The 72,089-nt window shown below is 37.4% G+C and overlaps 1 protein-coding gene and 1 long non-coding RNA gene across 3 annotated transcripts; one reads left to right on the forward strand and one right to left on the reverse strand.

The window, feature by feature from the left end:
* Nucleotides 1-22,950: 22,950 nt before the first annotated feature.
* Nucleotides 22,951-25,867, reverse strand: LOC111889193 (uncharacterized). 2 transcript variants are annotated; one of them, XR_002849448.3, is made up of 3 exons: nt 25,572-25,867; nt 24,608-24,662; nt 22,951-23,408 (listed from the first exon to the last, which is right to left on the reverse strand). It is a non-coding gene; the product is annotated as an uncharacterized LOC111889193 (long non-coding RNA). The 2 variants fall into 2 exon arrangements; XR_006191394.2 differs by having other exon boundaries at nt 24,608-24,721.
* Nucleotides 25,868-26,028: 161 nt separating this feature from the next.
* LOC111889201 (cytosolic sulfotransferase 5) lies at nt 26,029-27,305 on the forward strand. Its single transcript, XM_023885339.3, has one exon. It carries the CDS (start codon nt 26,141-26,143, stop codon nt 27,221-27,223), a length of 1,083 nt encoding a protein of 360 aa, XP_023741107.1. The 5' UTR covers nt 26,029-26,140; the 3' UTR covers nt 27,224-27,305.
* The last annotated feature ends 44,784 nt before the right edge of the window (nt 27,306-72,089 follow it).

Genomic DNA, 72,089 nt, shown 5'->3' on the forward strand with positions numbered 1-72,089 from the left:
CGAAGCGTCACGGTCAACCATGAAATCATCTACACCCTCTGGCAGGGTGAGAATTAGTGCCTCGCACAACCGCTGTCTGAGAGCCTCGAAGGCTGCCTGTTGCCTAGGCCCCTAGCAAAGGGTCGTCGACTTCTTGGTCAGTCGGGTCAAAGGACCCACAATCTAGGAGAAGTCTCGTAAAAACCTCCGATTATAACCCGCTAGACCCAGGAAAATCCGAATCTCGATTGGAGACCTCAGAATCTCCCACTGCATCACTGCCTCTATCTCGGCCGGATCAACGAGAATGCCCTTCTGGTTGACAAGGTGCCTAAGAGATTGCACCTCGCGCAACCAGAACTCACAATTAGAGAACTTTATAAAAAGTCTATCCCCTACTTAGATTCGACTAAGTCTTCACATTACATGAGAATTGAAGGATTCCCAATCCTCCTCGCTTTCTAATATCCCACTGATGACAACCTGTGCCTGCCCATTCTAGCGTTTAATTACCGATTAAACCTTGAGATCTCCCATCCTCGGAAACCTTGATGAGTACTCTTAAAATCTGATCCCCTACTGCTGACATGACCAACCCCGCTACCCTGTAGCAGCCTAAACCCTTGGAGTGACAAACTCCCTCGTTTACCTTCTCGTACGCGCTGCATAGACTCAGGCCCTGCTGGCCTTTCACCCGATGATCAGAAGTCATGGGTCTCTTCCCGGGACCCTCTACTATACGCACCTGGCACACACCTCTCTTTCCAAGGTGCTCTCAAATCGATCCTGCATCTGCAACTCTTGGAAATCATATCCTTCAGTGTCACAACTGGAAATTTTGTGTCATGTAATCTATACATTCAAGCTAATGTGAATCAAAAACTTCAATCAAATACATCATACTAGTACTACAAATAGTCATCAAACAATTGGAGACCCTAAAAGTCCTTGTTAAGTCCATTTTGGATTAGGACTCCCCTATTGGATCCAAATGGACCAATAAACTTCCAATTAGACTATCATGGGCTTAGAACCCTAATTGGGCTCTAATTGGACCGACACTTATTTATTTCAATATTTTGGGCCATATTGGGCCTAGAATGAAATAAATCACAAGCTTTGATCCATAATTTAACCTAACCTAGCTTATTAAAGCATAAAAATCACAATTTTATTTTATAAGGCCAATAAGCACCCAAACTACCTCTAATGTTGGGCTTAGGGGCAAAAAGCCCAAAAATCCGTTCTTCTCTCCCTATTCTCGGCCCAAGCCCAAGGAAAAAGGGAGAGTTAACCTTGGGTTGCCACCTCACTTTTATATGTTGGATTTCCATGCACATAACTCATGTTTCCAAGCAAGCATCATATCAAGATCACTTCTTTCTTCTCCCTCTCTCACTCTCGGCCATACTCACACACACACACACTCACAAAAATCTCTCAACTCTCTCAAGAACATCCCTTTCCTCTCCACTCAAAAATCTCGAGTTTTAGGAAGCATTCAAGAGGAAATTTCCACAAAATTGTTCATCTAAGGTAAGAAATGCTTGGATCTATGAATTTAATTCTTTGTTTTATCAAAATCCTTTCCTAATCTATGCAAAAATCATGATCTTGCATCCTAGAACCATCTCAAACTCGAGATCTTCATCAAAGGGAGCTAAGGCCACAAATCACTTCATTTCCTTGCATTTCTTTGCAAAACCGAGCCCCCACACCCAAGGTGAGCTTCATACCCCCTATTTTCTGTTTTTATGAGTTTTTTCGGGGGGGAATACAAGTGAAAGTGTAGATCTATATGTGTTTGTATGCCTTGTATGATTTTCCATGCTTACATGTATGCTTTTATGTGCTTTAATGTTGGATCTAGCCATAAAACCCCTCAAAACCGAGATATATCTTATGTTAATTGATTTTAACATCAAATGTATTTCTACATACAAAGTGTTTCAAGAAAAATAGCTAAGTGGTTTAGTAACAATTTTCCTTAGGCTAAAAACACAAATTTTGGGCCTAAAATGTGAAAAATACAAAATTAAGGGCCCAAATTGACATTTCACGAATTCTGATGGATGAAGTGTGTCAAAACAGTTTCAATAAAACAATTTCTGGAAATATACTCATTTAGAGGATTAAAAACATAAATTTCAAGCTTAATGGGCTAAAAATGACAATTTCGGCCCAATGAGGCCCATTATGCGTATTTTTCTGTTTTGGAGGGCCAAAACTGTGATTTTCTGTAAAACAGTGGACCATAAGTGATCCAAGTCCTTTTCAAAGGTTTAAAATGCTTTTTAAATTTAAAAAGGACCAAAGTTGCAAAATTTTACAATTTGGGCCAAAATTGTCAAGATTGCGAAAAGAAGGGTTATAACCGAGAAAAACTGAAATTTCAGGGACTTAAGCTGTTTTCTATGAAAAATATGCTGGAAAGTATTTATTTCAATAATTTTTGGTGTTAAAATGTCAAGAAAATTGATTTAAGGACCAAACCGGAAAATACTTGAATAAAGGGTTGAAAAAGCAAATTTTACAAACAAGGAGGGGCTGAAAACAGAAAATTTTCAAGACTAATTCAATACATGCAAATTGACCAAATAATGGTACCACGACTATCGACAAAATACAATACATTACAACACCAAAAGTCGTTGTTAAACGAAGTGGTTCGGTCTCGAACCAATAAAAATCCGAAACTACTAACACGACGACACTATGATACTTCAATACTACGATTCATACGAATAACGATTGGGAATTCATTATACATGCGAGTGTGCACAGACGTCTACGCACCATCTTCGGGCCCCAAAAGTGTAAAATCTTGCTTGTTGGGCCTAGCTAGCCCAATGACCTGATCTTAAGGCCCGAAGACTTCAATCTTACGAAGTGTTGGGTTTTACCGATCCGACACGACGTAACCGGACTTTCAATGGCTTGTAGACTACTGGTCCCCAAGGGTCCTTTAGTGTCGCTAGTAGAGTCTGCCTTTTATGCGAGGCGGGTCTGGGACCCCTCGTACCTTTATATCCCCAACCGGCTAATGGAGTCATCGAGGCCTTCGTGTCCTCTTTCTCTTCGGATGTGGGACTACACGTAGTCAGGACGGTTGGATAACGTGATTAGTACGGACGACGCCTACGGGATCGTTAGTATTGCTACAGACGAGTCGTTTGTGTAACGCGTGTTTGTAGCAGATAATCATGCTCAACATGATCCAATGTCGTCTGGTAATGATAACTTCATGCTTTGCAATGGTTTCAAAATATATTCATGAAATTTAAAGGATTAGGAAAACATCGGGTTTTCCTAGGGTTTTTCAATACATACAGATTCGGAATACATACAATTTCAATAAACAATTTTTACAAGTATAGAAAACAAACAAGCATACCTATGGATCTTCACACCTTTTTGACTATACTATTTTCAGAAAATATCGGATTTTCTGGTGGTTTTCAAACGATACGAAACATTGTTTTCAAATACAACTTATGAACTCACCAACATTTCATATGTTGACGTTTTTCAAAATACTTGTATTCTCAGGGAACCAGTGAATCAAAGGAAATCATGTTCAGTGATGGCTTGCAGTTTATTTATGTACGAATCGAACAATTTATTTTGGGAATGTAATGTTTAAACAATGTACTTCATGTAAACTTTACTGGTTGTACTATATTAATGCATGGTGACGAATGTTGTTATGTTTCATATATATTCAATGTTATGGTATTCAATTGAGTCACGACAGCCCCCGGACGTTTCCGCCGTCTGGTTCGGGGGTGTGACATTCAGGGCCTGACACCGTGTCACGCTCACTAGCTCGCTTGCCAATGGCTAAGCTACAACAACTGGAACATCCTCTGTCCTCACACTAGGTCACAAACTCTTCCCTGAAGCTTCTTAGATTCTCCAAGACTCTCACTGATTTGAGTATGGATCATGTGCTTTCAGTAGTACGGGCCCAATACTACCTTCCACACCTATCCATACTTTCCTCAGCAATCCTCCCAAATCCTCCAAGTCACTTCCTCAACCGGTACACCCAAGTCTCACTGAACCTCACTACTAACCCACAGAGCATATCCTAGGCTTTCCTAGGTTCCCGTACTCACCCAGTCCTCAGCTGCTAAAGAACTTCCCACTAATGTCAACTAGCTACCTCATGAATATAGCCATTCGCGACTTAGCATATTCACTTAGTAGCTAGCTCACATTAATAAGAGTCCCTCCAAGCACCAAGCAAGCAGCATTCAGACAATGGAAAATCTCACCAACATATTCCATTCAGATTAGTCCATCCTCTTGTTAGGGATCTATACTAGCATGCAATTCTGAGGCTCACACAATCAAGCATAACCTAAACAGGCTATCCTATCACTAACTGATCAGTACTATCATGTAATACAACAAGCATATACAGCAGGCACATAAGGCATCTTCCTAGATCCTTAGCCCTAGTCTAGCATGCAGTTCTCATAATCATATCATATCATAACACAACATATATGGGTATCTTGGGGAAAACTTACTTGAGCTCGGCTGATTGCAAACATCACACAACTTGTTCTTTTCAAAGTTCTTTTCTCCGTCCAAATTCTTTTCAAATTCTTTTTATAAAATTATTTTATTTCGACAATTTTCATACCAAGCCCACATTTTGAGTCCAGACACACCCGAGAGTGTGCCGGAATCCCTTAAACCAAGGCTCTGATACCAACTTGTAACATCCCAAAATTCAATTCCAAAAATTTAATTTTTAATTAGGTTATTACATAAAACCAAAGTATGAATAATCAAAATATAATATTATGAAACCATATCAGAGTATAATCCAAAAGGTCTCGTGTGCGGAAAACATAGTGTGATGCGCTGCGATCAAGCCGATTCCTTTCCATTGCAAACAAAGCGCCTGAAACCAAAACTGTAAACCGTAAGCACGAAGCTTAAAAATATATTTAGGAAATATTTAGTTAAATTGAGATTACAATTTAGTTTTTCCATTTATCACTACAATTTATCACTTTTAACTATTTACAAAATATTATTTGGTTTTTTAAGTGGAACCGAAATTTATATTTAAGAAGACATTGCAATATTATATTTAGATTAACAATTTAAGTATTTTTTCCAAACTGCTCAAAAGTTGTAACTTTAAACTGATAATGGTTTACATACAACAACATATTAAATCTAATAAATTAAATATAATATGTTAAAAGTTAAAAACATAACATTATAAGCAGAATGAAAGATATTATTTTAGAATTGAAATTTAGTATATCTATGATTACACTTTCGGTTTGATATTTATTTAACCTTACTAACCAACTTACAATCATTATTAGAAAGACACTACAATTAATCAATTTTAACTATTTACGAAATATTATTTGGCTTGTTTAAGTTAAACTAAAATTTATATTTAAGTTGACCATGTAATGCTATATTCAAATTAATAATTTAAATATTCTATACAAATTGTTCCAAAATTGTATCTTTAAAATGATAATGCTTTGCATCCAACAATATATTAAAACTAATAAATGAAGTATAATATGTTAAAACTTAAAAAACATAACTTTATAAGTAGAAGTAAATATATTATGTTAATATTGAAATTTAGTTTATATATGATTACATTTTATATTTGATATTTATTTAACATTATTCACCAACTTATAATTATTATTAGAAAGAAATTGAAAAGTCATGGAACTTTCAAATAAATGTGGTGAAAGGAAAAATACATGAGAGTTTCAAATGAATGTGGTGAAAAGAAATATGTTTCATTTATAATATAGTATGATATGATATGATATGATGTGTTTGATGTTAAAATGATCATGTTACCCTTATTATTTTTTTTCGAGTATCAAAACATAAAAAAAAATGCTTAGAATTAACAAATATACCCTTATTTATAGGTTACACAAGTGGTTCCTAAAGGTTCATAATCTCTTTTGGTTCTCATTTGATCTTTTACCTCTCCCTCTCTCTCTCTCTCTCTCTATATATATATATATATATATATATATATATATATATATATATATATATATATATATATATATATAGGTAGGTTCAAATGTTTCTCACATCTATTGTGTGCTAGAATGCACCAATAAGAATTGAGTAAACATTAAATGTATATTAAATGATATCCATATTTATAAATCCTTTTTATGGAACTTAATTTAATTCGTTATTAATGTCAATAATAATATTCTTTCAGAATGAATTCATATATAAAATAATTAGAGTGTATTCTAGGAGAACGAGAGTATATTCTACTAGAATACACCCTCATTCTTCATATTCTATACAACTTTATTGTATTTTAAGGGAGTAAGTCCTGAAATAATGTTATTGCTGACATAAAAACCTACATACGAATTCATTCTGAAAGAATGCTATTGCTGACATTAATGACGAATTTAATTAATTTCCATAAAGAGAAAATTATAATTATGGATATCATTTAATATACATACAATTATGGAAACCATTTAATATCTATCATTATTTAATTAAATAATAATATAATTTACTAAATCCCTATTGGTGCATTCTAGCACAAAATAAATGTAAAAAACACTTTAACCTAACCCTATATATATATATATATATATATATATATATATATATATATATATATATATATATATATATATATATATATACAGGGTGAGGTTCAATAGGGAACCATAATTAACCAAGGAACCAATGAACCAATCGTAAGCGTCAGAAATCATAACGATCAATGACCAAGGAAATAGATCTACTCTTTTACATTGGACGTACACACACCAGATTATACAAAAAATCCACCCTTTAGAAAAAAAACTAACCACTTTTTTTCGTTTAAATTGTTTTTAGGCCATGTTTTTTATCGAAAAAAAACCAAATATACCGTTGTTCACGATTTTTCGTCCTCTTTCATAGAGATCCATGATGATATATAAAAAATGAACTTTTTTTTTCGAAAAAAACCCACTTCATTTTCTTTGATGAAAAAAAATTAAGGTCGATTTTTTTATAAAAAAAAATAATAAATATATCAAAATTCATATTTCTTGTACTTTTTAAACATAGATTAATATTCATGTTAAAAAACAAAAACCATATTTCAGTTCAGATTCACATTGTGAACCTGTTTAGATTTATATTGTAAACCTGTTCAGATTCACATTATGAACCTCCTCAGATTCAAAGTGTGCATAATAATAAATCAGATTCATAGTGAACTGATTAGAGCTTTTTCACATTGTGAATGTTAAAATTTGAAATATTTACAGTTTAGATTCACAGTGTGAATCTACATTGATCGAGGTTTTTTTTTTTTTTTTTTTTTTTTTTTTGTGACCCTTCTCAGATTCATAGTGTGCATAATAGTAATTCAGATTCATAATGTGAATCTGAACTTTTCGAGATTTTTTGTAACGCCTGTGTTTCGGGCTTGCCATTTGTAGCAATGTAATAGTCTAGGTTGACCTTTGTAACCCATTTTGAAGTAATAAGATTGTATTATTTGAGTATTTTGTGTTTTGTGCTTAATTGCTTAATTATGTGGTTTGATTAATTAAGAATAAAAATAAGCGTCAAAATTTAAGTGTAAAGTAAACTTAATGTCTTTGGTTAATGTTGTAGTAATTGAAACGAGGTTTCCGAATATATATAGAACGCCCAAATCTGACTTCGTATGAGGAAGTTATGATTTATCGAAGTTCCGGCTTAGCGATATACAGCCTGTTTTACTCGATTTGAGATCGAGCGATTGTTAGCCGAAGAAATCTAAATGAGAATCGAAGATCTCATTGTTGGTATTGAAACGATAAAAAGTTAGGCGAGAACGGACGTCAAACGAAGAAGTTATGAATTTATAACGAAAGTTTCTGTCCCGGCCTATTAAAAATAAATAATAAAAATAAATTCGAAATTAGCCGACGGAGTCTAAACGAAAGTTGTAGAGCGTAGTCTCACCTTCGCGTGGATATAAAGAACGTCGAAAACGGAGTTCGTATGAAGAAGATATGAATTTCCGAAGTTTATTTAATATTTTGTATTTAAATTTAATTGGGAATTCGGAAGCATTATCCGAAGGAGTCACCGATCTGATCCGAGGTACGCCCCGCGTACTCGAGTACGCCCAGCGTACTCCGAGGGATGTCGACACTAGCACTCGAGCACTTCGGATACGTAAGCAATGACGTTTTGGGCAGTACGCCCCGCGTAACGCAGTACGCCCCGCGTACTCCGAGGCTCCAGCCTCCTATAAATAGGATGCGAGGGTTCCGGGTATTTTTGCCAATTCCCTCTCGTTTTCGTGTCGAAGCTCTGTGCAAAAACCCCCGAAGCTACCCCGAAGTCCCGGTATCATACTCTAGCCCCGAGGCAAGTCCCGAGATCCTGAAGATCCCGAAAAGTGCGGTTCCCGAGTCGAAGCTCTGCCCGCGAGAAATTCGATTTTCGAGAAGATCTTCCATATCTGCTGTGGATTACGACTTCTATAAGCCGTAGTGCTGTCCGATCATCTTCTGATCAAGTGAGTGTGTAGTTATTTTCTTCTAATACAATAATACGAAGTATTTTATATAAAAATACGTGCTATGTGTATATATTTGGTTGTGTTATGTGTGAATGTGTATTCACTCTCTTCTATCTTATAGATCTGCTTATTTCTTTATGAGATATGTGTTATGTGTGTGTGTGCCTCATCTGTTATGTGATATATGTGTTGATTAAAGCATGCTATACAGGTTTTCTTTAAACTATGTATACAAATGTATATTTTTATCTACTAATATGTTGGGTAGAACATGGGTAGACAGTTGGTGTGTAATAAACAGATGAGAGGCCTCGTTGTTGTTTGATTGAGTCATCTAGCGGAGTTTAGATGACGACCACTGGCTATTCTAGACAGTCTTGTGGAAACATTAGCAGGTTCGCCACCTGTAGGTGTTAATGAACTTGGGTGTTCATTCGCTGTACTCCATCCCCCTCATGGTTGCCTTATTTGACTTATATTGCTGAGGTACCCCCGAAGCATGTGTTGTCACCCCGATGAAATATTCTTAGACTAGGTCCCTTATGTTAGTTGTTTTAGGGACATTAAAGTGAGAATAACGGGAATGGGTAATTGGGTTATTGTTGGTTGGTGAAAATTAAATATGATATTTATTGTGGGTTGAAAACCCTATATGCTCACCAGGCTCCCAAGCCTGACCCACTCAGTTTTAAATTGTATTACAGGTAGTGGCGGAAGGGCATGAGATGGATGAACCATCAAGTTGTTTTGTTTACAAGTCTGCATATGTTTATATTTGTTATATGACTTGTAATGTATTCGTTTATGCTTATTGGTCTGTATCGGAACATGACACCCCGAGTTTTGATTATAATGAAAATACATTTCTTTTATGAAATGCTTCGGTAAACAATGTTTTATCATGTTTTGTTTTTGGGAACAAATTCCGCAACTCTTTCAAATCAAAAGGATTTACTCTGAAAATATTTAAAAGCATAAATGAAAATCGGTCGTTTCTGGCCGAGATTTTGGGGATGTCACAGTTGGTATCAGAGCATTAGTTTAAGCGAACTAGGAATTTGTAGGATTTCTAGACTTAAACTTAGAATGCTAAGTGAAGTTTTGAGATGTGTGTCTGTTGTGATTTAGACACAAGCACTAGTTTATTTTAGGAAAGTTGCCTAAAATGATTTATGTGCTAAATGTTATATGTTGCCATATATGATATTATTTGTTCGGATCTATGGTCTGTTGCCGACCGGATCTAGAAACCTTATGTGTGTAGGATTCTAAGCGTACGTCTACGATATTAGAACTAGCATGTAAACGTTTCGGAGTGATAAGGATGATTTGAATATCTATCATGATTGAGGATCTAATTTCACCTTATTCGGTGTAGATCAAAATGGTGAGAACAAGAAGTGGAGTTGGAAATGCTGACGAAAACAGGAATCAACCACCAGTGATTGAGCCAATACCTGTCGTAGCAGCAGCACCTGAGCCAATAACCATGGCTGGTGTGCAATTGATGATTCAGACGATGTTGGATCGTCAGATGGATGAAACTAGACGGTTGCTTCAGCAAAATCGTGAAGAACTGTCGATTCGTGTGGAAGAGCCTGAACTGAATGAAGGGCACTCGGAAGGTGGAAACTTCAGTGGGTCTGTTGGTCCAGCCAACCCACCGATAGTTAGGCAAGATAACCATGATGGAAGGAATGATGGAATGGGATGCAAGTACAAGGACTTTTTGACTTGTAAACCATCGACCTTCAATGGAAAGGAGGATCCGATTGGGGTTATGGATTGGATCTCCGAAATGGAGTTAGCCTTTATGACATGTGGCTGTAGAGGCAAGTTGTAGACTATCTATGCCGTGCGACAATTCCGAGGTGGAGCCGTTCGTTGGTGGAACACTCTAGGGAAGACCTTAAGCCCTAGCGAGCCACTGCAATTGTCATGGGCAGAGTTCTTGGTGCAGTTTAAGCGCAAGTTCTGCTCGGCTCAAAATCTGTTGGAGTTGGAGAACAAGTTTCTGACATTGACGAAGGGTAGCATGTCAGTTGATGAATACACCAATAACTTCACCGATAAGATGGAGTTTGCCTTGCGTATCGTTCCAGACGAGCTGACAAAGGTGGATCGGTATGCGAAGGGACTTCCATGGGAGTACGAGGTGCCAGTACGTCAGGCACTTACTCTAGAGGCAGCTATCTGGGCTGCCAAGTCTGTGGAGAACATGATAAAGGGAAGAACCACCGACAAGGTTGAGGTTGGTGAGAAAAGAAAGTTTGAGGGAACATCTGGTTCCAGTAAAAGAAGCAAATTTTCGAAATCTGATTCGAAAAAGTTTGGAGGAAAAGGAGGCGAAGCGAAGTGGTGTGATAAGTGTAAGAAAAAGCACTTTGGGAAATGTAGCGAGGATGTGACCTGCTACAAGTGTGGAAAGGTTGGACATTTTGCCAATGAATGTCCGAACAACAAAAGGATGTGTTTTGGTTGTAATGAAGAGGGGCATATTTTGAAAGACTGTCCGAAGAAGAAGGAGGCAGCTAGGCCCAACATTCCACCAAAGCCGAAGGCGAGAGCCTTCCAGATGACACTCGAGGCTGCGAAAGATGAAGCTGATGTCGCTTCAGGTACCTTTCTCGTAAACGAATTACCTGCTCATATATTGTTTGATTCTGGAGCCAACTACTCCTTTATTTCGCATGAGTTTGGTAGAAAGCTAGCTTTGCCTGTTGATAGACTAAATAATGCTTTATTAGTCGAAGTAGCTAGTGGCAAGTTTGTACCTGTTAGCCATCGTATGAAAAACGTCTTGATCGACCTTAATGGGAATAAGTTTCTCGAGGAATTATTGCCTATCGAACTAAATGGTTTCGACATCGTCTTGGGAATGGATTGGCTTAGCGCCAATGATGCCGAAATTTTGTGCAAGAAGAAGATAGTTAAAGTAAACCCGCCTGGGAAAGATTCGTTTATGGTGTATGGGGACAAACGCAGAGTGAATTTTGGAATCATTTCTCTAATGAAAGCCAGAAAGTGTTTGACCAAGGGATGTACATCATATTTAGCATTCGTGATTGATGCTAAGAAAGAAAAGAAGGTGATGCAGAGTATTCCAGTGGTGTGTGATTATCCGGAAGTATTTCCCGAGGATCTTCCTGGATTACCACCTGATAGACAAGTGGAGTTCAGAATAGACTTGTTACCAGGAACCACGCCAATAGCAAAAGCACCTTATCGATTAGCACCGACGGAGATGAAGGAGCTGATGATGCAACTTCAGGAGTTATTGGACAAAGGTTTCATTAGACCTAGTTCATCGCCCTGGGGAGCTCCGATGTTATTTGTAAAGAAGAAAGATGGAAGTATGAGAATGTGCATCGATTACAGAGAGCTGAACAAGGCAACAATAAAGAATAGATATCCGTTGCCGAGGATTGATGACCTGTTTGATCAATTGCAAGGTTCGAGCTATTTCTCGAAGATCGATCTTAGGTCAGGATATCATCAGCTGAAAGTAAGAGAGCAAGATATCGAGAAGACTGCATTCAGAACTAGATATGGACACTACGAGTTCTTGGTTATGTCGTTTGGACTAACCAATGCTCCAGCAGCGTTCATGGATTTGATGAATAGGGTTTGTAATCCTTTCCTTGATAAATCCGTGATAGTGTTCATAGACGACATTCTGATCTACTCGAAAAGCCAGGAGGAGCATGGCAGGCACTTGCGAGAAGTGTTAGAAGTTTTGAAGAAGGAGAAGCTTTATGCGAAGTTCTCCAAATGTGATTTTTGGATTCGTGAGGTCCAATTCTTGGGTCACATGGTCAACCAAGAAGGGATAATGGTTGATCCAGCGAAGATCGAAGCTGTGATGAAGTGGGAACAACCGAAAAGTCCCACGGAGATTCGAAGCTTTTTAGGATTAGCCGGATATTACCGAAGGTTTATCCAAGGTTTTTCTTCGATTGCTACTCCCACTACTAGAAAAACAGCTTTTTACGACGCTCATTGCGCGTCGTAAAAGGCTTAGACGACGCGCAAATGCGCGTCAAGGAAGGCCCTGTCATAAAGAGAGACGACGCGCTTTTGAGCGTCGTCTATAGACGACGCGCATTTACGACGCTCATTTACGACGCGCAATTACGACGCGCGTTTACGACACGCAATGCGTATCAAGGAAGGCCCTGTCATAAAGGAAGACGACACGCATTCGCGTGTCGTAACCTTACGACGCGCGTGTTAATGACACGCAATGCGTATCAAGAAAACCCCTGTCAAGAAAGGCCATGTCATAAATGAAGATGACACACATTTTTGCGTATCATAATTTTAAATGTTTAAAAAAAATATTATTTATAGATTTACTTATTTTCAAATTAAATTTGTATTTAATGTTTCATAATAGAAAATAAAATATGATATACAAAAAATAGAATCCATTGCATAAATTTAATGTTATACAATTATATTTCTTACAATATATAAATTTGCATCTAATCTACTATGTACATCAAATTCCAACTAAGTAAAGTTTCATCTTGCCTTTCATAATTTTTTAAGACTAATGCTCCAAACAGCTGATTACATGGATAAGCAGTTGTACATTAGCCCATCTCACTCAATAATTACTTAGCCAAATTCAACTCACTTTCCAAGAGTTTTCTCATGTACAACAAGGCCAGTTCCAGTTCCTTCCAAACCTACACAAAGTATCACATCCAATTAGGAAGTAAATATAAGCATATCTTGTAGGGGTAAAATGGTAATTTGTGTAAATTTATAACCAAACACAAATTACCAGGCAAATACATAAGAACAGGAGAATCTTTTATAGGCCTGTTACAGGCAACAGGGTAAAACCATGTTGAGATCATGTTTGGAGATGATATCATCAAATGAAGGCCTATTGTGCATGTCAGCATCCCAACATTTTTGTACCAGACATAGTAATCTTGGTGGTACACTTGATTCAGTCCCTGCAAGACCAGGTCTTAACCCTTTAAGGAGAACAATATATATATATATATATATATATATATATATATATATATATATATATATATATATTCCATTTCCATGCCAAATTTATTGAACATATTGTTTTATCACATATGTTGTTTAGGTTAAGAAACCAATTGAAGCAAAAGGAGGAGCACAATGCCAAAAAATAATAGGAAATTGACAAACTAACCAAATTTCAAAAAAAAAACATATATACAGTACATGATGTTGTTTGTGGAAATAAAAAGAAAATTTATTACAGCAGAAAGTAAGATCATTCTTGATCCATTGATAATTAATTATGACAATTTGTGAACAACACCTTGGAGCCATCAAAACTGTTGGGAATTAACTTCCATTAATTGCCAAATATCCTCGAAGGGAATTAACGGAATTTTAATATTTTGATCAGAAACTAAAAGGAATCTCCTAAATTAATTGAACCCTAAACCACATGTACTAGAAGGGTATTACTTCCCAACTGTTGGAAATTAACTCCCATTAATTGGAAACTAAAAGAATCATATTTCAATAAACTAAAAAGAAAAAAAGAAGTATAATATAATTACCTGAAAATATCAATAGCATTCATTTCAACTGCGAAAGGATTTTAGGATGGTCAGAAGTTTATTAATGGAGTTAGATACATGCTTCTTTGAATTGATGTTGTCATAGTAGCTCTTGTTGTTGCTGCCCCTGCCCCTACCCTTGTCCCTGCCCAACCTCCTCACCCCTTGTCCCACCTTCAGTAGGACTTTGTCCCCTGCTACATCTACACACAAATCAACACATTTACAGTTTATAACCTCAACAATCAAATAAATTATTAGATTGTGCATGCCTCCTTCTCAGCAGTTCCAGCTTTGCAAGCAACCATTGACACAGCTAATATTGTATTTCCTGCAAGTTCACACTGGACAATAAGACATGAAAACAATGCTAAAAAAGCTATTACAATTTCAAAAAAATATGAACATTTTTTATATCTAAATCCAATACAACATGTTATAAGTGAACACCATCAATTCACAAAATACAACATATGACAGTGACTACACAGGTAAGAGACTGAATAGAACATAAATGGATTGGACAAGCTTTCTAGGGTTATTTTTTAAGATGATGATGAGAAGGGCATTCATGTCTTTTGCATAGATGAGAGATTGAGACAAAAAGAAAATGAATGTTTCAAGGGGTTTGTGGTATACAATTGATTCGAATCATCACTGAGCACTGATAACTGGCTTCTCAGCTAACACAACATATTTAGCAGCCTAACATACATTAAAATAAATAATATCAACCTTACTACCTAAATCATCTGTTGTGGTCCTTCAGTTGGCTTTTTGTGAAAAAGCTTAACTGTGCAGGTTCTTCAGGGAAAGTCTAAAGGAAGCTTTCAAGAAGCTCATCAGCATTATCAATTCTTTCATCACCTTCACCAATTATCCAAATCATCGATGCCTGTTAAAAAAAACAATTATTAGTAAATTTCTACATAAAGAAAGAGAGAGAGAGAGAGAGAGAGAGAGAGAGAGAGAGAGATTGTAGAATTTAAAAAAATTATTTTACTACAGACACAATAAATGATCTAATTAACTGCTCTTGATTGTGATGCCAAAACCAAATTGAGAAGGCAGAAATACAAAAACTAACTATCAATTAAATCTTACTCCACCCCACATGAATTGATCATCAAAATCTGGAATCTGATATACGAGTTCTTTAAAAGATGTTATTATCGTGTCTTAATTTTCGGCCCCTAAAAACATAGACAGGGCATTATGCCACACCAAGCTATGTAATCAAAACTGTATTGAAGATGCTACCAGAAGAAGAACCTGAAATCGTATGCCAATAATATCTAGTGAAAACTTCTCCCTACCTACGGACCAATAACCCTATGGATCTAGCACAACAGAGCCTTAATTCAGATTCAGATCAAAATCAAATTATCATCCAAGGTAAGAAATTGAACAAGGATAATAGTATTTGTGATAACTTAATCGACCTATCAACCAATAACCTGATGCATCTGCCATAACCATGATCGAAGATAATAACATACAGGGAGAAGTTCTTCTTCCTTGACGATTTAACCGGAGGAGGAGCAGGATCATAAATCGACAATCTCTGTGCTTCTATAACCTTCCTATGCTCCTTCGATTTCTTCTCAATAGCAGTGAAGAAATTATCATTACCAGCGACAACGGATCCGTTTGGAAGCGCCTTCGGTTGAGGCACCTGCTGCTTAGGCTGATTCTTCCTGTTCTTCTTAGCGTAAGTAACCTTCTGCCATCCGTGATTGTTGTTGTTGTCTTCAGAAATATTGTTGGATTCGAACTCCATTTCGGGAATTGGATTAGAGAAGAAGATAGGGATAGATTCGGAGAAACGGAGAGATGATCAGAGCGCTGATTTGGCAAAATCTCGAATTCCCTAAAAAAAATCCTCATAACTCTAAGAAAAAGACCCGCTTTCCTCGATTCTTAAAGCACCAGCCTTATATATATATATATATATATATATATATATATATATATATATATATATATATATATATATATATATATATATATCTGAATGCAGTTGTTGTTACAGAATTTCAGCGGAATCTTATAAATTGTTGATTGTATAAGAAATTAAAGTAGAATCCAAAAAAGTGGGATGGGGTCATACCTGTAACTTTGAGGCCATGATGGGTTTAAGGAACTAGGTTTTCTTTGATGTTGAGGGTTATCGTCAAAATAATTTGAAAATTCTGAATCATTCCCATCGTCTTCACCTCTAATGGAGTCCTTGTCTTCCTCATAATCTTCACTCTCGATGAAAAAGGCTTGATCTGATATTGAATTCTTCATTTTCTCACAAATTTTGGTAGCCTTCTTTTCAGATCTCTGAGACTTCAAAGAAAAGAGGTTAATCTCGTGTAAGATAAGCTTTAAACAAAATCAACTAATTAGAATCATACTAAACTTCAATATTAATCTAACCTAGGGCTTGTAAACTTGAACAATCGTTGTAGTCTTTGGTGAGGTCAAGTGAGCCCGAGGCCTAGTTCCAACAATAGTCGATTTTTGGTATTTGATTGAGAGAGAGAGAGAGAGAGATATAAGAACGATTGAAAGAAGGTAGAGGAGAGCATGGCGGGGTTTTTAATTTTTTCAGAATTTCATTTCCCCCTTTCCCCCACTATTAAGGATGGAACGCGCGTTCATTAAAAAATATAAAGCGACATCCTTAGACGACGCGCATTTTATTATAGGTGCCCTCCGTGTTTTTTTTAGACACTAATTTAAGGGCGCGCAATAATGCGTGTCTTCTATCCTTAAATTTTTTGAAGAGATGACATTTTTCTAATGTCACTCTCCTTTGCGTAACATAGATCAATGAGCGTCGTATTTTGCGCGTCGTAAAAGGCCTTTTTTCTAGTAGTGTCCATTAACAGCTTTGACCCACAAAGGAGCTACTTATGCTTGGAGTGAGAAGCATAAAGAAGCATTCGAGAAGTTAAAAAAGAAGCTATGCGAGGCACCGATACTTTCTCTACCCGATGGAGTCGAAGACTTCGCTGTTTATAGCGATGCGTCTGGTGTTGGATTGGGTTGTGTTTTGACCCAAAGAGAAAAGGTGATAGCATATGCGTCTCGACAGTTGAAAGAGCATGAAAAGAATTACCCGACTCATGATTTGGAGTTGGCAGCGGTAGTTTTCGCTCTGAAAATATGGAGGCATTACCTCTATGGCACGAAGTGCAAACTTTTCACTGATCATAAGAGTCTCCAATACCTCTTTAATCAGAAAGAATTGAACATGAGGCAACGACGCTGGCTAGAACTTCTCAAGGACTACGACTGTGAGATACTTTACCACCCAGGTAAAGCAAATATTGTTGCTGATGCTCTCAGTCGGAAAGTCAATCTTGAAAGGAAGAGGCCAAGAGCGTTGAAAATTGAAGTTGTCTCGACCATTGTGGAAAGTATAAAGAAAGCTCAAGAGGAAGCTTCTGAGAAAAATGACCGAAAGGAGGAACGTTTGGGTAAAACGTTGGTGTTTGGTACTAACGGTCATGGACTGAAGGTATTCCAAGATCGTATTTGGGTACCTAAGTCAGGAGGAATTAGGGATCTTCTGATGGAAGAAGCTCACAAGACCATGTACTCGATTCATCCGGGTAGCACTAAAATGTATAGGGACCTGAAACCCTACTACTGGTGGCCGACGATGAAGCTTGATGTTGCAAAGTATGTGGCCGAGTGTGTGACTTGTGCGAGAGTCAAGACACAACATCAGAAACCTTACGGGAGTTTAGAACCATTGCCTGTGCCTATGGGTAAGTGGGAAGACATTGCTATGGATTTTGTCACTAAACTGCCCAGAACAAAGAATGGTCACGACATGATTTGGGTGGTCGTTGATCGATTCACTAAGAGTGCGCATTTCATAGCGGCCAGGGAGAAATGGTCTATGGAAAAGCTTGCGAATTCTTACGTGAAGGAAATTGTGAGGCTTCACGGTGTTCCGTTAACGATTGTATCGGATCGTGATAGCCGTTTCACCTCAAGGTTTTGGAAAAGTCTACAAGAGGAAATGGGTACCAAGTTATGTTTAAGCACAGCTTACCATCCGCAGACTGATGGTCAGAGTGAAAGAACAATACAAACACTTGAAGATATGCTGAGAGCATGTACCTTGGAATTCCTAGGTAATTGGGATGAACATTTACCGTTGGTAGAATTTTCCTATAATAATAGTTTTCACTCGAGCATTAAGATGGCACCTTATCAAGCTTTGTATGGACAGAAGTGTCGTACGCCGTCTTGTTGGCTTGAGGCTGGGGAAAAGCAGTTTATGGGACCGGAGATGGTTCATCAAACTGCTGAAAAGTTGAAAATAATTAGGGAAAGAATGTTAGCAGCTCAAGATCGTCAAAAGAGCTATGCTGACAAGAAGCGAAGACCGATGACTTTTGAGGTTGGAGATTCGGTTTTGCTTAAAGTCTCGCCGTGGAAGGGACTTATAAGATTTGGTAAAAGGGGAAAGTTGAGTCCAAGGTTTATTGGACCTTTTAAAGTTCTTCAGAGGGTTGGGAACCAAGCTTACAAGCTCGAATTACCCGAAGAACTGAATGGAATTCACAACACCTTTCATGTGTGTTATTTGAGGAAGTTCACGGGAGAAGTTCCCGATATAATTCCAATTTCTGAATTGAGAATTGATGAGAACAAAAGGTTGATTGAAGAACCAGAGGCAATTGTTGACCGAAAGACTAAGAAGTTGCGACGCAAAATGGTTGGGTTAGTGCTTGTCCGATGGAAACACACGAATGGGCCGAATCTCACCTGGGAGTCGGAGAGTGACATGTTGAGTCGCTATCCGCATTTGTTTGTTGATGTGTGATTCCGGGGACGGAATCATTCTAAGGTGGAGAGAATTGTAACGCCTGTGTTTCGGGCTTGCCATTTGTAGCAATGTAATAGTCTAGGTTGACCTTTGTAACCCATTTCGAAGTAATAAGATTGTATTATTTGAGTATTTTGTGTTTTGTGCTTAATTGCTTAATTATGTGGTTTGATTAATTAAGAATAAAAATAAGCGTCAAAATTTAAGTGTAAAGTAAACTTAATGTCTTTGGTTAATGTTGTAGTAATTGAAACGAGGTTTCCGAATATATATAGAACGCCCAAATCTGACTTCGTATGAGGAAGTTATGATTTATCGAAGTTCCGGCTTAGCGATATACAGCCTGTTTTACTCAATTTGAGATCGAGCGATTGTTAGCCGAAGAAATCTAAATGAGAATCGAAGATCTCATTGTTGGTATTGAAACGATAAAAAGTTAGGCGAGAACGGACGTCAAACGAAGAAGTTATGAATTTATAACGAAAGTTTCTGTCCCGGCCTATTAAAAATAAATAATAAAAATAAATTCGAAATTAGCCGACGGAGTCTAAACGAAAGTTGTAGAGCGTAGTCTCACCTTCGCGTGGATATAAAGAACGTCGAAAACGGAGTTCGTATGAAGAAGATATGAATTTCCGAAGTTTATTTAATATTTTGTATTTAAATTTAATTGGGAATTCGGAAGCATTATCCGAAGGAGTCACCGATCTGATCCGAGGTACGCCCCGCGTACTCGAGTACGCCCAGCGTACTCCGAGGGATGTCGACACTAGCACTCGAGCACTTCGGATACGTAAGCAATGACGTTTTGGGCAGTACGCCCCGCGTAACGCAGTACGCCCCGCGTACTCCGAGGCTCCAGCCTCCTATAAATAGGATGCGAGGGTTCCGGGTATTTTTGCCAATTCCCTCTCGTTTTCGTGTCGAAGCTCTGTGCAAAAACCCCCGAAGCTACCCCGAAGTCCCGGTATCATACTCTAGCCCCGAGGCAAGTCCCGAGATCCTGAAGATCCCGAAAAGTGCGGTTCCCGAGTCGAAGCTCTGCCCGCGAGAAATTCGATTTTCGAGAAGATCTTCCAGATCTGCTGTGGATTACGACTTCTATAAGCCGTAGTGCTGTCCGATCATCTTCTGATCAAGTGAGTGTGTAGTTATTTTCTTCTAATACAATAATACGAAGTATTTTATATAAAAATACGTGCTATGTGTATATATTTGGTTGTGTTATGTGTGAATGTGTATTCACTCTCTTCTATCTTATAGATCTGCTTATTTCTTTATGAGATATGTGTTATGTGTGTGTGTGCCTCATCTGTTATGTGATATATGTGTTGATTAAAGCATGCTATACAGGTTTTCTTTAAACTATGTATACAAATGTATATTTTTATCTACTAATATGTTGGGTAGAACATGGGTAGACAGTTGGTGTGTAATAAACAGATGAGAGGCCTCGTTGTTGTTTGATTGAGTCATCTAGCGGAGTTTAGATGACGACCACTGGCTATTCTAGACAGTCTTGTGGAAACATTAGCAGGTTCGCCACCTGTAGGTGTTAATGAACTTGGGTGTTCATTCGCTGTACTCCATCCCCCTCATGGTTGCCTTATTTGACTTATATTGCTGAGGTACCCCCGAAGCATGTGTTGTCACCCCGATGAAATATTCTTAGACTAGGTCCCTTATGTTAGTTGTTTTAGGGACATTAAAGTGAGAATAACGGGAATGGGTAATTGGGTTATTGTTGGTTGGTGAAAATTAAATATGATATTTATTGTGGGTTGAAAACCCTATATGCTCACCAGGCTCCCAAGCCTGACCCACTCAGTTTTAAATTGTATTACAGGTAGTGGCGGAAGGGCATGAGATGGATGAACCATCAAGTTGTTTTGTTTACAAGTCTGCATATGTTTATATTTGTTATATGACTTGTAATGTATTCGTTTATGCTTATTGGTCTGTATCGGAACATGACACCCCGAGTTTTGATTATAATGAAAATACATTTCTTTTATGAAATGCTTCGGTAAACAATGTTTTATCATGTTTTGTTTTTGGGAACAAATTCCGCAACTCTTTCAAATCAAAAGGATTTACTCTGAAAATATTTAAAAGCATAAATGAAAATCGGTCGTTTCTGGCCGAGATTTTGGGGATGTCACATTTTTCATATTGTGAATATTAAAAATTGAAATATTTATAGTTTAGATTCACAGTGTGAATTTACACTGTTCGAGTTTTAGTTTCCTTTTTTATATTCGTTGTTGATATTTATTAATAGAGTATAAAAAATTAATATTTTTGATATAATTATTTTTTTTTTGATAAAAATAAACTTAAATATTGAAAAAACTAAGAAAATTAAGGGAGTTTTTTTGCAAAAAAATCGTTTTTTATATATCATCATGGATATCTATGGAAAAGAAGACGAAAAATCGTGAACAACGGTATATTCGTTTTTTTTTTCGATAAAAAACTTAGCCTAAAAGTTTAAATAAAAAATAAGGAAGTGAGTTTTGTTATAATCCGGTACATGTACGTCCATTATAAAAGTTTATAAGTCTTGCTTTTGCCGTTGATCGCTTTAAATTCCGACGCTTTTGATTGGTTCCTTAGTTCCTTGATTAATAATGGTTCTCTATTGAACTTATATATATATATATATATATATATATATATATATATATATATATATATATATATATATATATATATATATATATATATATATATATACTAGAAAAGTCTAAGGCCCGTGCTAAGCACGAACCACAGAGGGTAATTTAGGTATTTTTTATTTATAGTCAACAAAAGGATAATGTTCTAATAACCCAAAAATAAAAATTTTCTGCTTTAAAATGTGGATTTTCAATGTAAAAGCATGAATAAGAAATAGAAAATAGAAGTATATTCCTATAACAAAAACCAAACAATCAAAATTGAGTGAAGCTATGGAAAATCGGCCCGTCAGAAACCAATTTGAATTTCAAAGGAAAATAAACCAAAACTAATAATCTGACACTATAACCTATAACTATAGAACACTATTACCTATAACTAGTGAAAAATCAATCTTGGTATAGTCAAGCAAATAGTCAGGGAGATTGAAAGAATAGGAGATTTGAAGCAAATAAATCTTGATCAGAGAACACCAATAATATGGTATAACTTCCACGAGAAAGTCACTTCAGAAATTAAATTTGAAAAAACATAAGTCACACTCAACACAAATTTTATGCATCAATACATGAATTATGTATGTCTTTCTTTTTTGTATATGTAGAATACATGAAAATTAACTTGGAAACGAAGAACCAAAATGAAATATACAAATAAGAAAGACATCGCCACAATAAGCAAATAAATGGCTAGCTTTGCTCCTTTATTGTTGAAATTTTTAAGAAGGGATTTTTTTGTGGCTAGAAGCATTGCTATTTTGTAAGGATTGTACTTTATTAACTCATATTTTAGTAACCTTTTATCCATCCAATTATGAACATTGTACTTTTGTTCCATTCGCATCAAGTATTGTACTTTTGAAAATATACCCAATTTAAACGGTGAAAGTTGCTTTGTATGCAAATGATATTGCTACCATTGAGTATATATTTTGGGAATGTTAAAGTGGGATGCTATGATAAATAAGCAAAAATGGAAGTATGTGGGCATTTTTGCATTTACACATTTGTACCTTCAACATTGTTTAAATTTGAAGTACATTGCTATTATGGATAAAGAGTTTTAGGTACGTTTTGATTATCAATAAAGAATGAAGATGTTGCTATTATATTGGTAAATAGATGAAAGTACACTTTTGTTACAGTTAAGAAAATGAAATTTACATTTATATTATTGGTACCCCATTAATACTTGTAAGTTATTTTGACATTAAATTTCTAGTGAAAAAGACCATTTACCACTCATAACCGAAGGGTTATAAATTGACAAGAAATGAGTGTAATATTAAACTGAGCCTACTCTTTTTTCCCAAAAGTTTCCAAGATCTTTATTTTAAACTTTTGTTTCTTCCAAAATCATACCAGGGCTTTGACTACTATCAGTAGAATTGTTTTAAAGAAGAGAAATCATGGGATTGCTTCGTTATTGCTTGTGTAAAGGGTTTAAGATCTACTAAAAGTGACATATTCCCTTTTATGATTGAACTTGAAGTAATCACATATACATGTCAGAAATCATCCATCACTTCCAGATCATTATTTAAAATTTATTGCTCTGCATAAACAAAGTTATCCCAATCAATTAAGCTTGTCTTAATAAGTATGTTTCCATCAGAAACATAAATGTAGCCCTAGATAGACTGGTAAATACTAATAAGTGCTAGAAAGTGAAATATACAACTTAATTTCACCAGCAAGTTTTTAGTTATGACATCGTACTTTGAAATGCTACCAGTTTATAGCAATCTCTTCAAAATACAATAATTTCACAGCTATGACCAAGAGATTTGTTGGAGTATAATTTCCTATAAGAGAAAACAAAGAGTATAATGTTAATATTGGGTAGATTCTGTAAAGTAACAACTCCTCAGTAAGAAGAATTAAATGTAAGATGTTGTAATACATTGAAATGGAAGTATGATGTTGAAATATGAAAATAAATACAAGTGTTTCTTGAAGACTTATCACATCAGACACTTAATGTTTCTGTAAAAAGTTTCTAACTCTACTTGAGATACCAATGGGTTGCAATGTAATAGAATAATGCCTAAACTGATAAGCTTTGTATCCTTTGTTGTGGTTAGGTAACATAATTTTCTGGCAGAATGAAATTGCAACATGAAATATGTGTATAACATTAAAGAAAGAAACAAATATTTAATCTGAAGTTGTAGAGGTACACACAGTCGATTCACTCACAGACTGTCCAAAAAAGTCTTGTCTGATTTGATCAAAGGTAGCATGTCAAATGTATGTTGTGATTTTGGAATGTCGGAAACGGCTGTTTGATCTTGTCAGGCCTGTTTGTTCTGATATTTTTAAAGAAAATAACTCTATCTAACTTCAGTATAAAATTGATATACATTATAAATTTCCTATAGTTTATGATCTTTACATTTTTATATAATGTTAAGCATCACGTATTTATTAATTAGAATTATAAAAAAACGATTGAAATGTATAACAATGATTAGAAAAAACAAGAACTACAGAATGCATGGAATTACTAAAATATTTTTCAAGATGAAACAATTAAAAAAATGAAAAAAAAATGTTCAGATATTCCAGTCAAAAAAATATCATTTAGTTAAAGCTCCGTCAAATGTGTGAAGAGATTTAGGTCCTATGTTACATCTTTATCGTCTTATTTTACCACGTATTCTGATTCTGTGTTGCTATTTTTATTGGTTTTGGTTTGTGATGTATCCTTAATAACAGAAGAAGCCTAAACTTATGAGAGATATAGGACTACTAAAACTTATATTAGGGTATGATGTTGAAATTTTCCATTAGCATATATAATAATGAAATATTGATCTCCTAAGTTAAAATAGGAAATATTTTCCAAAATAAGTCTTACTGTAAGTTTCAACACCAGATTGTATATTAACAAATCCAAGCATATAAACATGTTAAAGTTGATTGATTTTTTAGTAACATATTTCATATGGTTATTTGATTCTTTTTTTTCCAACATATTTCATATGGTTCTTTGATCCATTACCTGCTAACCCTCCATTGCTCAGTATCTTTTAGACGCCATAACAACCATGAAGAAGCTGAAAAAATCCAAGTCATAATGCATGTTGTTAACAGGCGAGAATTGCCAATAAACTTTCTGTTCAAAATGTAAAACATTTATCAATAAAGAGACATTAGGCCAATCAAACCATTAACTAAAGATGACAAAAAAAAAAGATAAGTTGAGCCCACAATAAGCATATTATCTAAAAATAAAAAATGGCAGACTATATCAGCAAATAGCATGACGCCTAATTGGACTAAAAAAATATAGTTACTAAAAGAAGTTTGAGACCAATAACACAAGTTATCCACATGTTTTTATCATTGAAATTTTCATACTTGTCGAGCACAATACTAAATCTATATTCATGAAGAACAAAATATAAGAAAAATAATAAATTTAAGAGAAGATTAAAAAAAACAAGTAGTTATCTTTGATAAGAGAGAAACCGAAATTTAGAATTAATGTGGATATTAAGGTGTATTGAAATGTAATCCCTCATATACTCATATATTTTTTTAAGGAATTTCAATTCCCTTTTTTAACACGATTGAAAACAAAAAGGAAAAATAGATTGCAATATGATATGCATTTCTGGAAAAAAAAAATTATGCACTTTTATATACTTGAATCTCAAGGGTGTAAACAATGTAAAAGAAACCAATGGAAAAAACTCTTAGCAATATTTTCCCCAGTCCATGATAATTACAATTGGAAAACATTGAAACTCTCTAGAATCTCTTTTTCCATGTGTAATCGTTGATCATAATTACAATTGGACAAAATTATACCTGAACGGATATTTCAGCCATATGGAGTTTGCAGATTGGAGCAAACACACCAGTCAAATAGATTTTAACGAGACAAGAAAATACATTGACAGATTGACGGTAAAAAGTAGGAATGAATTGAAATCAAATTAGGGTTCGTGTAGATTACAAACCAGTAGGAAGATGATGACGTTCTTATTTGATTAAGTATTCCTAATATTTGCGGTGAAGAATTGGGGCAATTGCATGTTCATCGCGTAATAATTACAATCTGTTTATTGTAAAATATGCTCGGGTTTTTTTGTGATGATGAACCGATTGCGTTTGTTCAGAGAGGTGTAGAATGGAGGTGTAATCGGAATCGGAAAAGGTGTATTATGTGATGATCAAAAGATTTAATCGACATTTTCGTACGTTATGTCGTTCCGAGAGTGGGGTACGTGGAGGAACTTGAGCGCTATGAATTTCATATAGAAGGCACCAGAATAAAAGGCCTTATATATATATATATATATATATATATATATATATATATATATATATATATATATATATATATATATATATATATATATATATATATATATATATATATATATATATATATATATATATATGCATTTTGTGAAATGTAGGAGCACTACCCTTCAACAAACTGAGTACTCGATTTTTCTCCTGCATCATTCTACCAATTAATCTACTCGGGAACTCTCTCCACTCTCTAAAAATCCAGTCCAACAGCATGTCGACATACCTTGTTCCCGGTCAAAATACATACAGCCACCTCACCGCTATTGACGCTGAAAACCAAATCCCAACAGAAGAAGAGTTACAAGCGTACAACAAGCTCCATGAAAAGCTTGACGATCTTCTTGCAACTCTTCCCAAAGACAAAGGCTGGAGAAGCCCAAACATCTTTTTACACAAAGGTTTCTGGTTGACCCCCCAAGCTATCAAAGGTTTACTAATGATCGATGATTACTTCCATCCCCGATCCACTGACATCTTCCTTGCAACTTTCATGAAATGTGGAACCACCTGGTTTAAAGCTCTCATGTTCGCCACCGCCAACCGTCACCGTTACAATTTTTCCGATCATCCTCTTCATCACAACGGACCCCAGAGTGCTTTCCCCTTCCTTGACTCCCACATTTTTCTTGACTATCCGGTAACTAAGTTCGACCATCTCCCTTCTCCTCGACTCTTCGCCACACACTTTGCTCACAGCTTGTTACCGACCTCGCTGTCATCACCCTCGTCGACATGCAAGTTTGTGTACGTGTGTAGGGATCCAAAAGACGTACTCATTTCCAAGTGGCTCTTCATGAGCAAACTTAGGTCGAAAGAACTACCACCCATTTCGTTCAATGAAACTTACGAGCTGTTCTGCAACGGGGTCTCTGAATACGGACCATTTTGGGACCATGTGTTGGGATACTGGAAAGCAAGCCAGGAATCACCTGAGAAGATCTTGTTCATGAAGTATGAGGATATGAAGAGGGAACCCTCGGTGGAGCTGAAGAAGTTGGCGGCGTTCATGGGAATGCCTTTTACGGCGGAGGAGGAGAAGGGAGGGGTGGTGGGAGAGATTGTGAAGCTTTGTAGCTTTGAGAATTTGAGTAATCTTGAGGTGAATAATGACGGTGGCGGTGCTCAGAAGTTTACTGCTCAGTTGGTGGTGGAGAATCGAGATTTTTTCAGGAAAGGAAAGGTGGGAGATTGGGAAAATCACTTGACTGAGGAGATGAGAGAGCGGATTGATTCAATCACTGAAACCAAGTTGAAGGGTTCGGGGTTGACATTGGGTCTTACCAAAAGAATTTAATCAAAATGTTAAAGTTTGTCTTTATTTATGGATAAACTATCAATCTAGTCAAAGAATCTAATGCATAAGTTTATTATAATTATTTCAGATGTTCGGTTGTTCTTTAACAGACAATAGATCTTCATTTACAAATTGTTACCACGGATGCTTAGTTGGTAGGCTATTGAATCACTAAACACAATATTTCAAAGTACAGTAAATAGACGAATGGGTATGAAAGAGCATTAATTAGCTCCTAGACTGGAAAGACTGAGACTCTTTTTTCCATCCACTAAAGCCTAGAGTTACGATACATTGGTTTTAACATGCATGATTTCGTTCATAAAGATGGTTCCTAATATGTTTTTTGGACTAATTTAAAAGATTATTACGATAACATCCGGATCAAATTCTAACCATTCTTAATTTCTCCTTTGTTGGAAGTCGTTGACACACCAGTTCATAATAAAAGAATTTGAGATATTAGCAAACAAATATCTTATTACTATGATTATAAACCTTTAATTACATATATGTTTTTACCATTGATTACGATTAGTACATCAAATTTTGAATAATATAAATCAACGAGGAAGGCAGTTTCTGTTTATAGCACCATTCTCGGACGTCACCTCAACCTCACACAAATTCCAAACTTAGCAAAAAAGAAATTTACTTGTTATCATCAACTTATTTTCCAAGTCACTCATACTTCTTTAAGGGCGGACGGAGTGGTCCACTTTTCTGGAATAGCACCGAGGTAGAGTTGGTACCGCAACTTTGGTGGTTCTCTCAAGTTTTGGTCCACTTTTTTGGAATAGCACCGGAGGTCTGGTTATATTGTTTTTATAATGTGATAGTGATTTGAATGGGCGGAAAGGGTTCCACTTCCTCCGCCCTAAGAGTGGTGGGTATGGCATTGGGGAGAGCTCGGATGGGAGGCATGATGGTTTGATTTGGCGCATGGGGCAGAGCGGGAATATTCCCCCACGTACCAACTCAATCGCACACAAAAAGAAGTTGCATTTGTATGTTTTTCTCGATTCAAGTTGCACACAAATTATGAAGGAAAAGTGCCCAGCAGCCAGCAGATGTACGATCAGTACCTTCTAGGGTGGAGAAGTCGGATGACTATCCGATAACTATACCCTGAAATTAATTCCATTTTTTATTTCATGTAGCTAAAACTTATTTGGGCAGCACATCATCAATTTTGCAATTATTAATTTAATTATGATATAATAGTTGAACTTTAATAGACATCTCATTCTCGTATAACCTTGTCCCATGGGTGAAATAAATAAATGAAAGAGAATTATCATGAAGCTCACATGCATCATTTAACATCAATTAATAGTTCTTTTCCCCTTTTTCTTCTTTAATCCATTTTTCTTTTTTAATCCATTGCTAATCCTATTGATTGTTGTTCTTTTATGTAAAATAAAATTTAGTTAAATAATATTTCCTTGTATTAAGTAATTTCTTTTTTTGCTTAAATTTACATATTAAGAGTTCCGAAACACTAAAATAGCGATTTTTCCTACTAAAATACAAGCTGTCATGTTGCAAGAGAAAATTATACAAATACTAAAAGAATAAACCTTTATAACGACGACTTTGTTTGACATTACTGTCACGGATTCAAGTTCAACATTACTTCTTTCCCGTGCGACGTACCGAGGTCCCTATAAAACCTCGATACTAGCGCTCCGAAATTACGCATGACAATTGGTTTCAGCTTGCCATGGGCTCATGAAGGAAGCGACACTAGCCCTCAACCAGTTGTATTTGTAGAACGCTACGACCCCTTTCATTGTCACCCGCTTTCGCGACTCGGCCAAACAGTAACGACTAGCATACCAACACCATTTGGCAAGGATGCCCCATTTTGAACCGAATCTAAGCTAATCTAGTAGCATGGTATTCATCTTCCAAGCCAACACAGTTACGGGATATTCGGCTTGTGACACTCTCCCACCGCCAAATTGTCGCACTTCCTTCAGATGCTAAGTATGATCACACACCACAGCACTGGATCCCAACCCTTGTACTTCAATTTAGAATCATTTATATGAGGCCACCCCCCGATATTTCCTTCCACAGAGGCAATGCATTCATTAGCAAGTCACCATTTACTTCGAGGCAACAAACCATCTAGTATGTATTTCTACGAACCCCATGAAAATATGTGACCATACCAGCATGCATGTCCCTTCGTCGATTGTCTTTGATACCACGTGTCACGGGATGACTCTTACGACTAGTCTATCTCGTGTGCCACTTAGTTTTTCTTCGACTAAGTCTGACTACTTCAACAATCTTAGATGCACTAACGAAATTGGAAAGAAAGAGACTAAAGCTTGAGAGTACTTCAAACGAAAGAGAACTTTGTATTATAAGAACTCGAGCGATTACAAGGTAACTTTTATTGTTGTTACATCCAGTTTCTCTAAGGTTAAATCTTTATAAATAATTTTTTAGTTTTGGTTGACAACGACGTGGCCATAATAGAATATTCGTGGGATTTTAATGAACCCCCAAGACATGACATTGTTGGCCACGACGTGGCGAGCGGCTGGACGTTTAACCCTAGTTTCATGGTTATTTAAAGGAAAAAGGGAGGCTAGGGTTGCCTGCCCGCAGCCTCTATCTCTCTTAAACCTATGAGTTTGTAACCCTAATATCTTTTGAAGCTTTTGAGCTCATTTAGGCTTTTGTGGGTGGTGTTTAGCTCATTCTTGAAGAAGAAGAAGAAGAAGAAGAAGAAGAAGAAGAAGAAGAAGAAGAAGAAGACTCCATTGGTGTATTGTTTGGAGCAAACAAGCTTCCTTCGATCATCTTATGTTGGTGTTGTTGGACCATTATAAGTTGTCAAGCTTCTACCTTTCTTTTTCAAGCATGTTAGATCTAGGATTTTGCTCTTATTTCTTCATGTTGGGTTGAGTGGAATGCATAGAGTCCATACAGCTGGCAACTTTATGGATTATTAAGGTCCCGTTGCTATCATATGATTAAGATTTGGAGTTTAATGCCATTTTGAGTTCCATGCTTGAGATTTTTAGTAGTATTGCTTCATTCTGACCTAATTTGGGATGTAGACTTGTTTTGGGCATGCATGTTTGAAAATGCAATGATATTTGGAATATTTTAGACCTTAGTAAAGATTTTGGAAGTTTGGATGGAAAGGGCTCAATAGATTAAGGCCTATATATGTTAAGCTGCTGGAACAAAGTTACCATGACACTACGTTTGGATGCCATGACATGGAAACTAGGAAAAACCCGACTATTTTGTCATGAAGCGGCCACGATGTGGCAATGTGAGGCCACGATGTAGTGACCTGTCCTGCTGACGTGGACCGTTGACTTTGATCATGATGTTGACCATGTGTGACCTAGGGTTATTTTGGGTATTTTGATAAGTAGTTGAGACTAGGTCCTTAGTTGATGTATAGGTGACTTGTAGAGTTAGTAGTTGGAGTTGTTATCTGTTCAACTATCTTTTTCAGAGATTTGAGGTGAGTCTCGTCACAGTACTTGTGGGTCGAAGGCACCAATGTCGGCCCATTGGATTATGTTATAGTATGCTAGTTGTATTTATGACTCTTGCATGTGTTGTCTATATATGTATGTATAGCGGGCGGGGCCCGATACCAAACGGGACCCGATGAATGTATTGGGCAGGGCCCGATGCTGGGAAAGACCCAATATATGTATGTATGCATGATATATATGGTATGGGGTATTTTGGGGAACTCACTATGCTTTGTGCTTACGGTTTTTGTTTAACATGTTTCAAGTACATCTAAGGGGAAGGGCTCGGGTAGATCGTATCGCACGCACCCATGATTCTTGCATGTTGAATCTGATGTATTTTTTGATGATTGTCGTTATATTTTGATATTCATTTTATGGTTTTCTGTAAACAATGAATGGTTGGTGGTTTTTCATCTAATCTAAAAATGAAATTTTTAGATATGAATTTTTGGGACGTTACAAGTTGGTATCAGAGCCTTGGTTCGAGGGATTTGGGCATACCCTCGGGTGTGTCTAAACTCAAACTGAGGATTTGGTATCTTTTCATAAAAAGAAATGGTTTTCTAAAACAGTTTCTAATAAAAGAAAGGGGTACAGTGAATGCTATCAACCGAGCTCAAGTAGGTTTTCCCAAAATACCCATGCATGTTTTGTGTCATACTTGGAATTGAGAATATGTGAATCGCATGATAGATTAGGTCTAAGGATCTACTTAGGATTGCATGATAGAATGCTAATAGAGATGACTTTATTTATCTAATGTGTGAGCTTGTAGACTTGCTTGCTAGTACTAACCAGTTAGTGATAGGATGGAATGTTTAGGTTATCTTTGTTTTCGATTACTTAATGCTTGAATGTTGTTTGCTTTGTGCTTTTAGGAGTTCCCAATAACATCAGCTCGCTAATAAGCAAATACTTTGAGTTACATATTGCTGATATTAGATAATTCCAGAATATAACTCTTGTTTGAGTCCAACCGTTGTAGTGTGAGAGCCTTGTCTTGGTAAGGGTTATTTGGCTCAAAAGGGAAGTAAATTGGGGGATTCAAGATGATTCTTAAGGAAAGTATGGATAGATGTGGAAGGTAGTATGGTCCCGTACTACTGGAAGCAGAGGATCTGTACTCGAGTCAAGGAAAGTCACGATGATACCAGGGAGCTTGTAGAATATGGGATTCTTCGAGTATATTCTGATGGTTTATATGCTTTATTTTTTCAATATGGTGGTCACTCGAGGAGGCTCTGGTAGTGGTTATGGTACCGGTGATGGTACAGGTTCGGGCTCTAGGGTCGGGTTCATGGATGATCAGATGTCGGAGTTCACTTCAGCATAGAATACTCGCAGTATTCTTGAGCAGACTATTGTGATCTTTGGTACGGTCAAGGTGGGTATTTTGGAGATTCTGGATGAGCGCATAGGCACTTTCAATTCTAAGATGGTGGCGATGGTGGGAGCCCGCACTTTAACTTTTCGAGAGTTTCAGGCATGTGGAGCCCCAAAATTCTTCGGGAAGAAGAACCTGATTATGAGCCGGCGATGGTTAGTGGATATCATGAACGCCTTCCATATTAGCTATTGTCCTGAGGGGGCAAAGTTCAGACTTGCTTCATGTCTTCTGAAAGATAGAGCTCAAGATTGGTGGGAGGAGGTTGGGTACGCCGTAGGAGGGGAGGAGGTTGAGTCTATGACTTGGTAGAATTTCGTGACAAGGTTTCGGAGTCAGTTTGCGCTAGTGATTAAGGTCCAATAATTAGCGAGGGAGTTTCAGGACCTTCACCAGACTATTGAGACAGTGGCGAAGATCACCGCTATGTTTCGTAAGAGGGCTTTGCTAGTTCCGCAGTATATGCTGAGGAATGATATCAGGAAGTTTGTGAGCATATCCATTTACAGGATATTGGAGGATATGCTAGCGCGAGCTAGAGAGAGGGAGATTGATCTGGAGATGGAGAGGAAAAAGAAGTCAAATTAGGCTTGGGGTTTTGAGGGTTTGGGCAAGCGGCCCAAGGTGTTTGATTCGAGATGGAGGGGTTAGCAGGATCAGGGCCACTATGGAAAGTGCAACAAGATGCACAATGGAGCTTGCAAGATGGGTGTTTCAGGCTACTTCAAGTGCGGCAAGACGAGAGATATCAGCAGGGATTGCACTGCCACCACCACCACCTAGGTATTTGATCTTATTTGCTTTCATTGCAGTCAAAGGGGCCATAATAAGGCCAATTGCCTGATCTTAGCAGCAACAAGACCAGTTGTAGCACCCGCTCCGACGACCATACAGATTATGGATGGTAGGTCAGGGCAAGGCGGAGGTGTCTGTTGTGAGGAGTAGAATTTTTTAGCTGATTGTGCAACACCTGTTGTAGTGACGGGTATGTATCTTCTCCTTATCTCTTTATTTATGTGGTTTTTCTACTTATATCTATGTGTTTTGCTTTAGGATTGTTCCTTGTGAACGGTATCTCTACTTCGGTTTTGCTTGATTTGGACGCTACCTGATCCTTTGAATCTCTTGCGCTCAGTAAGAGGTTTGTTGATGCTACAGGGGAGCTGGATTGTCCACTAGAGGTTTAGATTATTGATGATCGTCATGTTGGATTAGGTGTCTAAGCCCATAACTATAATTGGTATGTACTTGACCCGATTGTAGCATGGTCCTTTTGGGCTGCCTTCACCAAAGCAACTTGACTAGATGAATAATGGAGAAAGAGGATAAATGTGATTTATTAATATATTATGTGAATAATATATTAAAAGAGAAGTCATATTATTTAATTAACATTGATCAAGAATTAATTTAGAATTAGTTTTGTGGTCAAAAGAGGTTAATTAAATTAAGGGGACTGATGTTGCAATTATGTGATAATTGCTAAATGGGTTGTGGATCCCTAGGTTAAGGGATTGACGAAATCCTTGTGGAAGCCCACAAGATTTCGTCCATAGGGTATTCTACAAAGATCCTATGGCCTGCTTAGAGCCTAAGCAACCAGATTAGGTCTTTGAGTGAAACCCAAATTCTTCAGCTATATAAATGATTCCTTGGGCACCTGAAATTGGCGACCAGAAATCCTAGAAAGATCTTCGAGTCGATTTTAAGCCTCATCCTCTCTCTTTAACATTCTCCAATTGCTTTTGGCGTTTGTGATCGATTAAAGGTATTACATTTGTGATGCTAAGCTCTCAAAGGTTTAAGGTTATCATGCTACAATTGAAAGGTATGTTTCTAAATTATATTTAGTCATGGTATTCGATTTTTGTATACGAGATTTAGGTTTACAAGCTTTGGATTATTATTGCATGTACAACTAGAAAAACCAAGATTTAAAGCTTTAGGGTTTGCATGTGCACCATATGATTGATGTTTTGCTCAAAACCCATCAGTGGTAGCAGAGCCTAAGTCGTTTTTCTATTGTATTTGATGCATAACTAAATTGCTAAGAGCTGAAAAAGTCGAAAAAAACTGCTTCTGCCTGATGAAATCGTCGAGTCCCCAAATGAACTCGACGATTCAGGCCTACTCGACGAGTCCACTTTGAGACTAGGTGAGTCGGCTCGTCTGTTAGCGGATTTTTCGGGGATTTGACTAGAATTCGCTTGGGATAATTACCATAAACATTTTTAGCTGATAAAATCCGATTTTTTCAATATGGTATTGATTATCCTCATCCAATTAGAAGATAATTGTTAAATAATAAGATAATTACTTGTATATATGATCAAATAACTTATTTGTATTATTTAATATGAATTATCTTGCCATAAATAAATTAGCTCAAATTTAGATAATTACAAATTATTTGATTCATTAAATTATTTGAAATTTGATCTAAAATGTTTTGAAAAGCTTCAAAACTTGCCCTCAAGTTTTGGAATTTAAATTTTTGATTAATAGTTTTAATTTTGAAATATTTAAATTCTAAACCATAGAATTTTACAAGTTTAAAATTCAACCCTTATACTATTATAATATTATAAGATTAATAATTATATATATATATATATATATATATATATATATATATATATATATATATATATATATAAGATAAGCAAGTCTTACCGTTAGTAGGCCTCAATCACGAAGCTGGTCTATAAGGCGTGTTTAAGGAAGCGGCCTATAAAATGACCTCCATTGGGTATCCACTCTTACCCACCACACTCTTGACTAGTGGAGGGTCGTTAGCCGAACGGGTAGGATAGGGCAAATAATGCCTCATTAATAAGTATAATGATCTATAAAGTAACTAAATGTTTTTATAAATTTCCAATCTTAGTTACTTTGGGAAAAATGTGAAAAATGATGCTATGCCATGAAATTTGACTTTGCACCTTGCCAAGTTTTTAGTGGAGCGTGGGTGGATAACCGTCACACTAATTTGGAACTAACAATGGTGGCAAAGGGTAGCTCGATGTTTATTATAGATCAGTGGAGTGTGTATGCCTAACCGACACATTGATTAGGTGGTAAATGACATCGAGAGTGCCAAGTACATTTGCTTGGTTATTTACACCTTGTTTGTGATCCTCGGTATCCCAGTCACAAACTTGAAGGGCATATCGAGATTTAAACATGCCATTGAAAAGTTCAATGAATCTCAAAAGAATCTAGGAATTTCAATTCATTTAAAACTTAATTATCTTTTTCGTTTTTCATGGTGGAAATTGCTAAATCGTCATTTACCTACCTTCAAATTATTTGCAATTAGATTACGACATCCCTCTTCTGAAATGTAAATAATTATGTTGGGTCCTAGCCCTAATTTCTCATTTGGGTGTTAAATTTGGGATTCTTATCTAATCTAAACTTTGTCTCTTTTCTTTTTCAGATGTGTACTCTAAACAACAACGCTTCTAGCTCAACCCCTTTTGGCTCATTCTCACTCATGAACTTGTGTGGGAGGGTGATGTTTGATGGGTCCAACTTTAACGATTAGATACGCAACATTCGCATGGTTAACCAGTACGAGGACAAAGAGTATGTTTTCGACAAGGAGGTGAAGGAGATTGACCACAACACTACTACTCCAGAGGAAATTGTTGTGTACGAGACTCATGAGAGAGATGCTACGAAGGTTCATTGCATCATGCTCACGACAATGACTGTTGAACTCCAAAAGTCCTATGAGTACTACAACCCATACGAGATGCACCAAGATTTGATGGAAAGGTACCATAAAAGTGCTATGCAGGAAAGGTACGAGATCATCGCTGCGAGAATCAATACCAAAATGAAGGATGGAAAGTGCATCACGACTCACTAGCAGAAAATGCAAAGATGTGTAGACCGCTTGCTGAAGTTGAATGTCAACTTTGATGAGAAGCTGGACATAGATATCATTCTACACTCCTTGCCTCCCTGTTATGATCAGTTTCGTATGACTTATCATATGAACAAGGATGAGATCACTCTAAGCAAGCTTCAAGGCTTGCTGAGGACTTCTGAGAGTAGTGAAAAAGACAAATCTATTGCATCTACTCCTTCTACTTCTAACCCTGTCTTGTCTATTGGGCAAGGAAAAGGGAAAAAGAGGAAGGATCCTTCTAAGAGCCACAAGGGAAAGTCCCATGATGGTACCTCTTTTAGTGGGACCAAAGCTAGTCCTACTGCTCCCTCTTTCAACCTGAAGGATGCAGAGTGCTTCTACTGCCACAACAAAGGGCATTGGAAACGAAGCTTCCCGAAGTACCTGCAAGACATCAAGGATGGGAAGATAAAGCCCACCTTCGTAGGTATTTATACTATTCAATCTAATAACTCATCACATGCTATCTCTTGAGTCCTTGATACATGATGTGGTTTTCACATTTGTTCTGATTTGTAGGGTCTAAGAAGAAGTAGGGATGTGGAGTGTGGGATGATAAACTTGATCATGGGGAATAGGAAAGCGTCGCATGTCACCAATAATGGAGTTTACTCTTTAGTGCTTACTAGTGGGTTAGATTTAGATTTGAATAATTGTTGCTACTCGTCAGAAATGACATGAAGCATTATTTCTTTTCATGGTTTGTATAAAAAAGGTTTTAGATTTTCATTTAATAATGAAATTGGTTCTATTAATTCTTTATTTAATGGTACTTTCAATTTTGAAGCATTGCCTTGTAATGGAATATATGAAACTGTGATGGGTGTAGACAACTTAGGAAATGATGTGTTGCATATCGATTCTTCTAATGGTTTGGAAAAAGCATGCTTGTGGCATTGTCATCTTGGACATGTCAACAAAAAGCGCATAACCCAACTCCAAAAGGATGGAGTGTTGGAGTCATTCGACCTTAGGGACTATGACACTTGCGAGTCTTGTTTACTTGGAAAGATAACCAAGTTACCCTTCACAGGTACTTGTGAAAGGGGTGAGGGTTTATTTGATCTCATACATACCGATGTATGTAGGCCCTTTAGATCCACCACAAGGGATGCGAACCGCTTCTATGTAAATTTCATCAATGATTATAACAGATATGGGTATATCTATTTAATCAAGCACAAGTTAGAAACCTTTGAAAAGTTCAAAGAGTTTAAGCATGAAGTGGAGAATCAGTTGGGCAATAAAATTAAGATGCTTCAATCCGATTGAGGAGGTGAGTACCTTAGTATCGAAGTCCACGGCTACCTCAAGGAATGCAGAATTGTTTTGCAATTGACTCCACCTAGGACACCGCAGTTGAATGGTGTGGCTGAGAGGTGCAATCAAAATTTGTCGGACATGGTTCGTTCCATGATGATTCGAGCGTCGTTACCTATCTCATTCTGGGGGTATGCCTTAGAGACTGCTACCCATATCCTTAATCTAGTCTCGACTAAGAAAGTTGCCAAAACACCTCACAAGATGTGGACAAGTAAAGCTCCCTCGTTGGCACATATCAAGGTTTGGGGTTGCGAGGCTTTCGTAAGACGAGAGACTCACGACAAGCTCGAGCCTCGTAATGAGCAGTGTATTTTCCTCGGCTATCCACAAAATTCCTTTGAAAATCTCTTCTATAGACCGAGCAACAATGTTGTCTTCGTTGCAAGGAGAGGGGTTTTCCAAGAGCGAGAACTCATATGCCAAGAGGAAAGTGGGAGTGAAATTGATCTTGAATAGCTTCAAGAATCAAACGATGAAGGAACCTATAACACTAGCGCTTAACCCGAGGAGGAAACTCCTGTTGAACCAATTGACAAGTCCTTACCTCTTAGACGTTCCAGTAGAGTTAGTGTTCCACTCGTATTATATGGTTTCCATATAACTGCTGAGGGTGATACGTTTATTAGTGATAGTACACTAATAAATTTGGATGAACCTAACACCTACAAGGAAGCCATGGCAGGCCCAGAGTCTATAAAATGGAAAGAGGCAATGGACAATGAGATTCAGTCCATGTATGACAATCAAGTTTGGAACTTGGTTGACAATGTACCAGGTCATAAGATGGTCGGGTGCAAATGGATCTTCAAGAAGAAGACCGACGTGGATGGGAAAGTACACACATACAAGGCACGATTGGTTGCGAAAGGCTTTACTCAAACTCCCAGAATTGACTATGATGTGAACTTCTCACCAGTAGTGAATATTTAATCTATAAGGGTTATGCTAGCCATAGCTGCATTTCATGACTATGAAATATGGAAAATGGATGTCAAAATCGCTTTCCTTAATGGAAAGTTAGCTGAAGATGATTACATGAGTCAGCCAAAGGGTTTTGTTAATGCAGAGCACCCTAATAGAGTGTGTGTGCTTGAGAAATCCATTTATGGATTGAAACAAGCATCTCGCAGATGGAATCTTTGTTTCGATGAGAAAGTCAAAGAGTTTAGTTTTCGAGAAGCAAAGATGAGTCCTGTGTATATGTCAAAGCCAGTGGAAGTTGTTGGATTAGTGTCTAAGTCCATAACTATTTTAGTATGTACTTGACCCGATGGTGCATGGTCCTTTTGGGTTGCCTTCACCAAAGCAACTTGATAGGATGAATTATGGAGAGAAAGGATTAAATATGATTTATTAATATATTATGGGAATAATATATTAAACGAGAAATCATATTGTTTAATTAATATTAGTCAATAATTAATTGGTAATTAGTTTTGTGACTAAAAGAGATTAATTAAACTTAAGGGACTGGAATTGTAATTATAAGATAATTGTAATTTGGGCCATGGATTGCCTTATATTATAAGGTGGACGAATTCTATGGGGGAAGCCCATATGAAATCGTCCAAGGCCTTGAGAAAAGGGCTCCATGGGTTTCTTAGGGCTTAAGCAACCAAATTAGGGTTTCCTTGTTAGATAACCCTAATTGTCTCACTATATATAGATCTCTTAAGGACCAAAAACGTGGACAAGCATCTTGCTAGGGTTTTCACACGGTTTTGGCAGCCTCCATCCTCTCTCCTCTTCATCCTCTTGCTTATGGTGTTTGTGAACCATTAGAGAAGTGACACTTGTGACTCTCTAAGCCTTCCAAAGTCAATACAAGGAGATTTGGGATTGTTATTGCTACATAACAATCAAGGTAACATTATAAACCTATTCTCATGTTAATATGATTATTTGAATGCTAGAATTAGGGTTTATAGTCTTGTATAACTTGCATGTACAATAGAGAGACCTAGATCCAAGCATTAGGGTTTGTATGAGCACATAGGATGTTCTTAGGACCAAAATCCATCAGTGGTATCAGAGCCTAGACTGGTTTCAATTGTATTGATGCATTACATGTTCAAAAAAATTCGATTTTTGATGTTATGGAGGCTGGACTCGCCGAGTCCATGGCTGAACTCGCCGAGTCCATGCAGACTCGACGAGTCAACTCGTCAGATGGAGTGTATCTCGGGATTTCTTACTGTTTTTGCTTTGGGATAGTTACCTTATCATATTAGATCAATATAAATCCGATTTTATGATATATTTGACTATATTCTTGATCTAATTGAAGATATTTATCAATTAATAAGATAATTGTTTCCTTATGTGATAATTGATTAATTATTTTGACTAAATTGATAAATTGTTTTGCAAGAAATCATTAAATAAATCAAATATGGATAATTATGTGATTAATTGTTAATTTAGATTATTTGTTATTTGATCCTTATGTTATGAAATGTTTCATATTTCCCCCTTTAGGTTTTATAGTTTAAATTTGAACCCAAAAGTTTTGTTGTTTTGAAATTTAAATAGTTAAAACCCTAATGTTTTGAAAAAGGTTTCAAAACTTCCCCTCAAGTTTTGGAATTTAAATTTTGATTAAATGGTTTAATTTTGATGTATATTTAAATTCTAAACCCTAATGTGTTGAAATGTTTCAAAACTTGCCCTCAAGTTTTGTGGAATGTTAAATTCTAAAACTCTAGTATTATTTTGAAAAAGTTCAAATCACACCCTTATGGTTTTATTAATTAATTAAGGTGTATAATTAAAAGAGGTTTAATAAATCCATAAAAGTTTTGGTTTACAATTTAATTGAATAAAAGTATAATTGTTAAATTAGACCACCTAGTATTTTAAAAGTGTAAAATACACCCTATACTATATATAACATTAAAAGTCTAACATTATATATATATGTATGAGTAAAAGTCAGTCTTACCGTTAGTAGGCCTCATTCACGAAGCTGGTCTATAAGGGGTATTTAAGGAAATTGCCTATAAAATGGCGATTGAATGGGTATCCACTCTTAGCCACCGCACTCTTCACTAGTGGAGGGTCGTTAGCCGAACGGGTAGGATAGGACAAAACCTTCCATTATAAGTATAGTGATATACAAAAGTAACTAAATGTTTTTTTTCAAATTCCCAATCTTCGTTACTTAGGCAAAGTGAATTGATGCAATTACATGAAATTACACTTTGTGCCCTTGCGAAGACGTTAGTGGAGCGTGTGTGGTTTACCGGCTCACTAAATGGTTCTAAGCAAAGGTAGCAAAGGGTGACTCAATGTTTGTCATAGTTCGGTGGAGCGTGTGTGGTTTACCGTCACATCGAATAGGTGACTGTAACATGTGAGGGCACCATGTAAGTTTGCATGGTTATTCACACCCGCTTTGTGATCCTCGGCATCCCAGTCACAAACAAGAGGGGCATATCGAGATTTAAACATGCCATTGAAATGTTCAATGAATCTCAAAGAATCTAGGAGTTTTCATAGAATTAAAATTAAAATTTATTTTTTGTTTTCATGGTGGAAATTAGTGAATCGTCATTCACTTACCTTCAAATGTTCTGCAATTTGGGTTACGACATCCCTCTCCCGAGTTGTAGAATATTGTGTTGGGTCCTAGACTTAGTATCTCATTTGGGTGACTTACTAAGGACTCAATCAATCAACTATCCTGAATTCGTTTTCTCCCGTTTTGTAGATGTCAAAGTTCGACAACTATGGTCTTCCTAATTCCCATGGAACAAGCTTTCCACATGAAGATGATATTCCACGATTCGATCGAGGAACAAGAAATCATGCTTCTCTTCCTCCACCTCCTCCAATTATTCTCCCTAACCCACAAGTTCAAAGGCTTGAAAAGTTCAAAATCACTCAAGCCCTTTTGGCAAGTAAACATAAAGAAGGAAAGTCGGTGTGTGCACACGTCCTAGGGATGAAGTCACACATTGACAGGTTAAGAATGTTGGGATCTGTTGTCTGTGAGGAAATGGCTGTTGATTGGCTTCTTCAGTCGCTTCCTAACTCATATAGTGAGTTCGTAAAAGAGTACTATATGATAAACCGCAACGTGACCCTTATAGATCTCACCTATATGCTTATTGCTGCTGAATCAACAATGGTTTGGTGCAATAGAAAAGCAAAGTTGATTGGTGAATCTGCCTTCAAGACCTCTATGGATATTGACAATGGCAACGAAAGACATGCTATGATCGAAAAGTTTGATCATAAGAGAAAGGCAATGTCTGAAGTAGTTCCATATCATGTTCCAAAAGAGTCAATTTGCTTTTATTGCCAAGAGAAAAAGGCATTGGAGACGAAGCTGCCCTATTTACCTAAGAGATCTAAGAGATGGGAGAGTCAAAACGTATGGCTTTGCTTTAGGTAAAATCCATTGACTAACTCTTTTAAGCTCCTATTCTAGATTCTTAATACATAATGTGATAAGATTACAATTGATGTTTTGTAGGATCGAAGAAAAGAAAGGAAGATTAAGGGAAGAAGTGAGCAGAATCTAACCGTGAAGGAATGGATTTCGATCGCATTTCTCGAAGATTAGATTCTTGAGCTACTACTTAGAGTTAGAATTAGATTGCTAAGAAAGATGTATTAGCATAGTTTTTCAATGAATTGCATTGTAAGGAAAAAAAATTTCCGCAATAAAATAAATTTTGATTTTATATTATTTATTTATCCTTGCAATGGCGTATATGAAAAATTGATGTTTGAATGTTTCTATTATTAGCAATAATGGATTTGGTTCTTATCTGTGGAAATGTCGAAGAATTTACCGAATAAGGAAAGTTTCTCATCGCCCAAGTTTCAATTGGATAGAAACTTGGAATCATGCAACTTGGTTGCACGATGAATGAGAAATTTTATATTTGGAAATTAGACCAATTCATTGACAAAGTGTCAAGTGAAGGACTTGGAGATCGAATACACAAAGTTGCGTGTTGATCAAGTCCACCATAAGAGTAACAAAGATATTCGTCATGATTTACTAAGGGTTTAGTAAATATGATTATACTTACAAGATTAAGTGTAATTCTGAATTGATTGAAAAAGTTTAAATCAATAGCAGAACGAATAAGAAGAATCAAGTAGGCAGAAAGATAAAAGTTTCTCCATTCTAAGAAGAAGAGAGAGTACGTTTTATGCTTTATGATAAGTCTTAATGATTAAGAACCATATCTCAATTGATCATCTAAGTGAGTCTTAGTACAATTGTATGTTTAAGAAGAGGAATCAAGGATTGGAGAAATGGTTAAATCAAGAGGTAAATCATACTTCGTTCCAAAACAAGTCTTAGAGTTAAGATTGCGACATTGAGTGATAAGTATTAAGAAGGTTTACATCATTCATCAAATATGGAAAAGTTATGATGCCTTGGATAAGACAAAGACCAACTAGGACCAATTTATGAAATGTTTTGATAAAAACTACGCTAACTCTTGAATATTTGTTTGCCAAGAAATGGTTATTGACAAGAGAATCTTATATGTCAAGGAGTAAGTGGGAGTCTCAATGGTCTTGAAAGGTTTCAAGAACAAATAAAATAAACCTTATCGATCATCACTAGCACACGAGTTGAGGTTTACAACCGATCGTGTTGACATTATTTTGTTTCTGTGCTGTTCCAATTGAGTTAATTATGCATGTGAGTTCTATGAGTTCTCATTTTGAACGCGTAAAAGGCAAGGCACCTTAATCAATGAAAGGAACATTGATAGGAAAGGGTGAGCTGCTTAACTACTTGGAAGACATGGTGGGCAGCTGTGCTACCATGAGGCAAGAAATTAAGATTAAGAAAGTTTAATCCATATGAGTTTGAATTTGTTGTAAACTTTGGTTTTGACAAATTCACATGGATAGGAACACATACACCGTTTAAATCTAAGTGTCATAAGATTTCCTCCTTCATGAAAATGATTGTGAGAAAATGCTTTCACTAAGAAAGATTTTAAGAAGATAGTGGTTGTAAAATTGCATTCTCGAATTCGATTATGGTTACGGTATCCCTTTCCATGATTTGAATTGAGAGGTTTGGCAATTAGTCTTAATTGTTTAGACACACATATGAACTGTCTAAGGCAATGGTGTATAAGTTCAAAAAACCTTGATAAAAGGTTATCAAAGCATTACGTATTAGAAACATGGACTTAAGAAATTCAATAGGTATTGTTTTTCTGAAAGTTAAGATGTTTATGAATACATGTCGAAGCTAGTGGGAGCATAAGTGTTATGTTTTATAATAATCATCATGATAGTGGGAGCATAAATGCTATGATTATATGATTATTAAGGAACATATTGCAAGTTGGCAATATTAATTATAGAAAACAAGAGTTATACCTTGCAAAGTCGTAGGGGTTGAAAAGTTGTTATGCTATAATTAAGGGAGAGAATATTATGCTTCATTCCAAATCTAAAAAATAATATTAGTCAAAAGTACATAGTGTGTTCTTAAAATTTCGATTATGATTAGGACATTCCTCTTCACAATTCGAATTTTGAGAACATAGCAAATAAAACATTATGCGTCGTGTCCCATACGCTTCGGGTATAGGATCGATTGCAATTGCTTTAATATTAGACCATTCTAAAATTTTCCAAGTGTCTAGCGCATTTAGAGTGAAAAAGGACTAGAATCGGTTTTGACTAAAATAATTAAACAACTATCAAAGGACAATCCAAAGTTCGACGAGGATTGCTTTCTTGTGAGTAGTTGGAAGCATGGTATTGAATGGACCATATCGACCTTATTAAGAATGTGTTGTCATATGGAAAATATGGAAATGTTTCCATATTGGATGGACCATGTCGACATTATTATGAATAGATAAGATTCTAATAAGAATAAGTTGTCATATGGAAAATATGGAAATGTATCTATATTGGGAATTGAATATTGAAAATCTATGTCTAGATTAGGAACTTTTATGCAAAAGGATGTTCAAAGGAATGTACTTTGAGTGAGAGACATCATATCTAAGGAATTGTCTTGTAACAATCTCTGATAGAAGATTCTGTAATATCATTGGCAATAGTCTTTGTGACGTTGGTGCAGTGATATTACGAAAGGATAGTTGCATAGAATGTTAGAATCTAGCAGTAGCATGAATTTGATATTCTTTCACTTATGAAAAAGGATTTGGGGTTGTGAAATGAGAATGATTGGAAATGTGCTCAATTTGGTCTATTTCACAAAGTAAGAACCATAGGTAAACATTGTGTGCATGCTAAGAGCATGGGACAAGTGTAATAATTCAAGTAAGAAGTTGATTACCCAAAACGACAAATAATGAGTAATCGATATGGTGATAAATAAAAGGTGTTTTATTTATACTCAAAGGTTTGAGGTCATATGGGATTAGTATTATTCTTGTGTTTCACATTTGCATGTTTTGACTTCCTGAATAATTTAATTGGTTAAGAACAGTTAAATTATTCGAACGGGCCACATTCATTCATATGTTGGAAGTAGATATGAAAGAAGACTGTCGTGAATTGGTGTGTGGATTGTCTAAAGAGCATTAGACATTAGCAAATGTTTGCTGAAACATTCATGAGTGCTTATGAATATGATTTGAGCATTGGATTAAACCCACGCTCACTTGGATCACTCCATGAATTGTATCACGAGTGATTGGTGAGACGATAACATCTTATATTCTTGAAACCGAGATGTGTGAGTTGTATCTTGCAAATCGGTTGCACATTGATAATATGTAAACGCACCAGTAACTTGGTGTTATAAAACATATTGTTGTGTGTGATTCGGTGAGTGAGTGCAAGCAAGCATTGTATCAAAGTTTATCCGTTCCTTTTATCCAAAGTAGGATAAAAGCGATATCTTTGGGCCCCTCGATGATTTAGTGATGACAAACGTAAATGCTCGGTCAGGCTAGGGCTAATTTGATTTGTTCAATTAGTCAGTCGTGATAAATCGGGAATCGAGATATAGTACAAAGAGAATGATTTGAAATCATATCTCATATGATATCTAGAATGGAGGAATATATGGCCCCTTATCTAAAGGACACGCGTATCTGATAAGATCAGAGTTGACAGCGGCTTTGGAAAGCTACGATTGCAGATCAGGATCTGAAGTCATACACATAATAGTTAGTAGACTTATCCAAGTGGGAGATTGTTGGATTAGTGTCTAAGTCCATAACTATTTTGGTATGTACTTGACCCGATGGTGCATGGTCCTTTTGGGTTGCCTTCACCAAAGCAACTTGATAGGATGAATTATGGAGAGAAAGGATTAAATATGATTTATTAATATATTATGGGAATAATATATTAAAGGAGAAATCATATTGTTTAATTAATATTAGTCAATAATTAATTGGTAATTAGTTTTGTGACTAAAAGAGATTAATTAAACTTAAGGGACTGGAATTGTAATTATAAGATAATTGCAATTTGGGCCATGGATTGCCTTATATTATAAGGTGGACGAATTCTATGGGGGAAGCCCATGTGAAATCGTCCAAGGCCTTGAGAAAAGGGCTCCATGGGTTGCTTAGGGCTTAAGCAACCAAATTAGGGTTTCCTTGTTAGATAACGCTAATTGCCTCACTATATATAGATCCCTTAAGGACCAAAAACGTGGACAAGCATCTTGCTAGGGTTTTCACACGGTTTTGGCAGCCTCCATCCTCTCTCCTCTTCATCCTCTTGCTTATGGTGTTTGTGAACCATTAGAGGAGTGACACTATTGACTCTAAGCCTTCCAAAGTCAATACAAGGAGATTTGGGATTGTTATTGCTACATAACAATCAAGGTAACATTATAAACCTGTACTCATGTTAATATGATTATTTTAATGCTAGAATTAGGGTTTATAGTTTTGGATAACTTGCATGTACAATAGAGAAACCTAGATCCAAGCATTAGGGTTTGTATGAGCACATAGGATGTTCTTAGGACCAAAACCCATCAGAAGTATAGATAGCTTTCTCGTTTTGTATGTGGATGACATACTGCTTATAGGAAACAACGTCCCAACCATATAGGAGGTTAAGTCCTGGCTTGGGAAGTGCTTCTCTGTGAAGGACCTTGGAGAAGCTACTTATATTCGTGGGATAAGGATATTGAGAAATAAGAGTAAAAGACTAATAGGACTTAGTAAAAGTACTTACTTGAATAAAGTGTTAAAACATTTTAGCATGGAGAATTCCAAGAAAGGGGAGTTACCAATCCAAACCAATACCAAATTGAGTAGGACTCAAAGTCCGAGTACCGAAGCCGAGATAGCAAAGATGAGCCGAGCACCTTATGCTTTCGTGGTTTGCTCGATCATGTATGCTATGATGTGTACTCACCCTGATGTGGCCTTTGCTTTGAGCATGGTCAGCAGATATCAAGGGAACCCTGGTAGTGCACATTGGACCACAGTAAATAACATCCTAAAGTACCTACGCAGGACTAAGGTATGGTTCCTTATCCTCGGTAGGAGTGATGACTTGAGAGTGTGAGGGTATAGTGACGCCAGTTTTCAGACCGACCGAGATAATTTTTGCTCTTAGTCAGGCTGGGTCTTTACCCTGAATGAAAGATCAGTGACTTTGAAAAGTTCCAAGCAGGAGACCGTAGTTGATTTAACATGTGAATCAGAGTATATAGTTGCAAGCAAAGCGTTAAAGGAGGAAATATGGCTAAAGAACTTCATTGGAGACCTGTTGTGGCTACCATAAACGAGTCTATGGAGATTATCTACGATAACGAACATGCGGTTGCCTTGACCAAGGAACCAAGGGATCATGGCAGATCCAGACATATCGACAGGAAATATCATGTCATTATACATCGGGTAGAAGAGGGACTACTCGTAGTAAAGAGGGTATCGTCAGAGGAAAACCCAACAAATTCCCTTACGAAGGGACTGAGTAGGGTTAAGCACTTGCACCATGCTAGGAGCATTGGGCTGAAGGGTGATATTAGTTTTAGTAATTAGATAACTTTTAGAAACTTGTAATAGATAAATTGTAATTAATATTTGATGATTAAATAAAGGAGTTTTATTTATAAGTAAACTTACAGTCTTGTGTTAATTATTTACTATTGTTTCACTTTGCATGTTTTTACTTCCTAAATAATAAGATTATTTAAACTATCCACATTCGATCATACCTTGGAAGTAAGTATAAATCAGGACTGTCATGAATTGGCTTGTAGATTGTCTAAAGCATTTTAGACATAGCAAAAGTTTCCTGCAACGTTCATGAGTGCTTCTGAAATATGATTTGAGTATTGGATTAAACCCACGCTCACATGAATCACTTCATGGAATTTAATCATGAGTGATTGTGATATGTTAATAACATATAATCTTTAAACCTAGATATATGAGTTGTTATTTACGAGTTGGTTGTGCATTGATAATGCGTAAACGCATCATTAACCTGATGTTATAAAATGTATGAGTAAATAGTACAAGCATATAAGTAGAAGTTTATCTGTTCCTTTTATCCTACGAGGTTAAAAGCGATATCTTGGGTGCCTCGATGATTTTGTTTTGACTTATGTGTCAGGCCCAGCCAGGACTGAATTGATGTGTTCAATTAAGTTTTATGTCAGACAAATCGGAGATTGAGAAACAATCCCTTATCTAAAGGTATGATAATCCTTTATCTAAGTACTATGTTCCATGTGATTGTCCACGTGATATCTTGAGAATGGAGGACTATACAATCCCTTATCTAAAGGACGTGTCAGAGTTCGACAACGACTTTTGAGAGCTACGATTGCAAATCAGATTTTGAAGTCGTACTTGCATTTATAGTTATTAGACTTATCCAAGTCAGAAACTGCTGGATTAGGTGTGTAAGCCCATAACTATAATTGGTATGTACTTGACCTGATTGTAGCATGGTGCTTTTGGTCTGCCTTCACCAAAGCAACTTGACTGGATGAATAATGGAGAAAAAGGATAAATATGATTTATTAATATATTATGTGAATAATATATTAAAAGAGATATCATATTATTTAATTAACATTGCTCAAGAATTAATTTAGAATTAGTTTTGTGGTCAAAAGAGGTTAATTGAATTAAGGGGACTGATATTGCAATTATGTGATAATTGCTAAATGGGTTGTGGATCCGTAGGTTAAGGGATGGAGGAAATCCTTGTGGAAGCCCACTAGATTTCTTCCATATGGTATTCTAAAAAGATCATATCGGCTGCTTAGACTCTAAGCAACCGGATTAAGTCTTTGACTGAAACCCTAATTCTTCAGCTATATAAAGGACTCATAGGGAACCTAAAATTGGTGACCAGATACCCTAGAAAGATCCTAGAGCCGATTTTAAGCCTCCTCCTCCTCTCTCTAACATTCTCCAATTGCTTTTGGTTTTTGTGATCGATTAGATGTATTACATTTGAGATACTAAGCTCTCAAAGGTTCAACATTATCAAGCTACAATTGAAAGGTATGTTTCTAAATTGCTTTTACTCATAGTATTCGATTTTTGTATGCTCGATTTAGGGTTTAGAAGCTTTGGATGATTATTGCATGTACAACTAGAAAAACCTAGATCCAAAGCTTTAGGGTTTGCATGTGCACTATAGGATTGATGTTTTGCTCAAAACCTATCAATGGTATCAGAGCCTAGGTCGTTTTTCTATTGTATTTGATGCATAGCTAAATTGTTCAAAGCTGAAAAAGTAACAAAAAAAACTGCCTCTTCCTGATGAACTCGTCGAGTCCCCTGATGAACTCGACGAGTCCACTCTGTGACTCGGCGAGTCGGCTTGTCTGTTAGAAGATTTTTTGAGATTTCGACTAGAATTAGGTTGGGATAATTACCAAAAATGTTTATAACTGATAAAATCTGATTTTTTCAAAATTGTGTTGATTATCCTCATCTAATTAGATGATAATTGTTAAAAAAATAAGATAATTACTTGTTTATATGATAAAATAAATTATTTGTATTATTTAATATGAATTATCTTGCCATAAATAAATTAGGTCAAATTTAGATAATCACAAATTATTTGATTAATTAAATTATTTGAAATTTGATCTAAAAGGTTTTAAAAAGTTTCAAAACTTGTCCTCAAGTTTTGGAATTTAAATTTTTAATTAATAGTTTTAATTTTGAAATATTTAAATTCTAAACCCTAGAATTTTAAAAGTTTAAAATTCAACCCTTATACTATTATAATATTATAAGATTAATAATTATATATATATATATATATATATATATATATATATATATATATATATATATATATATATATATATATATATATATATATATATATATATATAAGATAAGCTAGTGTTACCGTTAGTATGCCTCATTCACGATGCTGGTCTATAAGGGGTGTTTAAGGAAGCGTCTTATAAAATGAGCACCATTGGGTATCCACTTTTACCCACCACAATCTTGACTAGTGGAGGGTCGTTAACCGAATGGGTAGGATAGGGCAACTAATGCCTCATTAATAAGTATAATGATCTATAAAGTAACTAAATGTTTTTATAAATTCCTAATCTTAGTTACTTTAGGAAAATGTGAAAAATGATGCTATTCCATGAAATTTCACTTTGCACCTTGCCAAGTCGTTAGTGGAGCGTGCGTGGATAACCGACACACTACTTTGGGAGTAACAAGGGTCGCAAAGGGTAGCATGATCTTTATCATAGATCAATGGAGCGTGTGTTGCTAACCGACACAGTGATAAGGTGGTAAATGACATCGAGAGTGTCAAGTACATTTGCATGGTTATTCACACCTTGTTTGTGATCCTCGGTATCCCAGTCACAAACTTGAAGGGCATATCAAGATTAAAACGTGCCATTGAAAAGTTCAGTGAATCTCAAAAGAATTTAGGAATTTCAATTCATTTAAAACTTAATTGTCTTTTTCGTTTTTCATGGTGAAAATTGGTAAATCATCAATTACCTACCTTCAAATTATTTGCAATTAGATTACGACATCCCTCTTCTGAATTGTAGATAATTATGTTGGGTCCTAGCCCTAATTTCTCATTTGGGTGTTAAATTTGGGATTCTTATCTAATCTAAACTTTGTCTCTTTTCTTTTGCATATGTCTACTCCAAACAACAATGCTTCTAGCTCAAACCCTTTTGGCTCATTCTCACTCATGAACTTGTGTGTGAAGGTGATGTTTGATGGGTCCAACTTTAACGATTGGATCCGCAACATTTGCATGGTCACCCGCTACGAGGACAAAGAGTATGTTTTCAAAAAGGAGGTGAAGGAGATTGACCACAACACTGCTACTCCTGAGGAAATTGTTGTGTACGAGACTCATGAGAGAGATGATATGAAGGTTCATTACGTCATGCTCACAACAATGACTGTTGAACTCCAAAATTCCTACGAGTACTACTACTTATACGATATGCACCAAGATTTGATGGACAGGTAGTATCAAAGTGCTAGGCAGGAAGGGTATGAGATCATCGTTGTGATTACCAATTACCTAAATGAAGGATGGAGAGTCCATCACGACCCACTAGCAAAAAATGCAAAGATATGTGGACTGCTTGCTGAAGTTGAATGTCAACTTCGATGAGGAGCTGGCCATAAATATCATTCTACACTCCATGCCTCCCTGTTATGATCAGTTTCGTATGACTTATCATATGAACAAAGAGGAGGTCACTCTAATCAAGCTCCAAGGCTTGCTAAGGACTGCTAAGAGTAGTCTAAAATACATATCTATTGCATCTACTCCTACTACTTCTGCCCTTGTCTTGTTGATGATCATCATGTTGGATTAGTTTTCTAAGCCCATAACTATAATTGGTATGTACTTGACCTGATTGTAGCATGGTCATTTTGGGTTGCCTTCACCAAAACAACTTGACTAGATTAATAAAGGAGAAAGAGGATAAATGTGATTTATTAATATATTATGTGAATAATATATTAAAAGAGAAATCATATTATTTAATTAACATTGGTCAATAATTGTTTTAGATCTAGTTTTGTGGTCAAAAGACGTTAATTGAATTAAGGGGACTGATATTGCAATTATGTGATAATTGCTAAATGGGTTGTGGTTCCCTAGGTATTCTACAAAGATACTATGGGCTGCTTAGAGCCTAAGCAACCAGATTAGGTCTTTGATTGAAACCCTAATTCTTTAGCTATGTAAAGGACTCCTTGGGCACCTAATATTGGCGACCAGAAACCCTAAAAAGATCCTAGAGCCAATTTTAAGCCTCCTCCTCCTCTCTCTAACATTCTCCAATTGCTATTGGTGTTTGTGATCGATTAGAGGTATTAAATTTGTGATACTAAGCTCTCAAAGGTTCAAGGTTATCAAGCTACAATTGAAAGGTATGTTTCTAAATTGTTTTAGTCATTGTATTCGATTTTGGTATGCTAGATTTAGGGTTTACAAGTTTTGGATGATTATTGCATGTACAACTAGAAAAACCTAGATCCAATGTTTTAGGGTTTTCATGTGCGCCATAGGATTGATGTTTTGCTCAAAACCAATAACGCCAGGTGTGGGTATCTAGTGTTATTTAGGGTTGTGTATTGGAATTGTTTAGTAAGTGGTATCCGATTGATTTGGTTCCTATTCCTCTTCGTGAGAGCAAGGTTATTGTGGGGATGGATTGGTTGATCCCAACGGGGCAATGATTGATTTCGAGCATTAGTTGGTGCACATTTGGACCCTAGTGGGGGAGAGTTGCTAATTCAGGGAGAGGGTGTTTAACGTGGGTTGTCTTTATGTTCAGCAACTAGGGCGTAGTGTTATCCATAGTTGGGATGTTATGGGTCCGTGGCTTATGTGATGGATACTCGGGAGAAGGGTAAGAAGGTGGTGGAGGATGTACCAGTTGTTCAGGAATACCCGGATGTGTTCCTGGAGGATTTTCCTAGAGTCCCTCCGAAGAGACACGTGGAGTTTCGGATTGACTTGCTTCCAAGTGTGGGTCTGATAGCCAAAGCATCTTATTGGTTAGCACCTCCAAAGATGCATGAGTTGTCGCCACAACTGCGAGAGCTATTAGACAAGGAATTTATTTAGCCAAGTAGTTTTGCCATGGGGAGCGTCGATCTTGTTCGTGAAGAAGAAGAAGGATGGGTCGTATCAGATATTTATAGATTACAAGAAGATCAATAACCTAAATGTGAAGAACTTTTATCCATTCCCGAGGATTGAAAATTTATTTGACGAACTTCAAGGTGCATCTTTGTTTTTCAAGATTGATATGAGTTCGATTTATCATCAGATGAGGGTCGGATAGGAGGATATGCAAAAGACAGCCTTCCAAACTCAATATGTTCATTTCGTGTTCATGGTTATGCCGTTCGTGCTCACCAATGTTCCATCCACATTCATGGATCTCATGAATCGCGTATGAAGGCCTATTTTGGATCAGTTGGTGATTATGTTTATTGATGACATCCTGGCTTATTCCAAGACCTAGGAGCAGCATGAGGAGCATCTGAAGGAGGTATTGGAGACTCTAAGGAAGGAGAGGTTGTATGCTAAGTTATCCAAGCTTGAGTTCTGGTTGCACAAGGTGCAGTTTCTGGGGCACCTTGTCAACCATAATGGTATTCTGGTCGACCCGGATAAGGTCGATTCGGTGATGGGGTGGGAAGTTCCAAGGTCTCCATCTGAGATTCGTAGTTTCCTTCAATTGGTAGGTTACTATCGGAGATTCATTCATGATTTCTCCAAGATAGTAATTCCTTTGACCATGTTGATGAAGAAGACGACCACTTTTCGTTGGGGGTCTGAGCAGCAGTCAACTTTAGAGACTCTGAGGTAGAGATTGTGTGAGGCACCGATTCTGTCCCTACCGGAGGGTGTTGAGGATTTTATGGTGTACTATGATGCATCAATCACGGGTTTGGGTGCGGTATTGATGCAACGGGGTCATATGATTACTTACACTTCGATGCAATTAAAGCACCATGAGACGACTTATCTTACACATGATTTAGAGTTAGGGACTGTGGTGTTCGCCCTCAAGATCTGGCGACATTATCTCTATGAGGTTCGTTGTACTATTTACACGGACCACAAAAGTCTGAGGTATTGGATGGATCAGCCGAATCTGAACATGTGGCAGCGTAGATGGTTGGATGTGGTAAAGGATTATGATTGTGAGATCCTTTATCATCCGGGGAAAGCCAATGTGGTGATCGATGCTCTCAGTCGCAAGACAGTTGTTGCACAGATCCGGGGTTTGTGTTTAAGGATGAGCGTGATTACCCCACTATTAAAGCAGATCAAAGAGGCTTAGGTTGAGGCTATGAAGGAAGAGCATGGGAAAAGTGAGTGTATAGTGGGTCAGGTGGTTTCCTTCGATTATGATAGTCAGAGATTGTTGACACATCATTGGAGGGTCTGGGCTCCATACTGGCGTGGTGCGCGTCAGTATCTGATGGAGGAGGCACACAAGTCGAGATTCTCTATTCATCCTTGAGCGAAAAAGATGTACAAAGATCTCTAGACTGGTTTATTGGTGGCCATGCATGAAGCGATACGTGGCCTGGTATGTGGAGAGGTGCCTGACTTGCAGGAAATTCATGGTCGAGCATCAGCGATCCCACGTCAAGAAGAAGTCATTAAGTATTCCTATTTGGAAATGGGATGAGGTTACGATGGATTTTATCACTAAACTACCTAGGAAGGCATACGAAGTGGATTCCATATGGGCCATCGTCGATCGATTGACCAAGAACGTGCATTTTATTCCAACTTAGGAGAGCATTTCGGCGGAGAAGTTGGCCGGTATCTACATTCGGGAAGTGGTGACATGGCATGGGGTGCCAGTTTCTATGGTATCTGATAGGGATGTTCAGTTTAGTTCCATGTTTTAGAGGAGATTGCATGAGGATTTGGGTACTTGTCTGCTCTTCAACACGGCTTTCCACCCGCAGATTGATGGTCATAGCGAGCAGACCATCTAGAGTTTGGAGGACATGCTTCGAGCATGAGTTCTAGATATTAGCGGTAGCTGTGATACGTATATTCCTTTGGCATAATTTTTGTATAACAGTTATCACGCAAACATTGATCGACCTAATTTTGAGATGCTCTATAGGAGAAAGTGTAGGACCCCAATGTGTTGGGGTGAGGTTGGTCAGCGGGTTATGGGGAATATCTGTAACACCCCGTTCTTAAAGTATTTAATTATGATTTCCTGAGATTTAAGAGGAAGGGTAATTCTGGTTCTATTTCGGGAAATAGGTTTTATCCAAGAAGGTTTCAGAGTGGTCTATGTTGCTAGAAGCATAGGGCTTCTCGTCACCCTCGTGTGAATGTAAAGTCTATTGGGAGCGGGTTTAGAGTAGAGGAGTTGCGGCGTCTTGGAAATGATATTATTTATAGCTCTTTATGGAAAAGTGGAAAAGGTCCCATGCATGCATGGCAAGCATGCTTGAAGTTGGCTGGGTACGCCCAGCGTAAGCTGGACGTACGCCCAACGTAATGGAGGAAAGAAATGCGGGGTGGCAAGTTGAGTACGCCCAGCGTACTCTCAGAAACCCCAAACCCTAAAATTAGGGTCAGCCACTATATAAGGAACATGTTGGTTCATACCCTAGCCTCCTTAAGCTCACCCTTAACCTCAGAAACCCTAGAAACCCGTATTCCGTCCATTATTGGGTGTGTTTGGCCTTGGAAAGCTCATTTTGGCAAAAGAAAAGCTAGAAGAAGAAAGGAGAAGTTGTCAAAGAAGGAAAGGAACGATTGGAGCTTGTAGATCAGAAGAGATATCATCCTTTGGAGCTTATTTGAGGTATAAAGCTTCTTGCTTGCCATTTATTTTGCATAGATCTAAGTGTTGTGAAGTTTTAGCATCTTTCTTGTGCCTAAGTTCTCATCTTGATTCATTCTTTGTGTTGGATGATATTATTTGTCCTTTCAGACCTTTGGAGAGGTCTTGAGTGAGAAAAATGAGGTCCCAAGGGTTGTAGTTGTTCCATGTGTGAGATATATAGGTCTTAATGGATTAATACCTTAGATTAAGAGCTTTTGGACGTCCCAAGTGATAAAGTTTGAGACTTTATGAATCTTAGGCATATTTAGCCTAGGGATCTGAAGTTTGGGCTTAAGAGCTTAAGCCATTAAGAGGTTATAAGGACTTTATGAGTAGCAAAGTTACACCCCACCTAACATGGTTATACGCCCCGCGTAGCGAGTCAGGGCCCCGATCCTCAGCTGCGTTTCAGTGTGTACGCCCCGTGTACCAAGGAGGGTACGCCCAGCGTACTCCCCATGATTGGACCTTAATATTGGGCCTTAGAGTTTGGGCCGTTTGTGGGTTGTTGGTTTATGGGCCAAGTCTGGAAATTATGGATAGAGTGTTTTGGGCCCAATTATTGTTATGGACCTTGGATCTAGGCCCATTTGGTGAGGTGGGTCCAATTTGGTAAATTGGGCCAATATTGGACTTTGTATAAGATTTGGACTTTGGCCTTGGCCCGATAAGTGGATGTATGCTTGGCCTAATGTTTATTTTGTTATGATGGCTAGTTCGGGATTTGCGGTGAGTTGGTGATTCAAGAATCTGCTTCTTCAGTTCAGAGTATCAGAAATTGCGAAGTGAGTTATCCTCACTATATCGGCAGGGTCTAAGGCACCAAGGCCGGCCCTTTATCGGATTGAGATCCGAGTATTTGTTGTTATGTTATTGCCTTGATATGTTTGCATCCTGGTAGCTAGGATGGTATATGTTAGAGACCTGGTTAAGGTCGGTTTCCTGATATGTAGGGTGATGCTATGCTAGTGACCGGTTAGGTCGGTATCCTGGTTAGGATGATGATATGTTATGTGATCTGTCTGATCGGCTTGGTGACTGTGAATTCTTATATGATTGTATGTTTATGCGCACATGGTTGTTTGGACTGGAGTTGGGTTGAGGCGGGTCCTGCTTTGTGCTGTAGGCCAAGATACCCAGGGCGGACCGGTTGTCCCGAAGGCCCCGTGAGCGGTCCGGATAGGCTGTAGGCCCCAAGAGGGCGGACCAGACGTGTCGAGGCTCGGAGAGTGGACCAGGCCGACTGAAGGCCCGGTGCGGGCGGACCAGTCATACTGTAGACTCAAAGAGTGGACCTGGTGGGTTATTGGCCCGATGCGGGCGAACCAATCACACTGTAGACTCGATGTATTTTGCTAGACTCGGAGGGTGGACCAGGTGGATTTTTGGCCGATGCGGCGGACCAGTCTCACAGTAGACCCGAAGTGCATGGCTGTTCTGTGTTCTGTTATGTTATATATGCTATGTATGATATGGGCCGGAAGGCACTATGTTATGGGCCGGAAGGCATTATGATTTGGATCGGAAGGTCGTAGCCTGGAAGGGCATATGTGTGGTTGGTATTTTGGGGATATCTCACTAAGCGTTCGGGCTTACAGTTGTGGTTTAATGTTTTTCAGGTTCTTCAGGAGACCATGGCAAGGCGAAGGTGTGATCGTAACGCTATTCATGTTTATGTTTTGATGTGATTCTGGGAATACTCTAAATGATTTGTATTGAAAACCTTTTTGTAATAATTTAATGAAATCGGGTTGCTTTTGAAAAGTTTAAATTGGTTGAAATTTTTGGTCGTTACAAGTTGGTATCAGAGCCTTGGTTTGAGTGAATTGGAGGAACACTCATGTGAGTCCAGTCTCAAATCGAGGAGGTTTTTCAAAAGAGAATTTAAAATGGTTTTCAAAATGAGTAAAAGGAGGACGTGGAGGTACGATCAGCCGGAGCTAGTAAGTAACCTCAAAATACCATACATGATATTTGTTTTTGAGCTTTGATAGAACAGCATGCTAGTGCTAGGCTAGGAATCTTCAGGATTTCATGATAATGTTGCCTGATTTATGATGCCTGTTAGCCTAGGGTTTCCTTGTGGGAGATTTCCAGTGTTCCTCTAGTAATGAGGGATGAGCGTTTGTTATGCATATTTTCACTAGGGTGTTGTGGTAGTACTTCATACAAATATGGGTAGGTGTGGAAGGTAGTATGGGCCCGTACTACTAAAAGCACAGGACCCATACACGTATCAGGAAAACCATGACCTCTAGGGTTGGGTTGAGAGTTGGTTCCCGGGTTAGTGGGAAGTGTTTGAGATTTTGTGGTGTTTTTCAGTATGGAGATTCCGAGGCATGATGGGAGTGGATCCGGGTCAGGATCGGGAGCAGGAGAGGAAGTTCCGGGCGAGTCAGTACCGCCCGAGGTTTTTGGTCAGATGAGCACGTGTGAGTTGGATGCGAGGATGTGCGGGATCCTGCATGATGAGGTGGCTGCGTTGTTCCGGGCCGAGTTGTCGGAACTGTTTGGGTCGATCAAGACCGCCATGGTTGAGTATTTTGATGAGCGCTATGCAGCTCTCACAGAGACGGCTGCCGCGGCGGCTACAGCGGCTGTAGCAGCGGCAGGGGAGGAGCTGGTCGGGGTTTTCAGTATCGGGACTTCGATAATACGAAGCCTCCCACTTTTGATGGAGTTCAGGACCCGATTGTTTCTATGAGATGGTTGTCGGACGTGGAGGGGTGTTTCTTCACGTGTTCATGCCCTGCTGATCAGAGGGTAAGGTGTGCTCTGAACCTGTTGAGGCTCGGGGCGAAGGATTGGTGGAGATTGACCACGGGGTAATATTCGGATGCGCAGAGGGCTACGGTTTCATGGGATCAGTTCAGAGAGATGTCCAGCACTCGTTATGTTTTGCGGGTTGAGAGAGAAAGATTGGCTCAGGAATTCCTTGAGCTGAAGCAGGACTCGGAGTCGGTGACTGAGATCACCAGGATGTTGACAGTTGACAGAGAGGGCGATGTTCTGCCTTGAGTTCGCTTCGGAGCAGGCTCAGATGTCTTGATATCTGAGCATGCTCAAGAGGGATATCAGACAGTTTATGTCTACGCAGAGGTACAAGACTTTGTTGGAGTTGCAGGAGGCCGCCAGGCGGCGTGAGTTAGAGATTTAGTTACAATTGCGTGAGCTGAGGCAGGCTCCGGTGCAGTCGCAACCGGCACCAAAACGGTCCAAGACCGTTGATTCCAGGGTGGGAGATCAGAGCAGCCACGTTTGTGGGAAGTGTGGGAGGGGTCACACCAGAGTTTGTAGGTCCGGTGGTGCATGCCGCAAGTGCGGAAAAGAGGGGCACTATGCGCAGGATTGTCGGCAGGCAGCCCCGGGTCGGGATTTGAGGATCTGTTAGCATTGTCATCAGATTGGGCACTTGAGAGTCAACTGTCCACAGCTTGCTGCGGGACCGGTGCAGGCTCCAGCACCGGCCACTTTGAGGATCACGGGTGGAGGTCAGGGTGGAGCGGAGCCCCCAAGGGCTCAGGGTCGTGCTTTTCAGCTTACAGCAGAGGAGGTCAGAGCAGTGCCGGATGCAGCCGTGGGTATGTTTCTTTCTTGATGTCTTGTTTATCCTGTGATTATTGTGGAGTATTGTTTATCTGCTAGTCTTATTGTATGGTTTTCGTGTGGTATTCGTTGTTCTTTGAGGGTTATGGTATGGTTATGGGTTAGTGTTGGGAATTTCGTTGGTTATCATTCATGGGGGTTATTAGTGGAAATCTGGTGTCTGATTTGAGGGATGGTTAGCAACCGCATTCTAAGGAGTGGTTAGCTGCAGATTGAGTTTCTTTCGAGCTCGGGTTAATCAGTGTTGATATGTGATTTTGTGAAGGTTGTTAGTGCTAGTGGGAATCAGTCCGTGTGTAAGTGTTGGTTTGGTGCAGGGTTGTTTTGGGAGGTCGGTGATAGCGACCGGTGGTTGATAGTCAGTGACCTAAGTGGGGGAGAATTGAAAATTTTTCCGGAAGATCGATGAGCATGTGAGGTTGTTTAGCTGTTTGGCATTCAGCAGTGTTCTGTCAGCCAAGAGCGTAGGTTGGTATGAGTAAGTGACAGGCATGCGGGGCGGGATACAGACCAAGGGTATTTGATTGTGGAGGGCCTGAGATCAGGCCGAGATCGAGTTTGTATGATGGAGATAGAGTTCGGAACCCCTAGAGGGATAGAACAGTATGCATGGGAGGATTTCCGGAGAGATAACTCGAGGTGATGAATGCTAGTTGAGCGGTCCGGATAGACTGAAGGCCGGTAGGCGTACCAGTCAGGCCGAAGGCTCGGAGGACGGTCCAGCTAGACTGAAGGCCCTGGAGGGCGGTCCAGATTAGCTGAAGGTTTTGAGGGTGGCCCAGATTGGCTGGAGGCCTGGTAAGGCGGACCAGTCATGCTGAAGACTCTGCAGGTTTTGTTAGACCGGTTTGAGGGAAAAGATGGAATATGTCGTGATGTGTTAACATTGGAAGGTCTGGCCCCGGGTATTGATCTTGATTGGTGGAGACAGTGCATGGACTCGAGAGTCCTTGCGGGCAGATTCAAAGCATGTGTGTTGCATGGATAGCGGTTATACTATAAGGGAGTGTAAATTCACGGAAGTGAAAGTAGCAACACAGAGTTATGATTGGAGTAGTCCAATTATGGTCATTGAGCAACATGATTGTGGCAGTGGTATGGTATCACATCCGGGTTGGATGGTTGCTGAGGCTCGTCAGGAATGCATGGATGGAATCTCGGATTTCCAGTTAGACCTTGTTTTATGTGATGGAAATTCATCCGGAAGGATGTTTGGAAGTGTCATCAGTGTATCGGGTTTTTCCTAACCCGAGGACACCAGGGCCAGTTCAGTGTGGTTATGAGATTGCGGTGGAAAACTCGTGGGAGTTGCTCTGAGGCTGAAGCATGTGTCATCCTGTCAGCAAGAAAGGTAAAGTTGGGTTTCGGATTTCGATGGTCGAGTCTTGAGGAACCTGGTCTGGTGAATGCCAGGTGGTGCATTTGATGAGAATTGTTATCGAGAATTAAGATGTGAAACAATAGATTTGAATGATGAATGATAAAGAACACACGAAGTAAATATTAATCAGATCTCGTTTTATTAAGACTGATTACAGAGTAAGCTGAAGAGAGTTTTTGTGTTTCGATATCTATTTTTTCTACTTCAAGCCTAAGTCCCTATTTATAGGAAACTTACAAAAAGTATACTAAGTCTATACAATGAAACTTCGCATGCTACACTTCGCATATAATATTGACTTAGTAAAATAACATACAAAATGCGAATCATTACAAGACACACTATTCGACTTTTACAACTAACATCTACATTCTCCCCCTTTGTAAACAGTCGATACAATTCAACTTAAAAGCTTTTGAATTGCAGAGTGAATCGTTCTTCGCACTTCTCCATACCAGGAGATCACGTTCTTCAAGTCCTTCTTGTCACCTTTGTTATTTTTCTTGCAATTATTCATACGTACAATGAAGTGCGTATATTGCGAAGAATTGTATCTTTCAATCTCTGAAGCTTTGAACAAGAACTTCTTCGGTTTGCCTTTAGTGTCTCTTCCCGAAAACACCATGCCAAATGGTTTAAGGCATATCTCTCCTACAACATACTTTGACAATGCTGATTGTGTCAAAGTATCTTCCCATGGAACTTTCACCTCTCTTCCAAGCACATTCGCTAACTCCTCATCAGTAAGTGAAAGACAATCGAAGTAGTTGTCGATATAAGTCTTCACATGTACGAATCCGACTTTAAAAACATCTGTTTCTGATCCTTTGAGTTTGTTCTCTTCCATGTGCTTCAGAATTAGAGCAACTTGAATGAGATCATTGCAGTTCATCAATGGAAAGTCAGCAACAGTGAAGTCGTATTGTTTGTTGTCTGCCCTGATGACAAAATATCGAAAATTTTGAAGCATGTCTTCAAACAGAACATCCTTCTTTATCGTGAGCACCTTCTTGATCTTCATCAAGGACCAGACTTGATCAGGATTCTTCCCAAGAACAGCATGAAATCTGATTTTCATGTGAGTGTAGTCATCCGGATTATCGAATTTCTCACTGATCTTGTATTGAGCCGTAATGAACAACATTTCATTAATAGGGAAGTCCAACTGACAGTGATCTGAGTTCGCAATGTCGTAACTTCTTTTGGGCTTCTTCTCGAACTCATACATATCCCTTCCTACAACTTTAGACTCTATCGTTCCGTAAGAGTAAAGTTTCGCAGGATCAACTTTGTTCATTGAGGGAGGATCACTTGCTCGTTGTCTCATTATGCTCTGGACTTGTCTCATTCTTTCAAGCTCAGCCTCAGCATCAGCTTTTATCTCCTCCTTTGATTTCTCATACAGGATGCCCTTTCCTTTTCTTGTTACATCTTTCTGAGGTTGAGAACTTGAACCTCCTTCATTTCCTCCAATAACAATTCCCTTTGAAATTGTTTTTGTGGTTATTGTTGTTGAGGAAATCGGTTTAGTAGGAATTGGAAGAGTTGCAACCAGTTGAGTCGAGATGACTTTTCCCACTGTTTTGGCTTCACCTTCTTTGCTTCGACTTTTCTCTCCCCCTTGCGCCCCTGTGAAAACAGGTGGAGCACCCTTCGGAAGTAAAGAAGTGAAGTTTGAAATCAGAGCAAGAGCCTTCTGAATAGCTTGTTCTAAAGTGTTAATCTTTAGAGACAAGAATTCGGGAGTAATGATTTGCGAAGTTGTGGATTACGAAACTGCTGATTTGAGCTCCGTAACCAATTTGATCAGGTGATCAAACTTCTCCAAGGTAGCAGCTTTGTGATCATCAGCAACAGGAATGTTGTTGAGTTTGTGGAGTTGAGATGAAATTTCCACAACCTGCTTGTGAAGATCTTCTTGTCTAGTATTCACTGCTTGAAGATCCTTCGCAAGGTCAGACTTCAACTCCTGAATTTTGAAGTTGACGTCCTCACGAACTTTCTTGACGTCTTGGATAAAAAGAAGATGTCTTTCTTTTGTAGCAGCTTTAAGATCTTTAACGGCAGACGTGAAATTATTCCCTTGTGCTTGCACTCGGAGTTCATTATTTTTGTCGGACTGATCGACTTTCTCCATTATCCTTTTCTCAGCTCCTTTGATCATCACATCCACCTCCATTGCTGAGATTGAAGACATTCTCCCAGAATCGGCTTGCGATTGGATAATAGCCTTCAATTTTTGATTCAGTATTTTGAACTGCTTTCCTGTCATCAGCATATGATCAGGAATGTCTTCTTCATCGGAATCAAACGAAATGTCATCGAGAACACCTCCAAAAGCAGCTCCTTCGATTTTTGGATCCGACATTTGTTGTGAAGGTGGAGGATTCTCAGGTGATTGGGATGGAAAAAGGGTGGTGAATGGGTTCTGAAGGGCATGATCGAATATAGATGAAGTGGTGATAGGTAAGGAAATTGGTAGTGTGGATGCGACACTCGGGATAGGTGCCCCCGTATCAGATACGTTGACAACCATATCCGAAATAGGTACCTCCTCAGTAACTGACTTGGTAAGAACTATTTCGAGTGGTTGGGTTTGAGAAATAGTGGTGGAAATATGCGAAGGTTGAGAGATAGGTAAAGAAACTGTTACCATGGTTGTGACTGGTGGTGTTTCTGGCACAATTTCTTCGTCGGATGATTCATTGCGAATCACCATCTTCCTTTTCTTGCCCAGTGTTCGTTGCATGTTTTTCGCAACGTCTTCTGCCCTTTGTCGTTTCTTTCCAGGAGATATTGGTGTAGGAATGCTGCGAATAGTAACTCCCTTACTACTCACCTCTGCCTTGCGAATCTGTTTTAACACTCCAGACTTGGAAGGTAAAACATCTTTCTTCACTACTTCATCTTGCACGGTTGGTGAAGATGAACCCTTCGCAGGTTTCTTGCTCCCCTTCTTCTTCTTCGACGGAGTAGCAACTTCAGGTAATACACCTGACTGATCAGTTGTATCAATGTTTCGCAAATATCTCACCAACACTTTGTGAGTGGGAGATACTTTGCGAAGCATCGCATCCGGAATGCGAGCTACCCGGGTAAATATGGCTTCGTCATCTTCTACCACTTTGGGAAATTGGTAAAGCGAAAACTTAGCAACTTCGACATCTGATACGATCGGAATTGCTTTTTTCTCGTATACTTTCTCCAGGATCAGACTCCAGTACCTGGCACAAGATATCCCCTTCTCCGAATTCGTGTTTTCCAGAATTTTAACGAATTCCTTCCACAGCTGAGTCGCGTAGACGACATTGATGTCATAGTATATACCCATTACCATGGCATACACTTCGACTCTTCCTCTGTTTAAGCCGACTGATCTTCCTGTAAGACACCTTAGGAAAATTCCAAATAGAAAATTCCAGATACATGGTAATCCTGACTTCCGGAAATCACTAATCTTCTCCAACTCCGGTTGATGTCCCATCTCATTGAACATGTGGATGATATGGGAGTTTATAGGTTTAACAAAGGGTGGGTTGATGGGAATCTGCAAGAACTCCACGAACAAGTTCTTGGACAGTTTGACCCTCTTGTTGTTGACGAGGTTGACGGTAATCACATCCGCCGTGTGATTGTAGGAAGCCGTGGATGCAGCACGTGATAACCATATCATCGGAACTGGGAATGATCGGAACATGGCTGTTGATAACGGTGATCGTTTCAAAGCCACGATGAGCATCTTCAAATCTTCTGGATAGGCGGAAACATTGGGATCAACTTGATAGTTTGTGCTTTGAATCTTCATAAGGGATTGAGAAAGGACCTCATCAGTGTTTGAGTTTGTGGCTGCCATTGTTAGGGTTTGAAAGAAATTGGAACTTTTGATCAAGATGAAAGCTTTGAAGGTTGTGAGAATTCTTGTTTGCGTAACCGTTCACAGTGTACTTCATCCCCCTTTTATAGGTTACTCAAAATTTGATTTGAAAATAAAGCGGGATGCATTTAATGTTATCCGATGTGGCACCTTGAATCTCGGATCATTGTTGTAAAAGAGTATTATGCAGCAAAAAGTAACTGTCACATCTCCTCGAAAACCAGATAGAATACCAACCATTTTTAGTATACAACCTGTCAAGTATCTGTTATAGAATCTGAACCGGTAAAACCCTTCGCATGGAAGCAAGGCTCTTTCACTTTTGGGATTTAAAGCGAAGTCATATGCCAGACTTGTGAAATCATTAGTCTGAGTTGGTTTTACTCAGTACCTCAAGGATTTCGTTTGTGCATTGTGCCAACGAAATAAGATAAGAATCAATAAATTTTGGAACGTGGTGATGTCAAAAAGTTAATTTTGACATGAAGGCAGTAAAACCCCAAGCAAAGGTTGCTTCGTTAATTATCAAGAGAGATAATCAACAGCTTGTGTGGTTTCCCGTGAATTACAATCGAATACTTGTAAATAAGATTCGAAGGGCTTCTTTTAAAAGTCATTTTGAGTTCTTTTGAAATTTCATTACATATCAGCCTTAACATAAGGTGAGAAACTGTAAATGAAATTAGTTGTTTGACCAGTGTAGTCAGTGACAAGTTGGCTTGTGAAATTTTTTATCATGACAAGAAGTTGCGAATCAAACTTACACTGAAATCATATTCAAGAGAAAATTTGTTTTGGATCTTGTTGGGTCACAAATATTCTTGGTTGTAAATATTTGATCAAGACCACGCATGCGAATTGAATATGATTTGAAGTTTCGAAATTTTTGATACTGAAACAAAGGTTTCGTAAAAATTTGGAACAAAGTTCCCCGTCAATTCCTTAAAGGTATATGATTTTTGGGTTTCACTTTCATCACGGACTCATGATGTTAGATCTTTAACTCAGAGTTGTGATTTGTCTAGGTTTTGATTGGTTTGATCAAAAAACCTCCAGGACAAATCTTTTTCAAATTTTTTTTTTTGGAATTTTAGAACAGTTTGGTTTAAAAAGATTGTTTAAGAATCGAATTGTACCTCTGTTATGATGTGGACAAAACAGAAAACTCTTAACTCATTTGAGAAGAGTAAGGTAGCTCTTGATGATTTATGCGAATACAAGCCTTGCTGGGTAGAAATGTTCATGAGATAATTTCATCAAGGCTTTCATTTTTCACACATAGAATCATTCGAGGCTTGAGGTCTACATACAGCAGCATGCTTCTAGGGACATCCTAACTAGTTAAAAAAAAATTTAATATCTTCCCATAGAAACATAAATGTATGACCTCTTCGCATTGTAGCCCTGTATTAAATGCTCAACACACAGTTTAAAAATCAAGAAAAATAAAAATAGTTTTGTGATTTTGGAATTTTTCAAAAACGAAAGATCAAAACAAATAAAATCTTTTTGTATTTTTGATTTTTCAAATATAAAGAACAAAATAAATAAAATCTTTTTGGATTTTTATTTTTATTTTTATTTTTAAAAAAAAAAAATCTTTTTGTATTTTCGATTTTTCATAACTAAAACAGTATGCGTAAACCTTACCATAGTGAATATGAGCCAGATGCGAAAAACTGTGGTTGCGAAGCCATGCGGAGCCTTCTGAATGAACAGTAACCTCTGAATGATTTCGACTCTTAGCTTCTGAACAAAGCTTTTACTCTTGTGATGACAGAATTGAATTCGCATTAATCATCCCCAAACCTGCTAAAATTCGAACAAATGATTTTTCATCAAGAGGTTTTGTAAAAATATCAGCAAGTTGTTCAGTTGTTTTGACAAAATGAATTTCAATATTCCCATCTTCCACATGATCTTTAATAAAATGATATCGAAGAGCAATGTGTTTTGTCTTTGAATGTTGTACTGGATTGTGACAAATGCGAATTGTACTTTGCGAATCACAATACAAGGGAATCTTTTTCATGTTTATTGCATAATCATGAAGTTGACTCTGAATCCAGATAATTTGCGAAGTACAAGCAGCCGCAGATATGTATTCTGCCTCAGCGGTTGATATAGCGACACAAGTCTGTTTCTTTGATTGCCAGCTCACTAACTTTCCATCCAAAAGTTGACATCCACCAGTCGTACTTTTTATGTCCAAAGTACATCCTCCTAGATCTGAGTCTGAAAAAGCTTGAATAAAGAATCCTGTTTTCGCAGGATACCATAGTCCTAAAGAAACAGTTCCCTTGAGATAGCGAAAAATATTTTTCACTGCAGTCAAATGAGGCTCTCTTGGATTAGCTTGAAATCTAGCACAACAACAAACCGAAAACATAATATCAGGTCGACTTGCAGTTAAATACAATAAAGACCCTATCATGCTACGATACAGTGTTAGATCAACAGCAGGAGCATCTAACGAAGGAGTTAGTCTTGTTCCTACTGCCATAGGTACTCCGAGCTTTGTGCTATTTAACATTCCAAACTTTTCAAGTAAGTTCTTCGTATATTTTTCTTGATTGATTAAGATTCCTTCTCTGTTCTGCCTTATATTTAAACCAAGAAAATTATTAATTTTTCCCATCATGCTCATTTCAAACTGACTTTTCATTAAATTTTCAAATTCAATTGACAATGCTGGATCAGTTGAACCAAAGATAATATCATCAACATAAATTTGAACAAGCATTAGATGACACCCAACTTTCTTGCGAAATAATGTGGGGTCAACTGTTCATTGTTTAAATTTAGATTGTTTCAAGAAATTTGTAAGTGTTGCGTACCAGGCCCTTGGTGCTTGTTTTAACCCATATACAGCTTTGTCAAGGACATACACATGATCAGGATACTCATTGTTTACAAACCCTGGTGGTTGTTTAACATTCACTGTTTCTTCGAGTTTTCCATTTACAAATGCACATTTAACATCCATTTGATAAACATCAAAGTCTTTGTGAGCTGCATAGGCTAAAAATATGCGAACTGCTTCAAGTCTTGCAACAGGTGCAAATGTTTCTTCATAATCAATGCATTCTTGTTGCGAATAACCTTTTACTACTAGTCTTGCTTTATTTCGAATAATATTGCCATCTTTGTCAGTTTTGTTTTTAAAAATCCATTTTAATCCAACAATTGAAACATCAGAGGGTTTAGAAACTAATCTCCAAACCTTGTTTCGTTCAAATTCTGCCAATTCAGATTGCATAGCAACAACCCAATCTGAGTGTTCCATAGCATTCTTGACAGTTTTTGGCTCTATTTTCGAAATAAAAACATTAAACATACAAAGTTCTTGATTTGCATTTAGTACCTCATTTTTCGCACGAATTTGAGCTCTAGTCAACACACCTTCTTGTAGATTTCCAATTACCTGTTCTTTTGGATGATTTCTTGTCTATTTTTCGAGTGGTGGAAAATTTGGATCAAATTCTAATGGTGCATCTTCAAACATTTCTTCATTTTTAGATCCTGCAACAGAAAAATTATCATTAATTTCATGAAATTCTTCATTATTATCAAGATTAATTGTGTCTGTTTCATCATGCTCCCCCTCAACATGATCTGTATCTTGATATTCTTGTCGATTTTGCGAAGGCTCCCCTTCAACTTGATATTCTTGTAGATTTTGCTAAGGCTCCCCCTCAACTTGATGTTCTTGTTGATTTTGAACATCTGATGTGCTTTCACAGGTTATTGTTGATTCATCAGTATGTTTTGAGGATTCTAATGTTTGGTTATCAGGAGCATTATTTTCTGTATCAATGGCCCTGTCAGGAATTCCAAAAATTAAGTCATAATCAAAATCATTGATTTCAGAATTATCAATTTGAGTATTTGAATCCACAAGTATTGATTTATTGTCAAATTTACTATCAATTTGTTTAAGATAGTAATCATCAAATGTTAAATTGAAAGTTTCTTCAATTTTTCTTGTTCGTTTGTTGAGTACTCTGTATGCCACTGAATTCTGCGAGTATCCTAAGAAGATGCCTTCAGCAGCTTTAGCTTGAAACTTGGACAAATTATCTTTTAGATTCATGATAAAGCACCTGCAAGCAAAAAAATGAAAGAATTTTACATTAGGTTTTCGATTATTGATTATTTCATATGGAGTAACATTAAATCTTCGATGAATAAATGATCGATTCTGAGTAAAACATGTTGTGGACACAGCTTCTGCCCAAGATATTGAGGTAGATTCGCATATGTTAACATGGTTCTGGCGGCTATGCATAGAGATCGATTTCTTCTTTCAACTACACCATTTTGTTGTGGTGTATATGGGGATGAGAAATTATGCGAAATGTCTTTGCTTATGAGAAAACTATCAAGAGTTTGATTTTTAAACTCAGAACCATTATCACTTTTAATTTTTCGCACATTCTTCTTCAGGCTAACTTCAATCTTTTTGATAAAATCAATCATCGTCTGAGCAACTTCAGATTTCAACCTGAGAAAAAACACCCACGTAAATCTAGAGAAATCATCTACAACAACTAAAATATACCGCTTTTTGTTTATTGTTGCAACAGTTGATGGTCCACATAAATCAATGTGAAGAAGTTCCAATGGATCTACTATTTTTGAATCTATCACAATCGGATGACCCTTTCGATGTTGTTTTCCTTGTTCGCAAGCTGCACACAAAGAGTCATTGTCAAATTTCAGTATTGGTAATCCTCGAACTAAATCTTCAGTTACTAGTTTATTTATATTTCGAAAGTTCAAGTGTGACAATCTTCTATGCTATATCCAACTAAGATCATTTGATGCTTTTGATAGTAAACACACAACTGGTTTTCCCACAATCGGTTTGATGTCCAGTGTAAACATATCACCATATCTTTTGGATTTGAGGAGTATTTCATTCGTCTTGACATTTGAAATGATACTACCTTCTTCATTGAATACAACTTGATTTCCAGTACCCACAACAAGTTGTGATACACTTATCAAATTATGTTGAAGTCCTTCAACATATGCCACTCTGTTTACTGTGAAGTTTCCATTTGTGATTTTCCCATATCCTTTCACTTGACACTTGTGATTATTTCCAAATTTGACAACTCCAGCATTTTCCAAGCTTCTGTAATCTCGCAAATTTTCTTTCCTTCCAGTCATGTGACGAGAGCAACCACTATCAATGTACCATTTCATGTCATATTGCTCGTCACATATCACCTGCATTTATTGAAAAAATTTAGGAACCCAAGACTTTTTGGGTCCTTCATTAGTAGAATGAAACAAATTTTTGGAATTTAAGAACCATGTTTTCACTTTGTTTGTAACTGAATCAATTATATCAACATCATCAGTTCTAGATTTTGAAATATAATCATTCAATAATTTTGGATTTCCATTAATTGTAATCTTATCCTTCACAACATTCGCATTTTTGATAACTGGTTTCCATTTTTGAACTGGAACTTGCGAATTATTTGATGATGTACTCTTAATTGAAGAATTATTTGTGTATTTATCAAATGCACTTTTGATTTGTTCTTCTGAAAATTTTCCATTTTGATATTTCTTTCCTTTCACTTCAAACCAATGATTGAACGTTCTAACATCAGATTTTCCTTTTGTATATGAAACTTTGGTTGTTTTCGATGCTGAAGGATTTGGAAAATTTGGTTGTTTTGGTGAAAATTTCATTTTGACTTGAGTTGAGTTCTTCAAAGTTGATGAAGTATTCGTGAATTTGCCAACATTTTGAAACTTTTGATTATTTGCAAATTTTTGCGAATTCTCAAATTTTCGATTGTTGTCATATTTGCGAACATATGGAACCTTGTCAACAGAGTTTAGTTGTCTATGAAAACTTGATGATGTTTTTGAAATTTGTTCTTTTTCATTTCTTGATTTTTCCTTAGACACTACTTGCCAGAATATTGCTTTTCTTGCTTTTCTTTTTGAAACATTATTTTCTGTTGAAAAATTTCCAACCATCAATTTGAATTCATGAGAGTTTAGTTTCACTTCAACCTTTGATTTTTCATCTTTTTCAAAAACTTTGTTTGATTTTTCACCTTTAACCACCCATTTTTGTGTTGATTTTTGTTTTTGAAACACATAAGGATTTTTAGTTAAATTGTTTTGTTCTGTGTTTTGATTTGCGAAAAAACCTTCAGTTGTGGACTTTTGATTATCTTTTTCAATCATTTTATTAAAATCAGGATGAACTTTCTCAGCATTTCCAGTAGTGACAAAAACTTGATTTGGAAAAATAGTTTTATCAGTACATACAAAATTTGGATATACCACAGTGTTGGTTTCCAAATAATGTGCGCCTTTATCATTTAAAATTTTATCAAATTCTTTTGTATTTTCAAACACTTGATCAACTACAACCCTTTGAGGTGTTTCAGTTGAAACTTTCTTTTCTTCTTGTTTTATATCTGTGTCATCAGATTTCCAGCTTTCAACTTCCACATTATTAAACATACAATGTTGCGAAGTTGAAGGTTTATCAATTTCATCCTCTACTATTGAATCAACTATTATTTCTTTTCCTTTGATCTTAGATGTGATATTAATGATTGACGATTGAGAACAATCAACCTCTTCTTCCTCTTCTATCTCACTCATTTCACTCACATTATCAAAATTTTCATCAATATCAGCATAATTCAATTGTGAGGCAAGCGTTGAATTTTTAGTTTTCTTTATGATTTTCACTTGTTCATTCTTTGTCAAACTTTCATTGACAATTTTAACTAACTCATCAGCATTCAGAAATTCATCAATTTTGACAATACCATATGCATATCTATCATCAGGTATTTTGTCAAATTGAGCAATTGTGTTTTCGCAATCATAAGAAACAACATCAACTTTTTCACATTTATACTCAAGAAAAGGTAAAAGTTTTCTATGTTGTTCTTTGCTAATCTCAGAAGAGTGATGTAAATCTGTTAATTTTGCATACAGACGTTTTGCAAAATTACAATATATGTTTCTCTGTGCTAGTAATAACCTAACATCGTTAGTAAGATTATTCCTATCATAGTCTATATTTTTGACTTATAATTCCAATTTTTCAACTCTGCTCTTCTTTATTTCTAAATCTCTTCGTGTCTCACTAAGTTGCACATTTAATTTCTTAGCTTCATTACTAGCAGACACAATAACAGAATCAAAATAAGCCACAGTATCATCAAATGAAACAATTTCAGCATCATAAGCAGATAAAGGAATATTAAAAGATTCAAGAATTGTACGTACCTTGGTTGTCATGGGTGATTTGTCAGTGGATTTGGACACAAAACATCTCCCTGAAATGTTCTCTTCGCAATCCTCAAAACTTGCGAACATTGCTCCATGTGTGGGATGCCTCATTTCTTCATCATCAGATCCTAAAGACCAAATCTGATAAGTTCCACTTTCTTCTTCAGCAGTTTCTCCCTTCGCAACCAATGACACTCCTTTGGTCTTAGCACGTAACTCTTCAATCTTCTCTGAGTAGTATGCTTCATCTTTGACTTTTTCTTTCTTCTCTTCTCTCTTTCGCAACATGCAGTCAGCTGCGAAATGATTCACACCATTGCAATAATGACAATAGATTCCTGAATCACCTTTCAACTTTTTCTCTTCATTCGCATTTTTCGGTTTTTCCTCAATTTTCTCCATCTTCTTTCTCTCATCCCCTCCAGTCCTTATGGTAACATTCTTCGCATCATTCATCTTTCCTTTTGGATTAAAAGGCTTTTTGAAAAACTTTTTAACTGTGTTGTTTGAATAGAATGCTACAGCTTCATCGTCGGAATTCATCAAAAATCCTTCATCATCTGATCCATCTTTTTCATCATTTTCTGATACCTTTGAAACTAGAGCCAAAGGACCACCAATAACTAGTTTTGATTCTTCATACATTTCTGAGACCTCAGATTCATGTGTTTTCAGTTGATTATAGAGATCATTCAATTTGGTTGTATTAAAACTTTGTTGATTCTTAATCATCGTGCTCACACTTCGCCACTCCTTGCGAAGTCCCATAATGAAAGTTAAATTGAATTC

This window comes from Lactuca sativa, chromosome 4, assembly GCF_002870075.4.
Source record: "Lactuca sativa cultivar Salinas chromosome 4, Lsat_Salinas_v11, whole genome shotgun sequence".
In the NCBI taxonomy this organism is placed as follows: Eukaryota; Viridiplantae; Streptophyta; class Magnoliopsida; order Asterales; family Asteraceae; genus Lactuca; species Lactuca sativa.

What these genes read in the sequence shown, in the direction of transcription:
- LOC111889201 (XM_023885339.3), top strand. Translation starts at nt 26,141, where the DNA reads ATGTCGACATACCTTGTTCCCGGTCAAAATACATACAGCCACCTCACC.